We start from the raw sequence: 58674 nt of genomic DNA on the forward strand, positions 1-58674 counted from the left end.
CAAGGCCAAGGCCCATGGACAAACAAGGAGAGCAATAAGCATGATTTGGGAAATTCATGCGAGACTAAAAGGTCGGGAAAATGCAAGTCTCCGAGCCATGCCACGAAAGAAGAGGGATATCCCCAGCAGAAAAGGATTATCCCCAACAAATAATATCATCCCCCAGCAAGTTGTGGAACGCAGAGCAAGGAAGGAGAAAGGGAAAAGCCATCCCAGTGGAGTATCACAGCCAACTACCACGCTTTAAGCTAACAAATTTTGATTTAAAACAGGTAAAAGAAATGGCATTGATGACGGAAAGGCATGCCATAAAAAAAAGATTATCAAACTGGGGCAGAAAATTTTCTTTTCAATTAGAAAATTTTCTGGAAATCAGGTACCCATCTGGGGAAGAATAAAGATAACACCAAGGAAGTGGTCTTTGAACCAGTGTTGCCCCAACATAATAAGTTTCAATGGAGGAAGTTATCCCCAGCAGACAGAATAAAGGGATGACACTTGTGCTCAGAAAAGCAAAAAGCCATTATCATCCCCAGCAGCTTCCAGAAGAATGAAGCATCGATTTGAAGGGGTAAAATTCCCCAGCAGCGTTATCCTCAACAACGTTATCCCAAGAAGATAACACTTTTATCCCCAACAGTGTTGAAAAAAAAACCAAAAACAAATTTGAAGGAGGGGAAGAAAGGAGACTCCCACAGTGGTATTATCCCCAACAAGCAAGAACAAAGCAGCGCAAAGGAAGGAGAAAAGAAAAGAAGAAATTACGAAGGTAAGTTTCTCAAATCATTGATCTTTACATTTTTCTCCTAGGATAAAAAGTCCTAGTCTGATGAATTTACCTCCCGATACAATCTTGGTCCGATGAAATTTTTCTCCCAAGATAAGATATCAAATCTTAGTCGGATGAGTCTTTCTCCTAAGATCATAACAAAATGGACCTAGTCTGACGATTTATCTCCTAGAGTCAAAATCTTGGTCTGATGAAATTGTTCTCCCAAGATAAAATCTTAGTCGGATGAATCTTTCTCCTAAGATCACAACAAATGGACCTAGTCTGACGATTTATCTCCTAGAGTCAAAATCTTGGTCTGATGAAATTTTTCTCCCAAGATAAAATCTTAGTCGGATGAATCTTTCTCCTAAGATCACAACAAATGGACCTAGTCTGACGATTTATCTCCTAGAGTCAAAATCTTGGTCTGATGAAATTTTTCTCCCAAGATAAAATCTTAGTCGGATGAATCTTTCTCCTAAGATCACAACAAATGGACCTAGTCTGACGATTTATCTCCTAGAGTCAAAATCTTGGTCTGATGAAATTTTTCTCCCAAGATAAAATCTTAGTCGGATGAATCTTTCTCCTAAGATCACAACAAATGGACCTAGTCTGACGATTTATCTCCTAGAGTCAAAATCTTGGTCTGATGAAATTTTTCTCCCAAGATAAAATCTTAGTCGGATGAATCTTTCTCCTAAGATCACAACAAATGGACCTAGTCTGACGATTTATCTCCTAGAGTCAAAATCTTGGTCTGATGAAATTTTTCTCCCAAGATAAAATCTTAGTCGGATGAATCTTTCTCCTAAGATCACAACAAAATGGACCTAGTCTGACGATTTATCTCCTAGAGTCAAAATCTTGGTCTGATGAAATTGTTCTCCCAAGATAAAATCTTAGTCGGATGAATCTTTCTCCTAAGATCACAACAAATGGACCTAGTCTGACGATTTATCTCCTAGAGTCAAAATGCGTTTTTCAAAGTTGTTGAAATCTTGCCAACCTAAAGAAAGGAATGGCGATGTATCGGTTGAAGTTAGGAGCCCGCCTGAAGAGAGGAATGGCGCTTATTTTTAAAAAGTTGTTGTTGATGTGGGGAGCCCGCCCAGATAATAGAGGCATACATTTCAAGTCTTTATATTTCAAGTATTGAAGTTGGGAGCCCGCCCAGATAACAGAGACATACATTTCAAGATCAAGTCAGAGGACAATAAAACAGAGGGTTACAATAGGAATCCCCAGCAGGAAACAATAAAATTCCCCGGCACCGGGAAGCAGAAGGTTGCAACAAGAGGTCACAGCACAAACTCAAGTGCATGTGTCAAAAAGAAGAAAAGCACCGGAAAAAATGCAAGCAGACAAGAAAGCAAGGTAACAAGAAAAATTGCAGTATAGCTTAACTTCTTGTTTTTTTAAGCACGGTGTAACAAGGAGATCGGTAAGCAGTAGTAATAGCATGCAACAACAGTAACATTGCAGTCCAACGGTAGTCCCAGCTACCAAAATTTCTCGAACTACATTGACCTGATTCCTGTTTAGCCCAGGATATGTAGGAAACCTTTGAAGCAAAGGTTCGGTCAAATCTTTTTCAAAAAAATGCTTCAACGGAGTACTCGGATGGGCAAAAATCGCTCGCTTTATCTTTGCACGAAAACCCTTCGTGTCTCCGGGCAAAGAGGGGCAGCTGTAAGCACGTGATTTTTGCCCTATATGAGAATTACTCCCAAAAAATTCAAAAATAAAATGATTTTTCTTTGGTGTGCAATTTTGTGATATTTTGTGATATTTTGAAGAATTATTTGTATTTGTCTGTGCGTGTTTATTCGCTAAATTAATAAAAAATACAAAAATATGTCGCATTTTGCATGTAGGATTTAATTCTACAATTGTTAGTAATTAAAATTGTTTTACAAAAATTAAAAATTACAAAAATAGGCATCGTTTGCATTTTTAGCATTTAATGTCCAAATATACAATTTTATGCTTAATTAATACTTAATTGTGCGTTAATTGTTATTGGGAGTTAATTTGCGCCTTTATAACTTAATTTAGTTCTTAATAATAGTTTAAGTATTTTTATAATTTAGTTTTAGAAAAATAAAAGAAGAAAAGAGAGCGAAAATATAAAGAAAGTCGGAATTGGGCCTCTTCTTCAATTTCAAGCTATAGGCCCAAAAAATGGCCCAATCTTCCCTACGACCCAGTCCATTTCGAACTGGGTCGACCCAGTCCATTAACCCAACACCCAGTCCATAACCCAAAAGACCCAAACCCCTTTGTCTTACATTTTACAACACAAAACAAAAGAAAAAAGAAGAAAAAACCCTAAAAAGACTAAGAAGTCATCCGCCCCCCTCCTATCTTCTTCTTCTTCCTCAAGTTTCTCCAAGGTCATCCATGGCTTCCCCCTCAAAGCTCAACCATGGCTGCCCAACGTCACACTCACACACGCACAACCCCTCGTCGGACCACCCAAATCGACCCCCGTCCGCCATTAAAACCAAACGACCACCTTCAAACTTCGACATCCATGGTTGTCCCCCCCTTGTTTCTTCGTCGTCTTCTTCACCACGTCCAGTCATGGACGACTTCAAACAGCCCCAAGCAGCCATGAACGAGCAGCCATGACGAGCAGCAATGACTCCCAGCAGCTACACCATCTTCGTCGCGTCCAAACAACCATTGTCGCAGCTGTTTCTGCGTCATCCATGTCGCTGCTGCTGCGTCCTTTTCTCTTCGCCATTACTGCTGTTTTTGTCCTCCATTGCTGCTGTTTTTTGTCCTCCATTGTTGCTGCTTTTTGTCCTCCATTTTTGCTGCGTTTCCACTGCTCCATCGACGACGAACAGCTCGTCGACCTTCACCAAACATGCTTGCCGCTGCTGCTGTTTTTTGCCTTCATCTTCTCTTCGTCTTCGTCGTCATTTGTTCGAGCTTTGGTCGAGGCTCGGACAGATTTGTTTACAATCAAAGTTCTTCGTTGATTCATCTTCGGTTAGTTGTTTTTGAGTTTTATTTTGTCCATATTTCGTTTTTATATTTCTCGAAGTTAAAATCGTTAAAGAATTCAATTCTTGTTTTGTTCGTTGTTCATCGTTGAAATCATTTTTCTAGTTTGTTCATGTTCATGTGCTTTGTTAAATTAATTTTCAGATTTCAAAATAGAAGTTTAATTAGTTGTTTTCATATTCATTTCATGTTTGTATTATTGTTTAAGTGAATATTTGTTAGTTTGATGTTTGTTAGATTCAAATTGAAATTTAATTAACTATTTCTTCAATTTGTTTCATGTGTTTATGTATTGTTGGAAATTGTTAATATTGTTAAGTTCAAGCTTAAGTTCATAATTGTTTATTCGTCAATCTTGTTATTTGTCTAAAAAGAATTTAGTTGTGTTAAAGGAAATATATTGATTTAATCGTTTAATCCGTCATGTTTGTTGTGTTAAAATAGATTCATTCATGTTCATACTTTGTTTGGATGATCTTGAATCCGAATTTTGTATAGTTTGATTTCTTGTTTACCATTTGTGATTATTTCTTGAATTTGTCTCATAAAGTTTAATATAGGAATTGTTGTTGTAATGTTGTTAGAGTAGTTGATTTTAAGTTCAATATTATTGAATTTAGAAATCAAAATATACTTGTTTGTTGTTGTTGTTGAATCCGAAAATAGGATTGTTTGTTGCTAAAATATTGTTCAATCAAATTTTAGTTGTTCTTTGTTGTTCAATTTGTGTTCATGTGATTTGTTGTTGAAATGTTGTTGAAATCATGTTCATGTGCTTTGTTGTTGAAATGTTGTTAAAATCGTGTTCATGTGATATTGTTGTTATGATGTTCATCCGTGTTCATATTGTTGTTTGAACATTGTTAGAAATTGATCATATTGTCTATATTTTGGTTAAGTTTGATTAATTGATGTGTTATAGCTGATGGGTAGTTTGGTAAATTTGTAGTACGTTCAGGGGTAGTTTGGTAATTTCAGTAAGGTCGGAGGGGGTAGTTTAGGAATTGTACATTTTGAAATTGTTTATTTGAAGCATGGGGGACAAAATGAAATGGGGTGGGTTGTGATATAGTTGTTTAATATAAAGGGGGGACAAGATTTAATTTAAAGGGGGAATCTTGCATTATTTTAAATGAAGCATGGGGGACAAAATATAATGGGGTGGTGTGATATGTTTATTTAATGTAATGGGGATGAGTGGAAAGATAATGGGTTGGGTAGAGAAAAAGTATGGATTTTAATTAATTGAAAGGTTTATGGGATGGGTTATAAGATGAAGTCTTGAACACAAGACAAAAGAGGGAGAACAACAATAAAGAGAGATACGAGAAAAAAATACACACACAGATAGAGAGAAAAAAAACGGACAGAGAATAGAAGAGAGAAAAATTCCGAAAAATATTTAAGCTTTCAAAATAAAATAAAACTAAAAAAAATCTACTGCTTTCTTTCTTTGTTTGAAATTAGTATTAATGGTTGTTGTTTCATTTAAAGCTTAAAGCTTTTGTTTTTGGGATTACTACTCCACCGGTCTGTTACTGGGTTGTTACTGTCTGCTGGACTGTTGTTGCTGTATTGTTATTACTGTCGCTGATTCTCATCATCATTTTCTTTTGCTTCCGATATCAGGTACACAACTGAAAGCTGGTTATTGTAATCCGAATATGAAGCATGAATACGAAAAAATAAATAGTTGAAATTTTGAATTAGTTTTAATTATATTCTGAATTTTATTTGTATGTATAATTTATTTAGTTTGCAAAAAAATCAGAATCGTGTAGCTATTTAATACATATAGTGGAATATCCGACGATAGCTTAACGATTGAACTACCTATATATTGCCAAAAATAAATAAATGGTGTAGTAACTTCGTCAAGTAAAAATCAAACGAATAGGCCATCTAGTAAGAATTTGGTAGAAATATTGTTTAGTTAAATAATATTGGTTAAGTTCAGCATGTAAATGGTCTAGGATTAAAATTGGATTGCTATTTTTTAATTTGACAAATTGAGAACATGCCTAGTATAATGTAACTAGGTAATAACATGTAAATAAATTTAGCCTCGATCACTTCCGAACCCAAGCCTTTGGCTAGTTCTAGACCTGCAATCATGGACTCATACTCGGCTTCATTGTTAGTCAATTTTACAGTTCTAATATATTGTCTAACTAAATTTCCTGTGGGAGGTTTTAGTACGATGCCAAGTCCAAACCTTTTTACATTCGAGGCACCATTCGTAAAGAGGGTATAGATTCCCGAAGACATTCTCGAGTTTACCAACAACCCCCTCTCGACTTCGGGTATCGAGGCCGGTGTAAAGTCGGCTATGAAGTCTGTCAAAATTTAGGATTTAATGGCCGTTTGGGGTTGATATTTGATATTGTACCCACTGATTTTGACAGCCCATTTGGCCAATCGTCCCGAGAATTCGGGTTTATTCATTATATTTCGTAAAGGGTAGGTTGTCACAACACAGAAAGGATGGCACTGAAAATATACTTTCAGTTTCCTAGAGGCACTTAGCAAGGCGAGTGCCAGTTTTTCTAGGTAGAGGTATCTACCTTCGGCCTCATCTAAGGTCCTACTGACATAATAAATCGGAAATTATGTATCTTTCTTTTCTCGGACTAGGACTCCACTTATCGCTACTTCTGATACCGCTAGGTACAAATACAGTCATTCATCCGGCCTTGGCATGTGAAGAAAAGGTGGCTCGATAAGTATCGCTTAAGTTCCTCTAAAGCTGGTTGACATTCTGGGGTCCATGTGAAGTTGTTGTTCTTTTTCAGCAACGAGAAGAATCGATGACTTCTATCGGACAACCTCGAGATGAATCGACTTAGGTCTGCAATGCCACTGGTTAGCCTCTATACAATCTTCACATTATCCACTAATGTGATATCCTCTATAGCTTTGATCTTATCGGGGTTGATCTTGATTCCCTGATTGGACACCATAAATTCGAGAAACTTGCCGGACCCGACCCTAAATGCACATTTTTCTGTATTCAGCTTCATGTTGTACTTCTTCAATATACTGAAGGTTTCCTGCAAATACTTTAAATGGTCCTCTGCTCACAGGTACTTAACTAGCATATCGTCAATATAAACTTCCATGGTTTTTTCTATTTATTCTTTGAACATTTGGTTTACTAGTCGTTGGTAGTAGCACCGGTATTTTTTAATCTGATTGGCATTATGTTATAGCATCACGTGCCATATTTAGTGATGAAAGAGATTTTTTCTTGATCGCCCTAGTTCATCCGTATTTGGTTGTTGTAGATATGTAATTTTTGACCATCCCCGAGATTTTACACATTTTAGCGTAAATATTTAATTTAGGTTTGGTATCGCTATTCTAAATAGTGTTGACTCTTTTACTTTATTTTTATCACAAAAAATAAAAAAATTACAAAAAAATATTTTTCATCTTTAGGTTAAAATCAATTAGTATATTTAGATTTATAGTATTATAACATTTGAAAATACAAAAAAAAAATAGTTTCACTCATAGTATTTAGTTTTAAATTAATTTATTTTAATTTACAGTGATTTTTACATTTTTATAGATACATTGTATTATTTAGTCTTTTTAGCCTAAGTTCAAACCCAAAAGACATGGTCCAACCCAATTACCCTTAGCCCATTCTTCCTAACCCATTAGCCCATTTAAGTGCAAGATTTAATCCTAGCCATCTATTTCCTTCTAATTCAATGGTCATCATTGTAAGCACGTGATTTTTGCTTCACGGACAAGCACTCCAAAAGAAAACAAAAATAGTGACCAGTGACCTCGCTGTACAAATTTTCCAATTTTTCATGACATGTACTGCTAGTCATTTGTGGTTCATCCCATTTTTTTGCATTTTTTGATCTTATCAGTCAAAACACAAGGTATGTCTGTCATAGTAATCAAACCGTAATTCAGTAGTTAAAAGAAAATTCAAAAATATATGTGCATTGTTCGTTCTAGGTTGTGATTTAACTTACTTGAACATTTTAATTTGGTGTGATAATGGTGTTGAAGTGTTACATTGTTGTTTGTTTTAATTTCATTTGTTTTACTATTTATTTGTTATTTTTCATTTTTTGTTTTAAAATTAGAAAAAAACAAAAAGAAAAGAGTTGAAAATCGGTTTGGGCCCAAAAATGAAACGAAATAGGCCCAAAATCGGCACTCAAGTCCAGTCCAAATCCGGCCTGCCCAAGCACCAATTCAAACGACGCCGTTTCAGGCAAGTCGATCTGAGCCGTCTAAGCCTCTTGATCCAACGGTCCACATCCGCACCCGTGACCCGACCTGTTTAGCCGGTCCAACCCAATCCATCACTTAAACCCAAACGACCCCGTTTTAATACCAAACGACCTCGTCTCACCCCTCACCATCAGATCCAAGCCGTTGAGATCATCTGATCCAACGGCTCAGATCTAAACCCCTAGACCATATATAAGCTTTCTATCACACCCCACGCCCCCTAGTCGAACCCCCCTTCACTCATCTCCTTCCTCACCAAGCCCTGAAACCCCCCGAAACCCTAGCAGCCGCCCTAGTTTCCCCTTCACCAGAACCCGGCGGCATGAATGCCGGTGACCACCTCCTGAACACCCTAGGACCCCCTCACTCTCCTGAACATGGATCTATTACCCCCTAGCCTCGAATCCCCTTCCTTCATCTCGAATCTTCATTTGAAGATTCGAGTCGAACCCGGACCTATACCAAACCTCACCATCTTCATACCAGACACTCCCCTGACCCCCCTCGTGACCAAACCAGGCTTGGTTTGGTCCGAATCTACCCACAACTTCTAAAAAACCAGATCTGAAAATCCAGACCTTAGAACACATGAACCTGGGGAATCCGGCTAGCCTTAACGGGGGTTTGAGGTCTAATAGACCTTAATCAAGGTGTTCTCATGTGAGAACACCCTGATTAAAGTTTGTTCGGCCTCAAAGGGTCAGAGTTGAGTCAGGTTTGGATCAATTTTGTTTGGACATTTCTCGGTAAGTTTTTTTTTTCCTTTTTGTTTTATTCAACTGCTAATTAAGTTGTTAGCATGTTTTGTTGTGTTTGTTTGTTATTTTTGTTATTTTTCATTCGGATTTCTTCCATCTCTGTCAAAGACCTTTTATTTGGTCGATTGTTTTCTGTGTGTGATTTGAACGTATCCTATGATAAACATGTCCGATTAGGATAGTCGTCGCATAAATAACTTATATAGGTTCCCAATGATTGACCAAAGTTGTCCGAAGCCCTTCAGGTCCCTGTATGTATTGGTTTATATGAACGACTGATTGTTACCTGTTATAATTAGAATAGTCGACTTGATAAATGTCGTCGATTAACTTCCTACGACTGAATGTTCAAATATTCTAATTCGTACAACTTCACGTAAGTGAATGAACCTGTTGATTGTTAATTGGATGCTTGACATTAGCTGTGACTACTAGCTTGTAACTGCATTGTAAACAAATTAAAAGAATCAGGCTAGGGCAGTCTTGAATTGAACTTTCAGAAGTTCAAAATGCCCTGATGCTGCAAGGGGTTTAAGGCAGTAATAATCAAGGTTAACAAGGGTAGTCTGGGGTTCGAGAAAAACAGGAAAAAGCTTGGTTTAAGTGAGCTGACAAGTAGGGTACTAATTTAGGATTAAACTAATACAAATAGGGAACAAGACACAAGAGTATGGGGGTTTAAAATGAATACTTAAATGAACCCATAACTTTTGATTAAAGAATAAGGCCAAGCGTGGGGAACAAATGGCTAGCATCAAAAAGATGCTTAGGCGTGGGATTTAATAGGTATGGGCAGTCTGCAAATTGGCAGGATCCAGGCAGCTTGACTGCACTGGTTGTTTGGCTTATAAATAGGCCATTTCAGAACTTAAAAGGGGCTGGAAATTTTAGTCTTGAGGAGAGGTCTTGTGAGTTGAAGAAAACTGGAAAAAAAACAGAAGGAGATTTCCAGAAATACTGTAATTGAACACTGTCCAAAAACTGCACAAAGAAACCAAGTTGGTTATCCTAACTGGGATTGTTATTTGTTCCATTAAGAGAAGTCTGTGTTCTTCTGTTGTGATTGTTACTATACTGAGCTTTCTGTGTACTGTTGGTTTGAGTTTTGACTATCGGAACTGTAGTGGTTATTTGTTGAGCTTTTGGGGTTATTGGGACCACTGGATTGGTGTTACATTCAACATTCTGGGCTGTTGTTTCCTGCTCTGTTTTTCTGGGATTGTCTGTCCATTGCTCGATCACTTGTTGAGCTTCTCCATTGTGGCTGTTTTGGTTGTTGCTGTGTTGTGTTGTTTACCTGCTGTTGTGCTTGCTGTGTACCACTCAGTTGATCATCTTTCTTCTTCTTTTGCTCCTCTATACCAGGTACACAAATATACTACCACTGTAACTTGAAAGGTTTGAGCATGAATGTAAAAGAGAAGATCTGCAGATGCTTATATATGCATAGACTATTATGTTAGGCCTCATATAATGTATAATAGTTTACATTCTTGTTTTGGATACTGGAGATAGTCCTCATGCCTAATAAATGTCAATGTATGGTAGTTGAATGTTAGACTGTGTATATAGGTTGGTGATAAAAGTATGCCCAATGCATTAGGTTGTATCTTAGATTTAGCTTACTGGTGTAGTATAATTCTGTAATGTATGCCAAGCATTAAAATCGTACACTACTAGTTAAGTTCTTTCCCTTCTGATAAACTGCTTCATATAACTGGTAAACCATGTTTTAAGATAAAGAACACAGAGCTTGCAATCTCAACCTCACGAAGGTCGAACCCAGGTCGAAACAGACCAAGCAGACCCGCATCGAACAAACAATGGCCCAGGTCTGGTCCATCACGCATGGGCTGGATTTGGGCCCTTAATTTTTGCTCGGCTGACTGTGTACGTGGCCGTGCTTCTGATTTTGCACAAGCACTCGGAATTCTGTTATAGATAACTTGCAAGCATGTAATTAACTAGGGCTATCTACTGTTTTCAATTAGTAGAGACAAGCGCGACAAGAAACGTAGTTGCTATAGGATATCCCTTTAAAAACAAGGATGAGACGAGCCTCGACGAACAAAATGTACAAAAGTTGCAGGGCCCTCTATTGTATGTATATATCAAAATATTTAGAATTCGGGACGTGCCGTTTAGCGAATTTCATGGCCCTCCCAAAATAATAACACGATAGTTTCTTTAGGTGCGTATTTAATAATCTATTTTCTTAAACTTGGGTGTGCATTTCATGCGACCCAAATCCAAATCCCAAAACGTCAAATAAAATATGTTCCGGATTGTGGGTGCATTTCATGTGACGCAGTCCAAAGACATATTTTTTTAGCGATGTTCACATTCCTAAAAAATAATGATAATAAAGAGGTAAAAGATAAAATTTGCACATGGTTCATAATTGTATTTGAAATCAGATAAATAAGCCGAGTATAACAGTTGAGCGACCGTGCTAGAACCACGGAACTCTGGAATGCCTAACACCTTCTCCCGGGTTAACAGAATTCCTTGTCCGGATTTTTGGTACGCAGACTGTAATATGGAGTCATTCTTTTCCTCGGTTCAGGATTAAAATTGATGACTTGGGACACCCTAAAACTCCCAAGTGACGACTCTGAAATAAATAAACCAATCCCGTTTCGATTGTCCTTTAATTGGAAAAAACTCCCTTGTACCCGCGCGAGTATGAAAAAGGAGGTGTGACAATCATCCCTTCCCACCTCCATATAAAATACTCAATTATAGAAACTTTACTCTAAATTTTCAAGATAGACCCATTAGCACACTACACCTTCACTAACCATTTCCAGCCCCCACTACCCCATTTTCAGCCATTCCATACCCACCGTCGTTCCCCCATTCCTTCTCAATTTCGCCGCTCTAATACAAATAGGAGGAACGGACATAAGATAGGAGTCCAGAACCGAATTAGATGAAAACAAAAAAAAAAAATGAAAGCAAACAATTGGCAGTGAAAGACGTCAAAACAAATATATACACGAAGAGAATGAGAGATACGACTATAAGTTTTCTTTACTTTTGCATTAGTTATCCTCCTTTTCTCTGTATTCAACTCAAACCCTTCTTGTTTTCTTGAAGTTTCATATATCCACGTTATTTCCCCATAGCTCTACAAATCAGAAAAATACACAGAGGGCACGAAACAGATGATTCTTTCCTATTACTCCTAGTTCGCTTCTCTTTAAGCTCGATCGGCATATTCCCAAGGTTTCCGTTCGAAGTCCATTCGAGGTGTGGTCTGTGATTCCGTTCGAGTTCGATCGTTGTTTCGGATTTTGATCGTAGCCGAGCTATTCTGTCCGCTGTAATTTGCTGAAAATTTTCGCCAATTGAAAGATTATTTAAGGTCCTCTCTTTCTCTACTGCTATCATAAAGTGTTGATTTGCGTTTTCTTTGTTCATTTATTTAATCTTGCTGCAATTGTTTTTTTTTTTTTATAAATAGAATTCATTGAACTTTACATTATGAATTATCAATTTCCCTTATAGGTTACGTTTCACATTTTTACATAAAAGAATAAGAGAAAAAGTACAGATTTTTTTGCTCTTTCGTTAAAATATATTTTTGTTTGAGATCATCAATATCACTAAGTAATGTGTTAGTTTTCTTTTGACTGGGAGTAGAATATTTTGATGTAGTCTAGTTATTGGGATTTGGGAAGTTACTTCTAATTAGACTTTAAAAGAGCTCTCTTTATGTTTAAATTTATCTTTTTAATTCTGTTGTGCCTTATCTCCTCATACGCCTTGCATGTTATATGGGTGTTAATCTGATTTGTTCGATGAAGGGCCATAGTGATAGAGATGTTAAAACAAAAATGAAGATTTAAGCCTCTAGGAATATGCTTAGGCCGACTATATGTGGGTAGGCAAATTTGTCGGCGCTTAATCAATTATCGTGACTATGGGTACGGTTCCTGTGGCATAGTCATGGTACATAATTCTCAATTCGGGTGTGCATTTCATGTGACCCGATCATAGCAACTTTGAATAATAATAAAACAAACATGTCGCGAATCGCGGGTGTATTTCATGTAACGTGGTTTGCGGTGTGTTCCAAAACGACAAGTGTACGACAATCGTAACTTGTTCAAGAAATAACTCCATAAATAAGTAAAAGTGGTTATAAAGTTAAAAATGCACAATAGGTTTAAACTTGTAATTAATTAGATAATAGGCCAATTTTAATAGTTTAAGCGACCGTGCTCAAACCACGGAACCCGGGAATGCCTAACACCTTCTCCCGGGTTAACAGAATTCCTTATCTAGAATTTCTGGTTCGCAGAATTTTAAAATAAAGTCAAAATTTCCTCGATATGGGATTTTAAAATAAACCGGTAACTTGGAACACCAAATAAACTATTCCAAGTGGCGACTCTGAAAAATTTAAATAAAATAATATCATTTCGAATAATGTCACTTTAATTGGAAAAACTCCCTTATATACCCTTTCGGGTGGTAAAAAGAAGGTGTGACAGCTTTGGCGACTCCGCTGGGGATAAGAACCCAGAATCTCTGGTTCAGGGTTCAAGAATTTGAACTTAGAATAACTGTTATACTTGGCTTTTATTTATTATCTGATTTTACGTGTTTGAGCCTAATGTGCTAAGTGTCGCGTTTTACCGCTTTGATATTGAGTGAATTGTATATAAACTGCTACTATACCCTTTTCTCTCTGAGTCTTCTAAATCTTCTAGGGAGCTTCCGCATGGCTTCTTTTCTGTTAGATTCATATCCTAATTTTAGAACGAGGTTCGGACAAGTTGCAAAGCTGGTGAAGCTTCTGTATTCCCGGTACCTGCCCCCCCCACCCGGCTCGAGTTGTCCGCTCGAGTAAGCCAGGTCTAGAACAATATAACCAGGCTCTAAACCTAGAATAACATAGCCTCATGCCGGATTCCTAGTAGGAACGTTTGTTTGCATCACGTGCATTTGACTTTGGGTACTCAATACAGGGGTTGGGTCCGTCTAGGATAGGTGTACCCAAATTAAAAGACCTTCTTGATGCATCTTACGTGCCACTTGCGTATCTATATGTTTCGGCTTGCATGTTGACTGGCTTCTAGAATATGGAAAGAAAATGAAAAGAAAAAAAGATTAAAAAAAGAAAAGAAAAGAGAATGAGAGATAGGTATTTGAAATATCCTGAAACTTTGCTGAAATTTCTTTTAAAAACAAAGGAAAAGTCATTTCAAAATAAGTCATATTTTCCTGTTCCGTCAAAACTGGCAAACTACACGGGTCTAATTCTCACCGGATGTGAGATACGTAGGCAAACCTCATCGGTTCCGGCCCACAATTTTCAAAAAATCCAAAAATATTTTTCCTTACTTCCTCTTTAGAAAGTTTTTCCATTAGACCATAATTTTCAAAAATATTTTCCTTTACTTCAATATTTAGAAAGTCTTTCTTTTAGACCCCAATTTTAAAGAAAATTCAAAAATATTTTCTTTTAATTTCTTCTCAAAATCAAAAAATATTTTCATTCTTCTTACAAAAATTAAAAAGAAAATTCAAGATTCAAAAATATTTATTTTTTCTTTAGAATTATTTCTTCCATAAATTCAAAATAAAAGTCCAGAAATCAAAAAATATTTCTTTTCTTCTTTAGAAGTTTTTCTTTCGGAATTCCCAAAAAAAAACAAAAAAAAATTGAAATCCAAAAATGTTTCAAAACAAAAATCGAAATCCAATTTTTTTTCTTTATAATTCTTTCTTCTGGAAATAGAAAAGGAAACAAAATTTCAAAATCCAAAAAAAAAAAGATTTAGTTTATTTCCTTTATTCATAATCTTCCCGAACTACGCAAGATCTGATGCATGTTCTCACATGATACGTAGGCAACCCACATCAGATTCGATCAAATGATTTTGAAAAATGAAAAAAAAAAAATAAATAATGATAATAATAAGGACCGACCGAGTCCATTCTAATGTGTCTTTTATTTTGAATTGTGAAGAAAGTTTGAGGTGGTCGGTTTGTGGTAAGCTAGCAACACAAAATCTAAAGGAAAAAATGACAACTAACATCGAAGTTGTTACAAGTGATCAAGAGACTCAGGGTCAGAGGGTTCAACAAGAGTCTATTGTGGTTGAGGAAAATAGAATATTGAAACAGCAAATGACCAAAATGTGTCAAGGATGGGCCAATGGCCAAGGACAGCATTGTCATGAGTCACAATTTGCTACCCAGCAAGAACAATCCCACTCTCCTGAGTACCACTTGTACCTATTTGATCTTCCTGCAAACATTGAGAAGCCTGCCCGAAAGATGGCACAAGAAGAAATGACCCAAAGAGTGAAAAGCTTAGAACAACGATTGAATAACATGCAAGGGTTGGCAGGTCAGAAGAGTATTGCCTTCAAGGATCTATGTATGTTCCCCGATGTCCACTTGCCGCCTGGATTCAAAACTCCCAAATTTGAAAAGTATGATGGACATGGAGACCCCAAAGCCCACCTGAAAAGGTATTGCAATCAACTAAGAGGTGCTGGAAGAAATGAAGAATTGCTAATAGCTTATTTTGGGGAAAGCCTTACGGGTGTAACCTCCGAGTGGTTTATGGATCAAGACGCATCTCGCTGGTATGTCTGGGATGACATGGCACAGGCCTTTGTCAAACAGTTCCAATACAACATCGACATCGCCCCAGACCACAATTCCCTTTCAAACCTGAAGAAGAAAACAACTGAAAGTTTCAGGGAATTTGCCATTAAAAGGAGAGAGCAAGCGGCTAGAGTTAAGCCACCCATGGATAACCACGAGTTAATCAATGTCTTCCTTCATGCGCAAGAGCCAGATTACTTTCAAAGCATGATATCCATAGTTGGGAAATCCTTCTCGGAAGCAATCAAAATGGGAGAAATGGTAGAGAATGGTCTTAAGACAGGCAAAATTATAAGTCAAGAAGTCCTCAAAGCCGTAACTCAGGCTGTCCAAATTGAATCTAACAATTTTAGTGACACGAATGAGAAGGATGAAGAAACCATGATGATATCAGGGTCGAGAAGAGGTCCCTGGAGAACATCTCGAAGGCATGAGCAGCCTCATCAGGTTTTCCATGACTCCCTGAGCACTACTATCCACCTCAGAACACACAATACTCTATTGTTCCACCTCAGTATGTTGTCCAACCACCAAAACACCCAGAAGGCGAGCGCGAGCACTGCAAAATCTCCATCATCCTCCACAAAATTTTAAGTTCCCTATAACCCACATCCAAGCCAGGGGTATAGAAGGGAACAAAGGTTAAAAGATAATTTTACATCAATAGGAGAGTCCTATGCAAGCTTATTTGAGAAATTAAAGCATTATGACATGATTGCACATTTTCTTCCAAATTATGTGGACCCACGTGCGAGAAGCTTTGACCCTTCTAAAATGTGTGAATACCATTCCAATGCCCAGGGGCACAATGTTGAAAGCTGACGGGATTTGCAAAGAGAAATAGAAAAGAGGATCCAGGAAAACCTGATTGTGATCCAAGATAGTGACACCCAGAATATCATGCAGAATCCTTTACCTGCACATGATGATGCACACTTTGTGGGGTTGATGCCTTGCGACATGGAGTATGAGAATCTTCTCGGAAACTTGCCGACTGAAATTGGAGAAGGCCATGGTGATTCTGATGAGCAAATTTGTGGCTAAATGTCAAGCTTAGCAATTGAAAAGTCATTCTCTCCTCACTAGGAAGGGATCTTGGTAGCTTGTTTTGATGTATTTTCTATTATCTGGGTTATTTCAGGGTTGTGATCCACATTTTATTTGTTTTATTGAGTCAAACCCTTCTATCCCTCTATTCTGTTTGTGTAAGTATTGTCTCTCTGTTTAGTTGCTATTTTCATTAGCCAGTTTGTTTTAGGGTTATAACTCAGATTTTAGGTTGTGTGTCTTGTTGTTTATTCAATGAAATACAGTTTGTCCTTTTGTGTCATCTCATGCTTAGCTCTTTTCTTGCTAGTTCTAATGGCATGACATGCATGCGGAATTTTTGGCCAGATCTTAGAAAACTGATTTAGTCTTGAATTGGATAATTAAGAACAAGACACTTTTGAGGATGAAAAAGAGTTGAAATACCTTGGAATTAAGCCCGAGTAAAATTTAAGTGGAACTAGAATAGGCATACCCGTGGAGGTTAAGGATTCACCTTTAAATCATTGTGAAGATCGGGTTTGAGGATATTGAATCAATTGAAGCTTGGTCGAAAGTTTGACAATAATGGATGGAAAGTGTCTTTTGACCACGACACACCAAGAAGATAAACATGTTCATCAATGCCGTGATTGCGAAAAGATAATATGTTTGGCATTCTCGGGGCTGGGAGGCCCTTTTTCTTCTATCCAAATACTTTATATCCTTCGCCACCCCTTTTGAGCCTGTGTTATTTTCTTTGACTACCCTCTTTTGGAATCAAGATTAGAGTCAAGAGTCTAAAAAAGAAAAAATATAATAAAAAAAAAAAGAAAAAAAAAGAGTCCATTTCCCAAGACTACAAACTGGGGCAATTCTTAGAAAGTTCAATTAAAAAAAATGAAGAAGAAAAGAACTGGCAAATGTCCATGCCCCCAGAAAATAGAAGCTGGGGCAACTTGTTTTGAAAACAAAAAAAGGGGAAAAAAAAGAAAGAGATACAGAAAGAAAGATGAAAAAAAAAGTTAGGTCGGATGTTTGAACTACGTTCGACCTGATTCCTTTAAAAAAAGGATACGTAAGCAGTCTCACGGTTCGGTCCAACCAAATAAGAATTCAAAAAAAAATTCCAAAAATCCCAATTGCTGAAACTGGGGCAAAGATTTTATTTCACTTTTGAAAGAGTCGATTTCAAGAGTTGTAAGTCTACAACCCCCTTTATTTTGAGTCTATTTTGAGCCTTCGTGACGTCCTTTCTTTCCAACCCTATCCAAAATCCTTTCAAATAAAGACCTCCCAATATGCCTTCAAGAATGCCATGAGAAGCATGCAACGAGCAACGGTTGTCACCCGACATAGAATACTGTCAAGATGCTCGCACAAGAAAGCAAAAAAAAAAAAATGAGAGAGTCTTACTAGTGAAAACCCCCACGGGCACTGTAAGACGACGGTAAGTAGAGATAAATAAATGAGAGAGACTCGTTGGTGAAAATTCCTTAGGGCACCACTAGTCGAAAGTGATCGTGCAGCTGATGCAAAGGATTGGCACGAACAAGCCTGACTTCAAGGTCATAGGAATGGTAAAAGGAAAGATTAGATCTGTTTGATAGATTAGGCCGTTGAGTCCAAAATGCATGTCACGATCATTAAGGCTAGTTATTGAAAAAAAAACTCTTTCTTCTGTCCTTCCGACAGGGGCATTTCTTGTTAATACTTGTTTCTTGCATTATTGTGTCCTTCACTCTGAGTCAGCCCTTGTCAAAATAAGCAAGAAAAGATTTCAAAATTTACTACCAACTTTTCAGTTGTATAAAGTAAATTTGGCCATCACACTCAGTTGTTACTGTCAACATGACTTGAGGATTTATGCAAAGGCTCCCCTCCCCCCCAAAAGACTCTTGTTAGCCTACTTGGCGCAAGCAAAGATAACTTGTGGTTCTCTCTGACAGACAAATTGTTCAAAAGCAGGAAGTCATTGAAGATATCAGAAATGGTCACCTGAGCAAAGATCTCCGGTCGGGATAAGGCTAATTGAGCCATAAAACACCAATGGCATTGGAAGCAAAACAATCAGGATTGATACAAGAAGTAAAGGTCCCTTGAAAGCAATAACAGAGTCTCCCAACAGTGCAATCAACTACCAATTTAGTCGGTCTTCTAAAAGAGAATGGACACAAAGCCAAACTTCCAAAGACGTCAAGGCCACAAACCGATCATCACCTTTTAAAACTAACAAAGTTTTCTTTGTTTGAAACAGGAACAAAGCAGTGCAAAGAAAGTAGTTCAAAAAAAGGGAGAGAAAAATAAAGAAAAAATACAAAAAAAAAGAGAAGAAAAGAAAGAAAAATAAAAGAAGAGAAGAGTCGACAAAGGGAAGGTTCTCAACTCTTTACCTTTATTTGTCTTGCTAATGTGCATAAAATATTGCCATTGCACTCACATTTTTCCTCCTAGGGTAAAAAGCCCTAATCTGATGGATTTTCCTCCCAATCGAAATCTTAGTCTGATGAATCTTTCTCCTAAGATAGAAATCCTAGTCTGATGAATTTTCTCCTAGGATCAAAATCTTAGTCTGACGAATCTTTCTCCTAAGATAGAAGACCTAGTCTGATGAACTTTCTCCTAGGATAGAAATCGTAGTCCGATGAATCTTTCTCCTAAGATAACAAAAAGGGTCTAGTCTGATGAATTTTATCCTAGGATCGAAATCTTAGTCCGATGAATCTTTCTCCTAAAACAGAAGACCTAGTCTGATGAACTTTCTCCTAGGATAGAAATCTTAGTCTGACGAATCTTTCTCCTAAGATACCAAAAAAAAAAGACCTAGCCTGATGAACTTTCTCCTAGGATAGATGTCTTAGTCTGATGAAATTTTCTCCTAGAAAATTAAAAAAGAAAAGAAAAGAGGATGTCTCGATTAAAAAAAATCATTTGTTCATGTCTTTGAAACAAAAAGCGTTGGGGTAATTTGTTTAAAAAAATAATTTTCTCAAAAGAAAAAAAATGATGATTTTTCTAAAAAAACAAAAAAAATCTTTTTTGGTTCATTTTAGCATAGGTACACAATTAAGTAGTCTCACTTTTTCAACATAGGGTCCCACACCCTATCTAATGCTAGCATAACCTGGTAATTTTTTCCAACATAGGGCCTCACTCCCTAGCTGATGCCAGCATAACCTCGTAAACTTTCCAACTTAGGGCCTCTAATCCCCATTTGATTTCATTTTAGATATAGGGTCTCCACTCCCTAATCTTTTTTTCCCTAGGATACACAATCCTGACTTTTATTGCTTTCAATAAAGAAGTAGTTTAGAATTTTGTTACAATAACTCACGAAATTTTTCTAGTAAAAACTGGGGCAGAAAAATTTCGTTTGTTTGTTTGTTTTGGTGTTTGAGCAGGTTTTACCTCGAGTCACAGGATTCGAGACGACCAAAAGAAGGAGTCTTAATCCAAAATAAAAGAAAAAAGAAGAAAAAAAGAAAAAGAAGTGAACTTGAAGTGCAGAAGCAGAGAAAAGCTGTGGAATGCTCAAGACGTGATTGAAGTCACAAGCCCTGCATGCCCAGTCTAGATCCGAAGAAGCCGTGAAAGAATAAACCAGCACCTGCAGCTAACAAGCATCAAGATTCAGATCAGAGTCCGCATGAAGAACCAATCAAGACTCAAGATCAAGCTTCAGAAGACTCATAGATAAGAATCTTGTAACTGGTAACTGATAGGCTTTGTTAGTCTTTTTAATTTTGATTTTTGATGTTATAACAGGACCACGGACCAGAACCTCGACGAAACGGAACCTCACTCGGCTCTCCACCTCGGTACACTCCATCACTTCATTCACGTGTGAACTACACGTGGCTTGATTCCTTTATAGCCAAAGATATGTAGGCAGCTCAGATACCAGGGCTCGGTCACATTCTCCTTTCTCTTAGTTTTTGGTCTCTCTAAATAAGGGTCGGGTCAAAAAACCTGTCTCGTTGTTCTTTTTCTGAAAACTTTTCGTGTTTCCAGTCAAAGAGGCAGCTGTAGACATGTAATATTTGACCCTCCCCGAGATTTTACACATTTCACCGTAAATATTTAATTTAGGTTTAGTATCGCTATTCTAAATAGTATTGATTCTTTTACTTTATTTTTATCACAAAAAATAAAAAAATTACAAAAAAAAATATTTTTCATCTTTAAGTTAAAGTCAATTAGTATATTTATATTTATAGTATTATAACATTTGAAAATACAAAAAAAAAAAATTAGTTTCACTCGTAGTATTTAGTTTTATATTAGTTTATTTTAATTTAGAGTGATTTTTACATTTTTATAGATACATTGTATTATTTAGTCTTTTTAGCCTAAGTTCACACCCAAAAGACATGGTCCAACCCAATTATCCTTAGCCCATTCTTCCCAACCCATTATCCCACTTAAGTGCAAAATTTAATCATAGTCATCTATTTTCTTCTAATCCAATGACCATCATCCTTTCTCACCTCCATATAAAATACCCAATTATAGAAACTTTACTCTAAGTTTTCAAGACCTGGACCTAGACAATCACCACAAAACACCTTCACTAACCATTTCCAGCCCCCACCACCCCATTTTCAGCCATTCCATACCCGCCGCCGTTCCCCCATTCCTTCTCAGTTCCGCCGCTCTAATACACATAGGAGGAACGGACATAAGATAGGAGTCCAGAACCAAATTAGACAAAAACAAAAAAAAACGAAAGCAAACAATTGGGAGTGAAAGACATCAAAACAAATATATACACGAAGAGAATGAGATATACGGCTATAAGTTTTCTTTACTTTTGCATTAGTTATTCTCCTTTTCTCTGTATTCAACTCAAACCCTTCTTGTTTTCTTGAAGTTTCATATATCCACGTTATTTCCCCATAGCTCTACAAATCAGAAAAATATACAGAGGGCACGAAACAGATGATTCTTTCCTATTGCTCCCAGTTTGCTTCTTTTTAAGCTCGATCGACATATTCCCAAGGTTTCCATTCGAAGTCCATTCGAGGTGTGGTCCGTGATTTCGTTCGAGTTCGATTGTCGTTTCGGATTTTGATCGTAGCTGCGCTATTCTGTCCGCTGTAATTTGCTGAAAATTTTCGCCAATTGAAAGATTATTTAAGGTCCTCTCTTTCTCTATTGCTATCATAAAGTGTTGGTTAGCGTTTTCTTTGTTCATTTATTTAATCTTGCTGCAATTGTTTTTTTATAAATAGAATTCATTGAACTTTACATTATGAATTATCAATTTCCCTTATAGGTTACGTTTCACATTTTTACATAAAAGAATAAGAGAAAAAGTATAGATTTGTCTGCTCTTTCGTTAAAATATATTTTTGTTTGAGATCATCAATATCACTAAGTAATGTGTTAGTTTTCTTTTGACTGGGAGTAGAATATTTTGATGTTGTTTAGTTATTGGGATTTGGGAAGTTACTTCTAATTAGACTTTAAAGGAGCTCTCTTTATGTATTAATTTATCTTTTTAATTCTGATGTGCCTTATCTCTTCATACGCCTTGCATGTTATATGGGTGTTAATCTGATTTGTTCGATGAAGGGCCATAGTGATAGGGATGCTAAAACAAAAATGAAGATTTAAGCCTATAGGAATATGCTTAGGCCGACCATACGTGGGTAGGCAACTTGTCGGCGCTTAATCAACTATCGTGACTATGAGTACGGTTTCCGTGGCGTAGTCATGGTACATAATCCCCAATTCAGGTGTACATTTCATGTGACCCGATCATAACAACTTTGAATAATAATAAAACAAACATGTCGTGAATCGCGGGTCTATTTCATGTAGCGTGGTTTGCGGTGTGTTCCAAAACGACAAGTGTACAACAATCGTAACTTGTTCAAGAAATAACTCCATAAATAAAAAAAAAATGGTTATAAAGTTAAAAATGCACAATAGGTTTAAACTTATAATTAATCAGATAATAAGCGACCGTGTTCGAACTACGGAACCCGGGAATGCCTAACACCTTCTCCCGGGTTAACAGAATTCTTTATCTAGAATTTCTGGTTCGCACACTTTTAAAATAAAGTCGAAATTTCCTCGATTTGGGATTTTAAAATAAACCGGTGACTTGGAACACCAAATAAACTACTTCAAGTGGCGACTCTAAAAAATTTAAATAAAATGTCACTTTAATTGGGAAAACTCCCTTATATACCCTCTCGGGTGGTTAAAAGGAGGTGTGACAGTTGTGCCTGAAATAGGCATCGAGAAAACATAGAGTCTCGTGGCCAGCCATGGCGTCGATCATGCGATCGATGTTAGGTAGAGGGAAAGAATCTTTAGGGCATGCTTTATTTAGGTCTTTATAATCCACACGCATTCTTAGTTTGTTCCCTTTCTTAGGAACCATGACTATGTTTGCTAACCATTCCGGGTATTTGACCTCCCGTATTGACCTATTTTAAGGAGCTTAGTTACCTCGTCCTTGATGAAGGCATATTTGATCTCAGGCTGGGGTCTCCTTTTTTGTTTCACCGGGCGGAACTTCGGGTCCAAGCTTAGTTTTTGAGTAGTGATCTCTGGTGGGATCTGTCACGCCCCAACCTCAGGAGGCGTGACCGACGCTCAACCGAGTGAACCTGGCCAAGCAACCCTGTTAAACACTTTTTACCCAACTCACTTACGATCAAGAGAAGACATGCTTTCATTAATTAGACAATAGGAGATCATATATATGCACATTACTAAGCCATTTCATTAGTTACATCACTGTTAAGTTTCCAAAATACATACACCTTATGATTTAGTGGAACAAGAGTCCAAAACACAATATAATTTGTTGACCTTTCCAATACCCACGTACAATCAACATAATATCTTCGGAGCCTCTAATGATACAAAAGAGAGTTATGACAACACCGGAAACAAGGCCCCAACAATACCTCAAAACATGAGAAAACGTGAACAAGGGATGCATAACCCCGAAATGAAATAGGGCTCACCAAGGCTGCTGGAAAGGGGATGATCTACTGCTAACGCTGGTCAACGCTGCCTGCTATGGAACCACCTGCATCCATTTAAGACGCAGCGCCCCTAGCAAAAGGGACATTAGTATCATTGAATGGTACTAGTATGTGTAACTAAACATCATCTCATTAGAAAGAACAATAATACAAGAATGAAGTAATTATAGAGATCAACAAAAACCTTAAACAACACCACAACATCAAATTAAGGATCACATAGCTTTCAAGTAATTTCCATAGCTTTAGGCTGGGACATTTTAAAACTATTACACCATCATCCATAATATCACCGCTTTCTTACGCGGAGTCCGATCACGACCCGATCGGCTATGTCGTCTCATTTGAGACATTTACCATAATTACAATTTCATTCTCAAGTTCCAGTTTTAATAACCAGTACAGTACCACCATGTGTGCGGCATGGCGTCCGATCACAGCCCGATCGGCTAGGTCGTCTCACCCAAGATATTATCGTTTTTCATCAATCATCTCATTTCAAATTTATTCACGTATACCAATTCATCAGCACTTGAGGCCACAATTATTACATCATACTTGGCACTTGGCTGCATTTCATAATCCAAATTCTTTTCCCCACATTTCACATTATTAGCACTTTCAACATCAAGCCTGTCAATTCAAGATAATAGGTACACACAAGAGTAATTATAAGTCATAGGCATATAGAGGATTTCACATACTTCGGCATAACAATCTTTATTCAAACTCGGCTTGAAGTCTAGGCATTTTAGAACATATTCCATATCCGTAACACATTCTCAATTGACAAGATAGCATAATGAGAGCATTGAGATACATATTGCATATATATATTCTTGCATCACAAGTACATTTGAAATAGCAATCACTACATCGATCAATTTTGGAACTTACACCAATTTCTTGGACACCATGGGGGTTCAATTTCTAAGAAGAAGGGGTTTTAGCCATACATACCTCAATTGAGCTTTTCTTAAAGTCTTACAATAATTCTGGAACTCTTAGTAACTTCAATCTAGTTTATGAACATTATAAGTTGAACCAAAAATTAGAATGATGATCAAGATTCTAGCTTATTTGAGCACATTATCAAGCACTAGGTGTGCATTATATTTTTAAGACCTTTTTGTGAAAGATTCTATCATCCCACACCCCATTCTTTAACATTTTTAACTCACAATCCTTCTACACTCTTGCATTATATATGCATGCAAGATAATCACTCTCATCCCCATGAATTTCCTTACAAATGGCCTATTATAGTTACGATTTGGAATTAAGAGCTTGGGTGAGAAAAGCTTACCTCTTGGGAAGGAGACCTAGGTGCCTCTCTTGTTAATCTTCAAGGTGGTTAAGCAAGAATTGAAGAACAACTGATGAAGACCATTTTCTCTCTCTAGGAACAGGTGGTCAAAATGGCCTAATGTGTGTTTTAACGGAATGGGGTCGGGTTTTAAAAACCCAAAATGAAGCTCTGGAACAGGTTATGCGATCGCATAATGGTTATGCGGTTCGCAAAAGTGGCCCTCAGAAACCCCAAATTTTTTGCCTCGGTCTGTGGCCATTATGCGGTTCGCATACCTATTCTGTGGTCGCATAATGCGCCGCAAAACCTCCTCTCGCAAAAGATCAAGAACGATTGTGCGACCAAAGTGTGATCCACAAAATATCTATACGGCCACATAATTGGCCGCAAAACTGACCTCAAATTTGGTCAAAAGGCTGCCTCACTCTGCGACCATTATGCGGTCCGCAGAGTGGTTCTGCGGCCGCATAGTGGGCCGTAGAAATGCATTTTCTGCAAAATATTTTCTGTTAACTTTTTAATGCACACTTCAATCCAAAAAGTCCAAACCGCGAAATTTCTACTATTACAACACATAAATCTAACTTTGCACCATAAATTCCGGATTTTTAAGTTAAATTTTACGGGGTCTTTTAGGATCCCTGTCATATCGAGATGGGACCAAGAAAAATAATCCATGTTAGCTATAAGAAATTGAATAAGTTTTTCCCTGAGCTCGGGAGTTAATCCCGTGCCTAGGTACACCTTCCGATCGGGCAGATGTTCGATCAACATGACCTACTCTAGTTCTTCGACCGTTGACTTGGTAGCATCAAAATCATCAGGGGCGATAAAAGATCGGGGGACCCCGAAGTCATCGTATTCATCAACCTCTTACTCGTCTGATTGGGGTCAAAGCTGGCACTGATAATTGCTATTTGGCTCCCTGTTTCGCTTTCGAACCAGAGTCTTTCATCGATGAGAGTGTTGATATCGGAATTACTTCATCGACTGCAAACATTTCCTTCATAGCGGGTTGTTCCCCGTAAACCGTCTTTATCCCCTCCGGTGTTGAAAATTTTAATACCTGGTGGAGGGAAGGTATAGCCCTCATGTTATGGATCCATGGTTTCCCGTACAGGGCATTGTATCGCATGTCCCCCTCGATTACATAGAACTTGGTTCTTGGATGGTACCGATAATTTTTACCGGCAATGTTATTTCTCCCTTAGTAGTTTCGCAAGCCATGTTGAACCCATTCTGTACTCGAGCTGATAGTACAATCTGGTCTTATAGGCCGAGTTATTCTACGACCCTCAATTGTACGATATTGGCCGAGCTACCTGGATCAATTAGCACACGTTTAACTCTAGTTTTATTCATAAGTACAGAGCTTACCAGTGCGTCATTATGAGGTTGCATGATTCTTTCCACGTCTTTGTCGTTGAAATATAGAGTCCCTTCTAATAAGTAATCCCGAGTTCGTTTTTCTCTTATGATTGACACCTTGGTGTGTTTCATCATCATACCTTGGGGAATATCGACCCCTCCGATGATCATATGGATGACGTGCTAGGGTTCGTCTTGTCTATTTTGTTTGTTGGGATCCCTATTTCTGAAGTGGTTCTTAGCTCGGTCACTCAGAAATTCTTGAAGATGATCGTCGTTGAACAAACAGTCTACTTCCTCCCTCAGTTGCCGACAATCCTCCGTCCTGTGGCATATGTGCCATGATATTTGCATATTTGGTTGGGCTCCCTTTGTGCTGGATCAGTTTGCAAAGGTCGAGGCCACTTGGTATCGTTGATGCGTCCAATGGCTGATACGATGATAGTTGCATCCACATTAAAGTTGTACTCCGACAATCATGGTGCTTCTTTGGGACCGATAGATCTATTGAGGCCGTTTTTACTCATATTTCCTCGTGAACTTTGACCTCGATCATTTCTCCTCTCATTTCGCATAGAATTTTGCCCATATCCGCTCCCTCTACGGTCTTCATTATACGGTTGATATCGATCTCTATTCGACCTCAGTTCTCAATCAATATCCCTCTTGATTTTATCTACAGGCCTAATAAGATAAATGGACCCAGAAGGACCCCTAATTGATCATCATCGACCCAGATCTTTGACTGGTATCGATTGTGCACATCGGCCCAAGTGACAGCTGGGTATTCGATCAAATTCTGCTTCAACTGTTGTGAAGCCACTAAACTTCGAACTTTGAGACTTTGAGTGAAAGCTTGAACAACCCAGTCGTCGGTGACTGGTGGCAAATCCATTTGTTCCATTTGGAATCGAGATCGAATTCTATGAGCATCTCGTTGTCCATATGCCTTACCTTGAAAAGGTCTGACTTCCTTGTTGCGACCTTAATGTCCTCGACGTGTGCCTTTACGAAAGAATCTGCAATCATAGCAAACGAGTCAATAGAATTAGGCGGTAAATTATGATACCATGTCATAGCACCCTTCGATAGAGCCTCCCCGAATTTCTTCAGCAAGGCGGACTCAATCTCATCATCTTCGAAGTCATTTACTTTGATATCACATGTGTAGGAGGTGACGTGTTTGTTTGGATCAGTCGTCCTATTATATTTAGGAATATCGGGCATATGGAACTTCTTCGGGATTGGCTTCGGAGCTACACTCGGGGGGAAAGGTTTTTATACAAACTTTTTGGAATCTAGTCCTTTCAATATTGGTGGTTCCCCCGGGATCTGGTCGACCCTGGAATTATAGGTTTCCACCTTCTTGTCATTTTCCTCGATCTTCTTTTCCCCTATCTCGATTCGCTTTGTCAATTTTTCGAGCATCTTTATAATAGTAGAGTTGGTCTTTGATTCCTTATCGTTCGACCTCTTCGAAGTCTATTCGATCTTGTGTATGATTTCCTGGGATGGCCCTGGTTCTACCCTGCTCGGTGTGTGGTTCTGACTTTGTAGCTGGGCTATTGCCACCTGTTGAGCCTGCAACACTTCGAAGATCTCCCGTAGGCTGATCCCTCCATCTTCACCACCACATGTGCTCTAAGTAGCTGATGAGGCATCCCCGCGGACACTGCTTTCAAGATCGACAGCTAAATTTTCATTGATGGCTATATGTGAACTGACATCGATTGGATGTACAGCCGGAATTTCATCGAGGCTAGCAGGGGGTAAAACGTTTCCTGATGCAATGTTCTCACTTTGACATGGTGGCCGAGATCATTGTCAATGCGTTGAGGTGCTGACTGAGAGTTTGACATTTTTTAATCCTACAATCAAAGATACTTCAATGAACAAGTATAAAATAGTGTGTGTTACGAAAGTTTGTACTAGGTAACCACTATTATCATTATCCCCACGGTAGGCGCCAAACTGGTTACCCTAAAATTGGATTACAATTAAATTTATATACAATTTTAAAGAAACATGATATAACTTGGCACAAAATAAGAGGATACGTAAATTGATACTGAAATTGTCTGCAAATAGAAATAAAAGCAAACCGAAGGAAATGTATAACTTTGGCTCTCGAGCTAGGTCGCCTCGAACGAACTGAATATTCTATTGGAAAATAAGAACAAGGTAATGTTGCGACCCCTTTTTCCCTCCGCGGAGCGAGAGAAGTTCGGGTTTCGACATTCATGGGGGGTAATAACTCATTTCCTTTTTGGGAATTTGGGTTTTTGGAGAGTCGCTACCTAACGGATTATGGTGCGTTAGGGCACCTAGAGTGATTAACTCTTAGACTAGTTTGCATTACCAAAGATTTAGAGTAAGGGCTCGAAATAATCTTGAGGGAAAGGTGTTAGGCACCCCTCTTGGTCCACAACGGTAGGCCCCGATCGAACTTATACATGATATCTAGATGAGCAGAAAGTATACAGCGTGAATTAGGACCAAGTGTCAGAGACCTATTAGCTTGCCTACTGATTTTAAACCTATTAAATCTGCACAGTCTCTAATACCAAAACACAGTTTTATAGTTGCAGAATTTAAATCGCCCTAGAGACTTGCCTAAACGCATAATGGTGACAACCTTAAAGCATGGTATCTCTATTGATTAGGAATGCAGTAAAATAGTGAACAGTTTTAAAATGGACAACTTGAGATCCTGTAGGCATGCTTTCTAGAAGTATTGATTTAAGGCAGTGTTTGGAAACTTATTTAAAGAAACTGACAGTTAATTAAACCAATTCAAACATGAATTAAACTGATTTGTTTAACTAAACTAATTTTAAATTCTATAGGCATGATTTCTATTGGAGCTGATTTTAATCCATATAGGCATGGAATCTAGTTATTAATGCTGACTCTTGAACTTGCAGGCATGATACCTAAGAAGATGAATGTGAATACATGTTGTAACAAAAAATGGATTTCAATTACTTTACACTTTATAGGCATGATATCTAATTATAAGGCTGATTTTAACCCTATAGGCATGATTTCTATTATTAAAGCCGTTTATATCCTATAGGCATTGTATCTACCCAAGCTACCCAACATATATATGACTACCCACCCTTTTTTCACTAATCACCTCAATATTGTTTACAATAATTATTACAGACCAATGAATAAAAATACATAAATGAACAGTAATTAGTTTATAGGGAGCCTGCAGTAGGCCCAAACGACTTCCAAGCCTCCAATAGCCTCAAATGCCAAAGTTCCATAGACAATATCATGTCTATGTGTGTCAGAGTTCCCTAAGGACCTCAAGGATCCCGGGCAGTGCTCACACCTAGACCTTTTCTTAAACAATAACTGATTTAGGTGCAGTGTGAAAAGACCAGCTCTGACATGCCAGAGTTCAAAGAGATCTCAAGGCAGTACGCACATCAGATGGGCAGAACCTAGTATTCTAAGAGTAAGGTGAGAGTGCATAATGACTTTGAAAGAGTTTGATAAACAGAGAAAGAAGGTCTTAGTAATAGAAAGAATTTTATGAAAATCAGAACATAGTTAGAGTAGGAATAGTTTAAGAAAACATGAAGAGTATTTTTACAACAATCAGAAAGCAAGTCAGAGAACACACAGTTTCAGAACATACCTCACACAAGGGAAAGAGGTAGGGGGAACACCTAGAATGCACCTTAGTGATGGCAATCAAATATACATATTGTAGTTGCAAAGTTAAGTTGAGAACACATAGGTTTAAGACACAAATAGGATCTCATTAGTGAAATAAAACAAATTGCACTAGACAAAAACTTTATGAAACATTCAAGATTTTAGAAATACTAATCATATACAGAATAGGCAGGATTTGGTCATGTTGGGTGAAATCATAAGCACACAGTGCAGCTTGGGACATGCTAGTGAACCAATTATTTAAAGTAGGATTGGCATGCCAAACAGTATAATAGCTATGAGTTTCAACATACTTTGTGATGCAGTAATCTAGGCATGCTGATTACATATTAAGTAGAATAGCACATAGAACTGGAAATCACAAATTGATGAACTGCAGCAACAAAGGAAACACATAGTTTGGAATGTGAATTGAATCAGAACATACCAGTCAAGGAGAGTATACAGAATACAAAGTAGCGATGATGCCAGTAGCCAGCCTTGGCTTACAGCTGGTTGGACGAATAAGAATTGCAAGGAACAAGAGAGAGTAGAGAGCTTTTAAGAGTATAATAGTGTAGATGAACTAGTGTTCGTTGTCCAGAACATAAAATAAGAGGGGTTTTATATAGTAATCAAAAGTTTAACAAATAATGTAAGAGATCAATTAAGTAGCAAATCAGGGAAGTCACATGTAAATCAGCAAGTCTTTCCCTTAATCAAGGGACAATTTAAATCAACGGTAAAAGCATGCTAAGTATTTAAGGAAAAGAATCAAGTAAGGTTTAGTATAGAGTAGGTAATTAGGGGGGAATGAACAGAAGTTTTAATTAAGGAAACAAATCAGTAACAATCAACAAAATATAAACAAGGCAAAGTAAAATTAATTAAAGCAAGCAATTCAATCAAATCGAGTAGAGAGGTAAGAATCGAAAGTTTAAGGGAAAGTGTTCAAATCAAACCAAGAAATAAGGAATTCAGAATAATCAAGGAGAAAGGTATGAAAGAGTCACCATGTTTAACATATAAAATAAGGTAGAACATGAATAGTCAGGATTCCACATAACTTTAACAAACAAATAGTTAGAACGACACTGATTCAAGGAGAATGTTATAGGTCTTAACATGAATAGTCAAGACGAACACAAGCCCATAGAATCAGTGAAAGGTCAAACTAAGAAATTCAGTAGAAGCATATTAGTGGCAAGAAAGTCACGAGAACTCACAAGAACCTAAAGTAAGAACCAGTCGATATACTAGTACTCAGAAACCAGACGAAGAATATCAAAAAGAATTAGGGCTTTTAGTACAAACGGGCTAAGGTTGTAGCAGACTTACAAAATCAGTCAAAATATATGAGAAGCAGAAGATTAAACACAAAAAGTCATCAAAATATTTGTAAAAATAAATTCCGGAAACCGTAGCTTAGGAAAAAATGAAAATCACTTGAAAATCATACGATTCTTGTAAAGAATCTTAAGGTTATTGTAAAACTCACATGAAAAAAATCCAAATCATCTTAGATCTGGACAGATCTAAGAGGTTTAGAAAAAGAAATTAGGGTTTCGAAGAGAACAACATAGAGGTGAAGAAACATGCTCAGAAAACCATAGATCGTAGTCAATATAGGACGATCTTACTCGGAATCACACTGGAATGGCCTGAAACAGGCGAGGGAGGAACCATAAATGCAAGTCAACTAGCCCTGGTCCCTTGAGGGCCCTGGGGATGTCAAGGCTAACGTGAGGGAGACCATTGGAGGCCTGGGGTGGTGAGAGATCATCGGAGATAGCCATAGATGAGTGTTAACAAGGTTTGATTAGGGTTAGGTTTGAGAGCGTTTGAGAGAAGAGGAGGGTTTCCTGGGCAGCGTATGGGTGAGAATGAGAGGGTTTGGGGATCGTTTGGGACTAAAAAGGGAAGGGACTAATGGTGGCCATTGATCTCTATGATCAACGGCCGAGATTAGATGAGATTGGGGTCGGATCGGGTCTTCAGGGTTTGGGCTGGGTAGTTTTAATTGAAAATTGGGCTGGTAATTGGGTTAAATTGGGGGCTGAGATTGAAATAAAATAGGCTATATGTTAAATAGCCACTTTTAATAGTTATATAATTTATAAAAATAATAAATAATTTCTAAAAAAATACTTTCATGTACTAAAATGATTTAAAATAGTTGTTTAACATTTTAAAAATATAAAAGACCTTTTTATGCGTCAATAATGTAATTATGCATTAGTAGGGCTATTATTGCAAAGATATGCAATTTAGCCTAAAAATGTAAATGCAATTAAAAAATGCACTAAAATATTGAAACAATATTGTTGCATAAATAAAGAATTTAGATGAATAAACACCACAAAAATAATTTGAAGGATAATTATTGGAAATTTTATATATAAAAATGGAAGAAATAAATCAATTTGGAGCTTTTAAAAATTATAAAAAAATTATAAAAAATGCTTATGCATGCTTGTAACTGCATATGTGTTATTTTGAAAGTATATATATATATATATATATATATATATATATATATATATATATATATATATATGTTAAAACATATGAGGAAAAATTGGGTATCAACAGCTGCCCCTCTTTACCCTGAAGGATGAAAGAGTTTTCGAGTAAAGAAATGATGGCCAATTTTGGCCGGATGGGATGTTTTGAAAGATAGAGGCCGGACTCCGGTCTTCGAGTTGCCTACATATCCTTGGTCTTACAGGAATTAGGCCATGTATAGTTCTGGATTCATCAGCGGAATATACCAATGAAGTCATTACAAGAATGGACACGAGATTTCGGGATAGGTGAAAGAACGGTTATGGTTAAGCTTGAGATAGTTGAAGGAACTGGAGTGAGGTTTCTCCTGCTGGGATACCAGTTGCTTGCTGGTCACCTACAGATGAAAAGATGTTGCCGACATGTATCTGCACGAAAATTTAGACATGATGCGGATTCCCTTTGGACAATGAAGGTTGCCTTCGGACGGTTAAGGATGACGTCCTCGGACCATGATGTCCTGGGACATGAATTATTTAGTGAGGGATTCGCAAGCCATGAAATGATGTTCTCGGGCCATGAAGATGGTGCCTCTGAACCATGACACCTTTGATTAATGATATGCAAATTTGAGGGATCCTCGGGCCATGGCATGGTGTCTTCCGGCTATGAGGGTGATGCCCTTTAGACTATGACGCCTTTAGATAGATTGGTGATATTTCAGCCCATGATATGCAATAATATGATGTTAACAAGACAAGGCTTAGTCTTGTGAAATTGAGGGCAGAGCTTAGCTCGATTGAAAAACAAATAGATAGTGCTAAAAATAGAGCAATATTTGTGCAAAGAGGGACAATGCTTAGTCCCGTGCAGATGGGGAGGCAAGGATTAGCCTCATGCAAATAGGGAGGCGAGGATTAGCCTCATGCAGGTATGGAGGCAGGGATTAGCCTCATGCAAATATGGAGGCAAGGATTAGCCTCATGTAGATGGGGAGACAACGATTAACCTTATGCAAATAGGCAGGCAAATATTAGCCTCATGCAGGTATGGAGACAGAGATTAGCCTCATGCAAATATGGAGGTAAAGATTAGCCTCATTCAAATAGGGAGGTAGAGATTAGCCTCATGCAGATATGGAGGCAGGGATTAGCCTCATGCAAATAGGGAGATAGGGATTAGCCTCATGCAAATAGGGAGGCAAGGATTAGTCTCATGCAAATATGGAGGCAAGGATTAGCCTCATATAAATATTGAGGCAAGGATTAGCATCATGCAGGTGCGGAGGCAAGGATTAGCCTCATGCATATATGGAGGCAGGGATTAGCCTCATGAAAATATGGAGGCAGGGATTAGCCTCATGCAGATATAGAGGCAGGGATTAGCCTTATGCAAATAAGGAGGCAAGAATTAGCCTCATGCAAGTACGGAGGCAAGGATTAGCCTCATGCAAATAAGGAGGCAAGGATTAGCCCCGTGCAGATATGGAGGCAAGGATTAGCCTCATGCAAATATGGAGGCAAGGATTAGCCTCATGCAGGTGCGGAGGCAAGGATTAGCCTCATGCAAATATGGAGGCAAGGATTTGCCTCATGCAAATATGGAGGCAAGGATTCGCCTCATGCAGGTGCGGAGGCAAGGATTAGCCTCATGAAAATATGGAGGCAAGGATTAGCCTCATGCATAGAGCAAGTAGCAAATAAGAGTACTATATGCCTTAGCTGGAGATATATTTGGTATCTGATGTCTTGATTGATAGCGAATTTGTTACGTGTATATATGCGGATGCTATCGCTACGTCAGATGTTCCTGAATTCAAAGAAAAATTGTAAGTTTTGTAAGGGGAGATTGGTTCGTGCCTTCGTCTGTTGGCCTTGCTTTGCTCCGTTCTGGAGGTCTTTTTGAGTTTCCCTGGGTAACACCTGACTATCACGGAAATAGAGTTTTCAAAAATATGCAATTATTGATAAAAATAGAGTCATTTTAAAAACGTTTTGATATATCAAGCGATTTTTAGATGAACTAGTGACTGTAACATATTTTAGAGGCACTGCAGCTTTCTTATGTAAGAATTTTGAGGGTACTCCTCAAAAATTTTCCCTAGTTTGGTAGATGATCTTTTGACCGTTGGCGGATAATAGGCCTTGCTGCACCTTCTTCGGAATTTTGAGAATCCTTTTCAAAATTCTGCCCTAGTTTCTTAACTGATTTATGACCGTCTGACACATGTTGGCTTGGCTAGACTTGTTCCGGAATTTTGAGGGTCCTCCTCAAAATTCTGCCCCAGTTTCTGATCTTGGGGTAAATGAAAATTTTATTATGATATGACTGAACCCATAAGGCTTCCTACATATCCCCTCTTAAATGAGAATTAGGTCAAGCATAGTTCAATTACATCAGATGAGGAAATGTAAATTGTCTAAGCATAGTATCTATTGACTGTGTCTGAATTGATTGGTTTTGGCCAAATTTCTCCGTCCATTTCAGCAAGTATGAGTGCTCCTCCTATTAACACCCTGTGAACCATGTAAGGACCTTGCCAGTTGGGAGAGAATTTCCCTTTGGCTTAATCTTGGTGTGGAAAGATCTTCTTTAGCACGAACTGACCTGGTGCAACTTGCATTGGTTTGACCCTTTTGATGAAAGCTCTGGACATTCCGTTCTGATAAAGTTGGCCGTGACACACTGTCATCCTCTTTCCATCGATAAAGGCCAATTGTTCATAGTGACTCCTTATCCACTTTGCATCACTGAGTTCAGTTTCCTGTATGATTCTTAAACAAGGAATCTCTACCTCGGCTGGAATGACAGCCTCGGTACCATAAACCAACATGTAGGGAGTTGCCCCGATTGATGTGCGAACTATAGTGCGATAACCCGATAAAGCAAAAGTTAGCTTCACGTGCCATTGTTGATGGTTTTCTACCATCTTCCTTAGTACCTTCTTGATGTTTTTGTTGGCGGCTTCTACGGCTCCGTTCATCTAAGGTCTGTAGGATGTGGAATTCTTGTGCTGGATTTTAAAAGTTTTACACATAGCTTTCATCAAATCACGGTGAGATTGGTGGCATTATCAGTAATAATGGACTCGGGAACTCCGAATCGGCAAACAATACGATCTTTGACAAAATCTGCGACGACTTTCTTGGTTACAACTTTATAAGATGCAACCTCTACCCATTTTGTGAAATAATCAATGGCTACAAGAATAAACTTGTGCCCATTTGAAGCAGTAGGCTCAATCGGACTAATAACATCCATTCCCCAGGCGGCGAATGGCCAGGGTGAGCTTGTTGCATTGAGCTCGTTTGGCGACACTTTTGTCATATCGGCATGCACCTAGCATTGAAAGCATTTGCGGACATACTGGATGCAGTTTGTCTCTATGGTCATCCAAAAATAGTCGGCCCTGAGTATCTTCTTAGCCAAGACAAAAACATTCATGTGTGGGCCACAGGTTCTAGCATGTACATCGTCAAGCAGTTTAGAAGCTTCTTTTGGGTCGACACATCTTAGAAATCCCAAATCGGGATTTCTTCTATATAGATTTCCTTCACTGTAGAAGACGTGATTGGACAATCTCCAAAGTGTGCGTTTCTGAGTGTGATTTGCATACTCCGGATATTCTCCCCTCGACAAATACTCCTTGATGTCATGGAACCAAGGCTTTCCATCTGTTTCTTCTTCAACATGAGCACAATATGTCGGCTGATTATGAATCTTCACCTGAATAGGATCAATATAATTCTTATCTGGATATTGTATCATAGATGGCAAGGTAGCCAAAGCATCGGCAAACTCATTCTGAATTCTGGGCACATGTCGGAATTCTATCTTCGTGAACCTCTTTCTCAATTCCTTCACATGGTGCAGATTTGGCAATATCTTGGAATTCTTGGTGGCCCACTCTCCTTGTACATGGTGCATAAGCAAATCTGAATCACCGACCACAGCAGCTCCTGAATGTTCATGTCGATTTCCATGTTGAGCCCTAGTACGCAGGCTTTGTACTCCGCCATGTTGTTGGTGCAGGGAAATCTAAGTTTAGCAGATACCGAATAATGTTGACCTGTTTCTGACACCAAAACTGCTCCAATGCCCACTCCTTTGAAATTTACAGCTCCGTCAAAAAACATCATCCAACCATCGTATGCTTCGGTAATGTCTTCTCCTACAAACAATACTTCTTCGTTAGGAAACTACGTTTTCAAGGGTTCGTAGCTTGGTGAAAATATTGATCTAAACGTGGCACTGTTTGCTCGAGAGGGTAATACGGTCTGCGCCATGGAGAGAACCAATCATTGTATTTTTGCCATGTGTACTGATATTCGATCCCAAAGGTGGTACCATGACCTTTCAGTCGTATCAGTTTAGTGAGACCTTGGAGGTTCTTCCCCAAACCTTTGCCAGGTTCATATCTAGACCAGGCCAATATGCTTTCTATTTTACTACTCCACCATTTATCCTTTTCGATGGCATTGACCCGTTCAATGTAATGATAGGTTTCCTCTATGGGTGTCTAACGGGCCGGGTCAGCCCGTTTCCAGACCGGCCCAGACCGACCCAAACCGATTAAAATCAAAACCGGCTTGGACCGGTACAAGGGGGACGAGTGGGGCTGGGTTAAAGGGGTAGAGGTTGGTCTGTTTACTTAAATCCTACCAGTTAACCGGACCGGTCAAACTCGGTCAACGTAAATTACTATTCAACCGGTTAATCGGCCCGGACCAGAACGGCCCAGACCAGTATAACGATAACTAATTTTTTTTATTTTTTTTACTTGTGGGCCTAACATCTGACCGTTGGCAACGGTCCATTTGCCATTATGGTTGTTGCCCAACGGCTGAATTGCACAAATAGCCTATTTTTGGTGTTTTTTTTTAAATTAACACCTCTTTGAAAAACTATAAATACACCCCCCCCCCCCGTCTTCTTCATTTCTTCACTCATCTCTCATTTCTCAATCTCAATTCTCATATTCTCTCATTCTTCAATCTTCACCTAAAATGCAATCAACTATTTGGCTCTTCTTTTTTTTGGAACTTAATTTATCGTAGAATTTATTATTTGAAGTTTGAACAATTGAACTTCAAAATTGGAACAATTGACGTTTCTTCGTGGTAACATTGGAGTTGCAAAATCATCAAGTGCTCAATTTATTGCCGAATTCGATGCACTCCCTCCAACTCTACTACTGGAGTTCTTTTGAAATATGATAAAATGAAGGATCGTAAGGAGTTAGAAAAATGATTGCTTTGGGTTGTCCACCTTTTTCTTTTGCTTCTTCATCATATCTTATTATGTATATTCAAAGAATTTACAATCTTTTATTTAAAGGTATCCCTAGAAGTACTTGTAGATCTGATATCTTTAGACTTCATGGATATTATCAAACATACATACGTTATTTGTGTAGCCATCTTCCTTGTAGAGTCTCTCTAACTTCTGATATTGGCTATGCTGTTAATGGAAATGATTATTTGACAATTACATGTCATTGGATAGATGACAATTATTGTATGCAAAAACGTATTATCGCTTTTAAATATGATGAATATGAGAGTCATACTGCTGCGTTTATAAGTACTACTATTTGTGAAGTTGTTGAATTTTATAATCTCAAGCAAAAAGTATTGTGTATGTCTTTTGATAATGCTTCTAACAATAATGCCACAATTTCAATATTAAAACTGCATTTGCAACCACCTCTTGATGAAATTTTTCATGTTAGGTGTGCATGTCATGTTTATAATTTAATTGTTAAAAGTGGCATTGATTTATTTTCAACTGAGATTACTCATGTTAGAAAAGCAGTTGGTGTTATTCAAGGAAATAATAGACAATCTAGAATAAAGGAATTTAAGAATAATTGTATCCAGTATAACCTTAAACCCAGATTCATGCCAGACGAAATTGTTACTAGATGGAATTATACATATATATTTTTAAAATGTTGCTACAAATATAGATTCCCAATAACTTAAGTTGCTAATGCGCATTGTACTGATCCAAACCGTATGGTAACAACTACTACTTGGGAGGTCATTAATGATGTTAAATTTTTACATAAATTTTATACAGCTAATATTGAGTTTTCTGGAGCATATTACCCTACTGTTACTATGGCTTTAGTACATATAGCTGAAATTTCTTTTCTACTCTTTGAATTTAAGAAGAAAGAAAAATATAGGGATGTTGTTAAAAAAATGCAAGCAAAATTCAAAAAATATTTCTTTCCAATTCCTCTGATTTACTTAATTGGTGTTGTTTTAAATCCTTCTATTAAGATGTCTGATTGTCACCAATTAATGAATGCTTTATATACTTATATGGAGATTGGACCAACTGAAACCCCAGATTTATATGCTTGTATGAACAAGCTAAATGATTCTTTACAACAATTATATAATTATTATGCAAATGTAATTGATGATGTTGCTCTTAATGTAGGCAATGTTAATCCCACTATGCACTGTACCACTTCTGCTACTATGGATGATGAAGAAGGTCTTAATAGTTTTAATATTTTTTCTACATTTTCTAACACTCAAACCAGTAGCAGGAACATTGATGAACTTCAATTCTACTTGCAGAAGCAAAAAGAGCCTCGCACAAAGGAATTTTTACCGTTGGGATGGTGGCATGAGAATGGAAAGCAATTTACTGTTCTTTCTGCTATGTATCGGGATGTGCTGAATGTGCCAATTTCAACTGTTGCATCAGAGAGTGCATTTAGCCAAGCAATACAACAACTTGGAGACACCCGTCACTCATTGGGAAGCAATGCTTTGGAAGTTTTAGTATGTTTCAGAGATTGGATTAGATCAGAACGAAGAAATCAAGGACGTGAAGATGTTGATAGCCCAGAAGACGAGGAACTTGGAAATATATTAACACATGGTAACCCATCCGAATTTAACACTCCAAAAAAAAGTCACTCAGTTTATATTGATAATGACAAACTTACTAAGGCAATGCAAAACCTTTGAATTTACACTTTTTTGGTTAATTTACTTATTGTTAAATGTAAACCTTTCAATTTGTAAGTTTGAATTTTAAAATAAATGTAGCACTTGCAATTTATAAGTGCATTTTTTTCCATCTTCATTGTATTCTTTATATTTTTACTTTATATTAATATAACTTCCAATAGTTATACAAAATACAAAAATAAAATAAAAAGTACACTAACCCGGCCTGGCCCTTTGTACTCGTAACTCTTATGGTTCAATTTTTACCCGGATGAACCCGAACTCATTAAACCCGGTATGCCCAACACATAATAAGCCCAGACCACAACCCGTACGGTTACTAAATTTCCCTACCTAGCCCGGCCTACCCGTTAGACACACATAGTTTCCCCTCCTAGCCTTCTTCTATGTCCAATAGTCGGGATGGTTTGACTAGTGTAAATGGGGTTACTCCCATCTCTATGAATGATCACCTCCTAACGATTCCATTCAAATCTCACGGCTTGATGTAGTGTGGAAGGCCCGGTTCCAGCGGCATGGATCCATGGTCGGCCTAATGGAAGATTATACGAGGCTGGTATGTCGAGCACCTGAAACTCGACGTCGAACCAAGTTGGCCCCATCTGTAAGAAAAGGTTGATTTCCCCGATTGTGGCCCTTTGGGACCCATCGAAAGCTTTTACGTTCATGCATCCTACCCGTATTTCATGGAAACCTTTGTCCAATCTTTTCAGAGTGTCCAATGGACAAATATTGAGGCTCGACCCTCTGTCAACCAGGACCCTGGCAATGAATTTGTCTTCAAATTGCACTGTAATATGCAATGCTCGATTATGATTCAACTACTCAGGTGGAAGCTCATCTTCATGGAAGATGATCTTATGACTTTCCAGTACTTGTCCCACCATATTGGCCATTTCTCTACCAGTGATGTTATTGGGTACATAAGCCTCGCTCAACACCTTCATTAAAGCGTTCCTCTAAGTTTTGCAACAGTGACAGGATGGATATCTAAGCTGGGGTTTTGTTCAGATGGCCAATAATGGAATACTTCTTTGCTTGTACTTTCCTCCACTGGTCATCTGGCCTTGTCTCAATAACAGACTGCCTGGTAGTGTTATCCTTGCTTGGTCCTCCCAAATGTTCAGGCATATAGACTCTTCCAGTCCTAGTCATTCCTTGTGCAGCATCAGATTCCTCTACCTTTGCCTTCCCTTTTCGCCGAGCTTTGGCAACGTAATCCCAGGGTATTGCTTTTTAGTCGAAAGAAGGTGTGGTTGACACTGTCACCGTGAAAGGTGTGACCACTTCTACTTCAAATGGAGCGAGGTGGCCGCAAGTGGAGCTACCTCTACCTCAAATGGAACTGATGCAGTTATCTCAACTTCGATCGGTGACTGAGTCTGCACTACAATAGGAGTAAGTGTGACTGCAATTTTAAAGCCATAGCCTTCTCGGATAATCCCGATTGACCCCTCAGGATCCCATTCTTCATCCATTTCTATGACATGTATCCCGCCACCCCTATGATCCGGGAAGGGGTTGTTGCAGACATTAGGTGCGGCTTCCTTGGCCTATATGACCTTATTGTCGATTAGCGTCTGGATCTTATCCTTCAATGTTCGGCACTCATCAATGGTGTGCCCTTCATATCGGAATGGTACGTACAAGTTTGTTTGGATTGACCCATTGGGATGGATTTTCTAATGCCATAACGGGAACAAGAGTGACGTAACCCGTGGCTTTCAGCCTTTCATACAACTGGTCAATGGGCTTAGAAATGACAGTATATTATCTGGGTGGCTTGTGGTCAAAGTTTAGTCATGGTCTTGGATAATTTTGATGAGTTGGGGGTGATGGTAAATGAGACGATTGAGAGTTATAGGTTTGATGGACAGCGACAGGTTGGGAATATTTGGGAGATGAGGGTTGATATGTGGGCGGTAGTGCTTGGTATGTGGGTTGAGGTGTTTGATATGTAGGTGGAGGTGTTTGATATGTGGGTGGAGGTGTTTGATATGTAGGCGGAGGTGTTTGATATGTAAGTGGAGATTTTGGGCCCTAAGCCACCATTATCGCCCCAACATCTCTCTTCTTCGATATGCCACCTGATTGTAATATCTTATTTGTGGCCTGTAGTGCCTCAAAATTCGTTACCATCCCGCTATTGATTCCTTCTTCGATTCTTTCTCCAAGTTTGATGATATTAGAAAATTTATGATTTTCGATAACCATCAACCTTTCATAATATTGCGGATCTCGTGCTTTGACGAAGAACTTGTTCATATGTTCCTCGTCCAAAGATGGCCTGACCTTGGTCGCTTCTGACCTCCAACGAGTAGCATACTCGCGAAAAGTCTCAGTAGGTTTTTTCTTAAGATTTTGAATGTAAAAAAGATCCGGCGTTCTCTATATTGAACCTGAACCAGTCCATGAAATCTGATGCCATACTCACCAAATTGGACCATTTCTTAGGATCTTGGCTAATGTACCAAGACAAAGCATCCCCAGTAAGACTTTTCATAAAGATTTTCATTCAGGTCTTTTCCGACCCCGACAAACTTGTCACAGTAGGTCCTCAGATGACCCCTGGGATCACCTGTACCGTCGAACATCTCGAACTTGGGAGGTTTGTACCCCTCTGGCAGTTCTACATCTAGCTGTATGCATAAGTCTTCATAGTTCAAACCTTCTATTCCTTTGTCGCCTTCAATACCCTAAACTCGGCTCGTCAATTTCTTGAGTTCTTTAACCATGTTCTTAATGAGCAGGTCTTTCTCGGAGGATTTCGGTGTATAGGAGATTGGTTGGATAGAGTAAGACACAGTTTCTACATATATATGGTTGCTTTTATGGGTGCCAGGGACTTGGTTGTAATGATGGTTATTGGTGGAGTTTTGAGGATCGGGAATGGGTTGTGGTGTGTTTTGGGGAGTATGGTAAGTGGTGATTGGTGGGTATTAAATTGGTTGGTGGTGATGTTGTGGCGGAGTTGGTATTGGTAATGGATTGAGATTTTGGGGTAGGGTTGCATATTGATTTGGTATGGGAGGATTTTGTGGAGGTTGATTTTGTGTGTTTTGGGGGGGTGCTGGGTTCTTTGTGTTCTAGTGGTTGATGTTAGGGACATTCAGGGTGAGTGACAAGTTTTCCAAGTTGCGAACCTGCTCAAGTTCTCCTTGTAGTTCCAATCTCTTTTGTTCCAATATCAAGACTAGATCATTTGGTGCCGGAGTACTTCGCCCATCTGAAGTTTCTGCGTTCTCAACATTCTCCTTTCGGATGCCACTTAAATCGTCCATTTTTGCTTTTCCTCTACCTTTTCTATTGCTTGTAGGAGGAGGTGGAGGGACTCTAGATCTGGTATGATATGCTGATGAGGCCAGTATGAGTGAACTAACCTAAGGGAATAGAAATAACCAAATAAGGAAAAATAAAAAGGTAACAAGTCAGTGAGGATTCTGAAATGTTTGCAGTATTTAAACACATATTGGGGAAATGTAAATTCGTGTCCTAATTTGGAAGCCTCATTGTGCCCGAGGTAGGCCTAGCGACAAATAGATTTGGAGAACTTCGGATGCCAATAAATACTTCATTTCAAAATGTAAAAATAGACGAATCCCAAAACGACACTAAGATAATAGAAAAGTAAGTCACTACTGGCACTTGGTCTTATTACATTTAGGAAAGCAAATAACTCAAGCCTACTTGGTCCCAGAAGGACCTTCCCCAGATTCGATCTTCCTAAGTCCATCATACAGGTCGCCCAGCTCGCGCAGACCCAGCAGCAAGTTGGCTCTGGCCAGATGTCCCCCTTCAGCTCCTTCAGCGTTCTGGCAATCCTCAATCCTCTTTATGACTTTACCTTCCAGCTTCGTGTTGATACCCAATTTTTTCTTGTATTTTCAAATATGCAAAATACATTCAAAATAGCCTATATATGCATATATAACTATATCCCAAGGTTACATTATTTTCCTTAATTTTTTTTTCAAAGATTTTTAAATCAATTCACTGCCTATTTTATCAAGAAACCCCCAATAATTATCCCCAAAATTATCATTTTGGTGATTAATTTATTGGAGTCTCATGTTTACACTAAAATATAGCTAATATATTTTTTTACATGTTTTTTACAAATTTATTTAGTATTTAAGGTTAAAATTGCATAATTGCAGTATTAGCCATTTTTAGGTTTAAATTCGTCTCATGTTTATAAAATGAGATCTTATATTTTTAAATTAATAATTATATATTATAAACCATTTTAGTGCTTTTAATTTGTTTTCAGAAATTTATTTACTATTTTTTCTATAAATTAAAGGGAAAAAGGGGGCTATTTAACTTGTAGCCAAATTTGGCTTTCAAATTTAGCCTAAAAAATCAAACAGACCCCACCCAAATTAAACCAGCCCAATCGCCTAATTAAACAAGCCCAACCCCTAAATCTACCCGGCCCAACCGGATTAAATCTTCGTCGTTGATCAATTTTGACCAACGGCCCAGATTCGTTCTTACCAAATTAAACTAAACGACCCCCCCCCCCAAACCCCTCTCATTCCTCCCTCAATCGACTCGCATCTCTCTATCTCTATCTCTGGTTCTCTCTAGAACCTTCCCCTCCCCCTACGCTCTGATGAGCTTCACTCACCTTCTCCGGCCATTTTCTTGCCTGAATCCATGGTGGTTTCGCCACCCACCAGCCTTCTATGGCTCCTCTACGCTTGGTTACTGAAGTCTCATGACCTGACCATGAAGAAGCTGGGTCCAGACTTTGCTTGATTCAAGTTCCATGGCCATCTCCGGCCTTGCTCCGGCAAGTCATGTCTGTTCGAGCCTGGCCTCAACTCCTCCTGCTTAGATCAAGGATTATCCAAGCCTTTCTCACCGTTTGGGTTCCTCTGAAACCCTAGCTTTTGAGGTTCTTCTGATTTCTTTAGATCTGTTCTAGATCCATGTTTTCCTTAAACTTTTAAACGATTTCTTGATATTTCTTTCAAAACCTTTATTTTTTCCGATCTAGGGTTTTTGAGTTATTTAGATGTTTCTCTGATTTTCTTTTTTTCTTGTGTGTTTCTTCTACTATGTTTCTTCTACTGTGTTCTTTGTGTGTTTCTTCTACTATGTTTCTTTTACTAGGTTTCTTATTAGTTTCTTCTACTATGTTTCTTTACTATGTGTCGCATGTTGTTCTTTTACTATGCTTCTCATGAGTTCCTTCTACTGAAAGAGCATGTCAAAGGTCTCAATTTCTTTCTGATACCTCTGAACCTGTCTCGATTAGTATCTTTTTTCCTTGGTTACTTTTCCTCTCATCTCTGCACTCGATTGATGGTAAAAACCCTAGAATTTGGGGGTTCATCCGAGGTTTAAGACCATTGGCTATATGATTTGCTTGAACTTGTTTGATTCCAGAAACCCTAATTCCTTTAGACCTATTTCGAGTCTCTGAACTGAGTCTTGAAATCTCTGTTTCTTTAAGCGATTCTGATTTTCTACTAAACTCTTCTAAGGTCCTTATACTGGACCATTTGTATGCTATTTGATACTATCTCTTCTACATTGCTGACCTATGTGACTACCATGATCTTACAGTCTATTACCTACTGATTTTGCAATGGAATGACATTTTTTCTTTGCCCTAAATTCAGCCTAGCATATTTGTGTGCTCTTTATATGTGGTGAACTTCCCTCTAAAAATGGCTTTCAATTTTGATTGATTTCAGACTTCCTTTGTATAAGTTTGATTGATTTCTTTCCTTGTCTGTTGACTTCCCTGTTACTCGATTTGAGTCAAAAACTTTCCTTAGCTTTTCTGACTTGGTTCATTCATGGACTAATGATTACAAAAGTCTCTGACCCCTTGATTTACTGTATGATGATTGATCCTTACCTTATTTGTTTTAACCGTGTATTTCAAAATTCTTCCCTTAATTAAACCCCTATGTATTTACCCTTAATTGCCTACTTTGCACAAGATGCTTATTTGATTTCTTTCCTTAAATAACTTTTACCGTTTAAGTCTGAATTCCTTAATTAAAGGAAGTCTTGTATTGATTGATTTTTAATTGATATCCAGTTCCTTAATTGTTTCGTACCTTATTTCTGTCTGTTTTTTTCACACTATAAATACATGACTCTTTCATTAGCAAAAACATCCATCACTCGTAGTCTTTCTGAACTTACACTTACACTCAAAAGTATTCTCTCTTGTTGCTTGTACTGTGGTCTGTTCACAAGACCTACTGCCTGCCTTTCTTTATTTGCTTCTTTGAAACTGGTATGTCCTGATTTAAGCTTTTTAGCACCACAACAATGTATTTATTTACTGTTTTTGTATCCCTCTCTGCTTACTGCTTCTGTGTAGTTCAACACTACTGATTTCTTTCTACCTGTCTGTTATGAATCCCAAACCCCTGCCCCCCTATGTGTTCATGCTATGGTTTGAGGCATGGCAATATGCAAATTATTGTCCATGAATTAAAATTGATCCCCTGGGATCCTAGCCTCTAATAATGTGTGTTCTAGCAGGCTTATGGGTATGCTAGCATCCTCCATTGCTAGGCATGTCTAAAGCCTGCCCTTGCCTAAACAATAGGCTCTTTACAATCTTCCCATTCCCCTGAACCCCCATATGTGTGTTTATTAGCAGTTGTCTCCCTCTCATTTTCCCCTTTAGCATTCTATTCTGCACTTGCACACTTTCTTAGTCTTTAAGTTCTGCCCCCTTCTTATGAGCCTTGCCATGGGACCCTTTGAGTTCCCTCTGAACTTGGACATTTGAGGGCTGGCTCTTCCATACTGCACTTGTCCTAATCTGATTATATATTTGGGTGTGAGCATTGCCCGGAGTCCCTTTGAGGCTCTTAGGGAACTTTGACACACTCAAATGGGAGAAAGGCTTTGGATCATGATCTCATGGAGCTGGTTTACCTCATATTTCAGACATGAAGTCTGAATCAGGCTCTCCTTTGGTTATACTTTTATTTATGTTTTCTGATGTATTTTTTACTTTATTCCGGGCTGTAATAATTTGTAATAAACTCTTGGGGATGGTTAGTGAAAAAGGGGCAGATAACTATGTATGCAAAAAGGGTAGATACCATGTCTATAGGAATTTTGAATCTGCATATAGAAATCATGCCTATAGGTGTTTGGAAATCTGCATATGCAAATAGAAATCATGCCTATAGTTCTTTCTGAATTCTGTATATCCTACATTCATATAGAAATCATGATCATAGGGCTACTATATTCATATAGAAATCATACTTACAGGATTGTCTAATCTGCACGATCAATTGCACCTAGATATCATGTCCATAGGTCTTAAACAAATTTTTGCACCTAGATACCATGCTCATAGGACTTAAACATCCAATTGCACCTGGATATCATGTTCATTCAGCATCTAGATATCATGTTCATAGGTTTAAAATGAGTCTTCTGCATTTTATACCATGTCTACAAGGTTCAAAATCAACTACGCGTAGAAAGCATGACTATGGGAATTCCTAATCGAATCTGAATCGCTTCATTCACGTATAGAGCTAAAACCAATATAACAGGTACCATCAGTTGCAGAACTTATAACCTTCATTAAAACTTGCCTTTCTTTTAAGAATCTGACTACCCTTTTTAACCAGTACGTATTCAGTTTATTTTGCTTTTTGAATTCAGTAGATACCATGCATATAGGATCTTTGTCCAACACTTAGGAAAGCTTTAGGATAAAGTTATAAATTGAATCTGTTCTATTAACTACAACCAACAGGCAAGCCTAATTCGGGCTTCTTATCTGAACTATGTAATAAATCAGTCTGCCCCAACCTTTAAGTTCTTTCATGTCTAGTCTTTAATCAGACCCTAAACAGTATATGTAAGTCATGCTAATTACATGTTTCTTTGTATAGGGAGGTATATCTGAGCCTCTGCTTGTTATGTGCTTTCCTCAACTTGCAATACGTGTTTTGTATATCGCCTTAGAATTTTTGCCTTTGAAACTACAAATAAGCCTAATATCCCTCCCCTTTAGGATTAGTAGTCCTAAATGCCTCCGGGACTGATAGGATTAGGATGGGTAATAGCATGCAATAAGTAATCGAGACCATTCCGCGCTTTAATACCTTAACGGGGTGGGAAGGGTAGATATGGATATGATGACCACACGATAATGTCATGTGTAGCCCATCATTGAGGAGTGATTATCGGGCATTGTGTGGGGTGATCCATATTATTAATAAACCTAGGACCCCCCTTTCCCTTTGTTTCTTTGTTTCTTCTAAAGATTTCAAATTATTTCTTTTAAGAAAAATCAGCTTTCTTTTAGTTCTTTCCAACTTTGTTTATTTGTAAACCATTATGTCAAAATCCCCTCTTATTTGAAGTTTCATTTGCCTACATGTTATTTGCACCTAAATTCACAACAATAGTCTGGTCGGGAACCACACTAGTGGATCCTGAGGGGTTCCTAACACCTTGCCCTTGGGATAATTTCAAGCCATAATCCCAATCTCTGGTTACTCAAATCTAACCCTCTTGGTGTCCTAATGCACCTTAATCATTAGGTGGCGACTCTTCAAGTCAAACCCAATTCTCAAAAGGAATGAGTTGTCCTCCCAAATGTCATAAACCCTATTTCGCAAGAAAAAGGGGGCGCGACACTCCACTACAGATATTCCAACTTCCTGTTGGAAGTGACTGCCATTTCTTTCCATTCTTCGATCAACCTCACATTCCTCTCATGTATTTCCTGGTGCTCATTCTCAGAGTCATGGACCCTCTTGCGCAGCCTGTTGTATTTGACTTGAGCTTCAGCTTCTTCGTCTATGATTCTATTCCCTCAACCAGCTCCTGGCATCACCATTCCTTTTAGATTGTCCTCTAACCATCCTGGGTAGAGAGGTTCACACCCCGTATGATACCTGTCTGGATCAATGGTGTTCTTTTCCACAATGATTTTGCAGTGCCACATATGCTGAGCTTGGCACTTGTGAGGGACGTCGTCGTCTTGAAAGTCTGCTCTAAATTGACTCATCTTGGCAACCCTTGGTACAACTTGTTTCCTACCTACTTTCCTCATAACTCGGATAGGGACATAAGGGTATATCCCTCTCAACCCAATCAACACCAGGTGTAGAGCATTCCTATATCTGATGATGAATTCGTCTGTTGGGAACCATTCAAACATCCATTGCACATGTTCCTCGGTCAGATTGTCGAAGAACTCTACCCATTTTTTGGCACTTTCCGACTGAGCAAACCTGTATAGAATGTAAGTCATCCACTTGGGGTGATGGAAGGAAATATGGTCGTTCCAAGCCCTTCATGGAAATTCTTGGCGATAGTGATCTTTTTGAAGATGTTCTAATAACCACAGCTGCAGCAACAAGTTACAACCCTCGAAATGCTTGACCCCTCTTTGACAGCGCTCCAAAGCCCTCTAGATGTCGGCTATGATCATGGGGACTATAGTGTATGTCTTTCCATTGATCCCTTCCATCAAAGTCTTGGCGACCATGGCCAACCTACTGTGGATTCTTTCCCTTTTTATTGGGAATACTATCAAGCCCAAGAAGCATACAATGAACATGAACACTCTGCGATGGATGTGGCCCAGAGAAGTGAGAGAGAGCTCATCATGGTAGGTATGGCAGGACTTGCTATGGCCATACCTCTCATACAGATATTCGAAGGGTATGTAAGATTCCTTCAGGCATACCAGGTCAGAATTTTTCTTCAGCCCTATCATCTTTAAAAACCCTTTACCAGTAAGGTTCTCCGACACCAATAACCTGGGACTATCCCAAGTCAATCCCGCAAGCCCTCCAATTTCTTCTAGAAGTGGTGCCATTTCTACGTCGCCAAAACGGAACATAGACCTTTCACTGTCCCAGAACAAAGTGGCAGCCTCGATCAACTTGTTGTTTGTCTTAATGTCTAGCAGGGAAGGCAAGTTACCCAGGTACTTCCTTACATATTTCTTGTCACTTGAGGAAAGGTCCTCCCACCAATCTAGCAGCAATGGTGGAATGTTGCTAACCATACCGAATTTGGGGACCTCGTGCCTCATTTTCTGCAAAACAAAAGGGTTAGGCCCTTCTCCCCCACCAGACTCGACTATTTATACATTCATGATTAGCATATTGGCAATTAGTTCTCCAAATTAATGCACAGAACGTGGTTGTGTCCGTTGGGATTACGGAAACCCCAGTGGACTTTTGGATAAGGCTTGTCTTAAAGGATTATTATGTGGACAACATATTAATCCGACGAGATTTGACCATGATGCATGCACAATTATAATCAGAGTAAGGTTACTATGGGGGTCTAGACTGGTACCCTCAAACGGAAAACTTGAGAGGGGAAAGGCACGGAACCGTCGACTGCACCACTGATCGACTAGTTTTACTGCAAATAAGTCTTTCCGAATTTAAGGATAATAAATAGAAAGAGAGAAACCACTCATCAAGCGTTGCTATAGGTTTTAATACGCACGAGTGGAATATGATGTGGAGCATGATTTATGCAGCAATAAATAGCATGTAATCAAGTATTTGCACGTAAGAAAATAATAAATGCAGTATTTAAATAATTGAAAGACAGTTACAGAAAAAGAAAACAAGGAGACAAGTCAGTTTCAGGAATAAAGAAATCATAAATGCTTGAAAATAGACAATTAAATCCAAATAAGGGGAAAGGGGTACGTGGGATGGAGCATGTTTGGACTAATTCACAAAAGATAAGTTCGTTATGGTAAGATCCTAAAGGTATCCCCAGCAGAGTCGCCATGTTGTCGCGCGCCCTTTTCCCCTTCGCGGAGAGAGAGAAGTTCGGGTTTCGACATTCACGGGGGGTAATAACTCATTTCCTTTTTGGGAATTTGGGTTTTTGGAGAGTCGTCACCTAACGGATTATGGTGCGTTAGGGCACCTAGAGTGATTAACTCTTAAACTAGTTTGCATTACCAGATATTTAGGGTAATGGCTCAAAATAACCTTGAGGGGAAGGTGTTAGGCACCCCTCTTGGTCCACAATGGTGGGTCCCGACCAAACTTATACTATGTGAATTAGTCATTTTAGCAAATAAATAGTTTAAACACATACTTGCAAATAAAGGCATGTTTTGGACATTGTATGACTCAAGTAATGAGACAAAAGGAAAAGACTTGAACAAGTTGCATGTATAGAGAAAAGTAAAGTTTAAACATCGGGAATTGGGAAAGAGGCATCCTAGGTTGGTTAGCCTACAGGATCACCCCACGCAATGCTCGGTAATCACTCCTCAATGAGGGGCTACATGTGACATTCGCGTAGTCATCATATCCTTACTACCCAATTCCCTCCACTTGGTCAAATCCTAAAGCGCTCTAGCAACCTTGAAAATGTCTTATGCGTGCACTACCCATCCCTTCCTCATGGCCTTGGAGGTATTTTAGTACCTCTACGTTTGGATAGTTCTAGACCCTCCTAAGCTATTTAAAGGAGAAAAGTCTAAGCGCCAATAAAAACGGTTAGGACTGCACATAAAGAAGGAACAAGTAATGGCTCACATTTTTTACCTCCACAAGCAGAACAAATAAATGCACGTCTCAAATAATTGTTTCAGGTATTTAACAAAACTTAGAACATGATATCTAGGTGAGCAGGAAGTATACATCGTGAATTAAGACCAAGTGTCATAGACCTATTAGCTTGCCTACTAATTTTAAACCTGTTAAATATGCACAGTCTCTCATACCAAAACACAGTTTTATAGTTGCAGAATTTAAATCGCCCTAGAGACTTGCCTAAACGCATAATGGTGACATCCTAAAAGCATGGTATCTATATTGATTAGGAATGCAGTAAAACAGTGAACAGTTTTAAAACGGACAACTTGAGATCATGTAGGCATGCTTTCTAGTAGTATTGATTTAAGACAGTGTTTGGAAACTTATTTAAAAAACGGACAGTTCATTAAACCAATTCAAACGTGAAATAAACTGATTTGTTTAACTAAACTAATTTTAAATTCTATAGGCATGATTTCTATTATAGCTGATTTTAATCCCTATAGCCATGGTATCTAGTTATTAAAGCTGACTCTTGAACTTGCAGGGATGATATCTAAGAAGATGAATGTGAATACATGCTGTAACAAAAACTGGACTTCAATTACTTTACACGCTATAGGTATGATATCTAATTATAAGGCTGATTTTAACCCTATAGGCATGACTTCTATTATTAAAGCCGTTTAGATCCTATAGGCACAGTATCTACCCAAGCTACCCAACATATATATGATTACCCACCCTTTTTTCAATAATCACCCCAATATTGTTTACAATAATTATTACAGACCAATGAATAAAAATACATAAATGAACAGTAATTAGTCTATAGGGAGTCCGTAGTAGGCCCAAATGACTTCCAAGCCTCCAATAGCCTCAAATGCCAAAGTTCCATGGACAATATCATGTCTAGGTGTGTCAGAGTTTCCTAAAGACCTCAAGGATCCCGGGTAGTGCTCACATCTAGACCTTTTCTTAAACAATAATTGATTTAGGTGCAGTGTGGAAAGGCCAGCTCTCACATGCCAGAGTTCAGAGAGATCTCAAGGATCTCAAGGCAGTACATATATCAAAAGGGCAGAACCTAGTATTCTAAGAGTAAGGTGAGAGTGCATAATGACTTTGAAAGAGTTTGGTAAACAGAGAAAGAAGGTCTTAGTAATAGAAAGAATTTTATGAAAATCAGAACATAGTTAGAGTAGGAATAGTTTGAGAAAACATGAAGAGCATTTTTACAACAATCAGAAAGCAAGTCAGAGAACACACAGTTTCAGAATAGACCTCACACAAAGGAACGAGGTAGGGGAACACCTAGAATTCACCTTAGTGATGGCAATCAAATACACAGATAGTAGTTGCAAAGTTAAGTTGAGAACACATAAGTTTAAGACACAAATAGGATCTCATTAGTGAAATAGAACAAACTGGACTAGACAAACACTTTATGAAACATTCAAGGTTTTAGAAATACTAATCATATACAGAATAGGCAGGATTTGGTCATGCTGGGTGAAATCATAAGCACATAATGCAACTTGGGACATGCTAGTGAACCAATTATTTAAAGCAGGATTGGCATGCCAAACAGTATAATATATATGAGCTTAAACATGCTTTGTGATGCAGTAATCTAGACATGCTGATTGCATATTAAGTAGAATGGCACATAGAACTGGAAATCACAAATTGATGAACTACAGCAACAAAGGAAGCACATAGTTTGGAATGTGAATTGAATCAGAACATACCAGTTAAGGAGAGTATATAGAATACAAAGTAGCAATGATGCCAGTAGCCAACCTAGGCTTACAGCCGGCTGGACTAATAAAAATTGCAAGGAACAGGAGAGAGTAGAGAGCTTTTGAAAGTATAATAGTGTAGATAAACTAGTGTTCGTTGTCCAGAACTTAAAATAATATGGGGTTTATATAGTAATCAAAAGTTTAACAAATAAGGTAAGAGATCAATTAAGTAGCAAATCAGGAATGTCACATGTAAATCAGCAAGTCTTTCCCTTAATCAAGGGACAATTTAAATCAACGGTAAAAGCATGCTAAGTATTAAAGGAAAAGAATCAAGTAAGGTTTAGTATAGAGTAGGTAATTAGGGATATATGAATAGAAGTTTTAATTAAGGAAACAAATCAGTAAGAATCAGCAAAATACAAACAAGGCAAAGGTAAATTAATTAAGGCAAGCAATTCAATCAAATCGAGTAGAGAGGTAAGAATCGAAAGTTTAAGGGAAAGTGTTCAAATCAAATCAAGAAATAAGGAATTCAGAATAATCAAGGAGAAAGGCATGAAAGAGTCAGCAGGTTTAACATATAAAATAAGGTAGAACATCAATAGTCAGGATTCCACATAACTTTAACAAACAAATAATTAGAATGGCACTAATTCAAGGAGAATGTTACAGGTCCTAACATGAATAATCAGGACGAACACAAGCACATAGAATCAGTAAAAAGTCAAACTAAGAAATTCAGTAGAGCATATTAGGGCAAGAAAGTCACGAGAAATCACAAGAACCAAAAGTAAGAACCAGTCGATATACTAGTACTCAGAAACCAGATGAAGAACATCAAAAAGAATTACGGCTTTCAGTACAAACGGGCTAAGGTTGTAGCAGACTTACAAAATCAGTCAAAATATATGAGAAGCAGAAGATTAAACATAAAAAGTCATCAAACAATTTGTAAAACGAAATTCCGGAAACCCTAGTTTAGAAAAAAATGAAAATGGCTTGAAAATCATACGATTCTTGTAAAGAATCTTAAGGTTATTTTAAAACTCACATGAAAAAAACCCAAATCATCTTAGATCTGTACAGATCTAAGAGGTTTAAAAAAGAAATTAGGGTTTCGAAGAGAACAACATAGAGGTGAAGAAACATGCTCAGAAAACCATAGATCGTAGTCAATATAGGACGATCTTACTCGGAATCACACTGGAATGGCCTGAAACAGGCGAGGGAGGAACCATAGATGCAAGTCAACTAGCCCTGGTCCCTTGAGGGCCCTGGGGATGGCAAGGCTAACGTGAGGGAGACCATTGGAGGCCTGGGGTGGTGAGAGACCATCGGAGATAGCCATAGATGAGCGTCAACAAGGTTTGATTAGGGTTAGGTTTGAGAGCGTTTGAGAGAAGATGAGGGTTTCCAGGGCGGCGGATGGGTGAGAATGAGAGGGTTTGGGGGTCGTTTGGGACTAAAAAGGAAGGGATTAATGGTGGTCATTGATCTCTATGATCAACGACCGAGATTAGATGAGATTGGGGCCGGATCGGGTCTTTAGGGTCTGGGCTGGGTAGTTTTAATTGAAAATTGGGCTGGTAATTGGGTTAAATTGGGGGCTGAGATTAAAATAAAATAGGCTAGATTTTAAATAGCCACTTTTAATAGTTATATAATTTATAAAAATAATCAACAATTTCTAAAAAATACTTTCATGTACTAATATGATTTAAAATAGTTGTTTAACATTTTAAAAATATAAAAGACCATTTTATGCATCAATAATATAATTATGCATTAGTAGGGCTATTATTGCAAAGATATGCAATTTAGCCTAAAAAATGTAAATGCAATTAAAAAAATGCACTAAAATATATAAATAATATTTTGACATAAATAAAGAATTTAAATGACTAAATCACAATAAAAATAATTTGAAGGATAATTATTGAAAATTTATAAATAAAAAGGAAAGAAATAAATCAATTTGGAGTTTTTAAAAATTATAGAAAAATTATAAAAATGCTTATGCATGCCTTGTAACTGCATATGTGCTATTTTGAAAGTATATATATATATATATGAAGAAAAATTGGGTATCAACAGGTAAAAGAGTATTGAGAGCTTAAGAGAAAGATAGTATATTGCTTTTTGTATGGTGTCTTTTACAAATGAACAGCTCCCCTTTATATAGTAGGGGAGTCCTACCCTTGATACAATTCTAAATATAGTAAGAAATATCATGATTAGCTAATTAATCGGCCTTTTCTTGATACGTGCCGAGATTTCCTCTGTGATACTCGTCTGATTGCATATATCTCGGATTTCCGTTATTTGGCTTTGTAAGCTTCCCTCGATATTGCTCGACCTCTATCCTCCCTGGTTTCGATCTTGGCCGACCTCAATCTCGATCGATCTTTGGGTCACGAGCTCGGCAATCTATCTTTACACCATGGTCCTATATAACATGGGGTCGAACCTTGGCCTTCCACGTTCCAGGGCAAGCCCGATTTCACCGTATACACTCTCTATAAAATCCAAAGACCTTAAGGTAGGCAAATCCTGAAAAAAGTCAGTGTCGGAGAAACTTTCCGATAATAAAACTTTAACGGAGAAGCCGAAGGCTGTGAAGGCGCATCTTAAAGATTATTTTTTTATTGCTGCCACCAGCTTTTTGCCTTCTCCCCCTTTTTTTTCTTGCTTTCTACATTTTCGTTTTCATATTCTCATTTATGTTAGTTGGAAGTATTGTGCTTTGTGTTTGCGGCCTTTTTCTCCTTGAATTATTGAAAATTGAAATATGTATTGTGCTTAGCATGTTAGCCTATGGTGTTATATCTATTGTAATTTCATTGTTTACTATTTTTAGGTTTGATTGTCTTTAAGGTTAATTTTGTTGGATTTTGATTATTTTATTTTGGAAGATATTGTCGGAGCTTTTTCGAAGTTGGCATTTTGAGGGGAGTAGTGGTTGAGCTAAATTTTCTTGTGAGAAAATAAAAAATAGGCTTCACAAGAACAGAAAGGAATATTAAATAGTTTCTTATTTTCCTACTTTTTCTTTCCCTTTCCCATCTCTTATCTTGCTTGATTTTTCCATTAGTTAGCGAAGCTTTTGTCTCTATAAAAAAAAAATGAGTAATGTGTAGTTTATAATAAAACCTTGTTGGATTTATGCAATAATATTGTGGTGAAGGAGATGTGAAGAATTTAAAATGTGTTTATCATGAACTTCTATTAAAACTAGCTAGAAGGCGGAAAAGGTTTTAATTTGTATCGCAATATTATGGTAAAATTTTAACTTTTTAGTGCGTAATAATAACTATGGGGGTGGGGAGGAGAAAAAATAAAAATAAAGAACACTACAAGAATAAAATAAAAAACTACAACATGAATTTTTTTTGTTCAATTCTGTCTTAACACGGAAATTAGCATTGTTTGTTCTTTTATTCTTTTTTACTTTGATTAATTTTATTTACCTTAAAAAAAACTTTGAAATTTTGGGGTAACAAAATCACATCTTATATCACCTATATAAAAATAGATTTCAAATAAAATAAAGAAAATCAAAAGTACAACACGAATTTTTAAGAGCAATTGATGAGTAAAATATTCAAATTAAATTGACTATTAAACGAGATGTAATATTAATAGAAACTCCACTTTTTCTTGCCTCTCATTAAACTTTTGATTTTCCTTCTTCTTCTTTTTTTTTTTTTTGGTAACTGGCTATTTTTCTTTATTTTCTTTCAAATCAATAGTTTTTTTATTATTTTTATTCAGGGAATAAATGTAGAATTAGGACTTCCGAATTTGATAGTAATTTAGAAGTACTGAATGGTAACATTATGTGATATGCAATAGTTTTACTTGGAGTCTACCATAAATTCACATTCAAAAAGGCTTTAGAAACAAATATATTTGTGCTTTTTCTTTCATTGTTCTATCTGGCTAAATTATCATTGGTACGATATTAGGAATGCCTAATTAATTTATATAAGAATGCAATTCGCTTTTCTCACGATTCTTTATTTTTTCAATTGAACTCACAAAAAGAAAATTATTTTCTTAAAGTCATTTGTGTTCTTCCCGAAACAACCGCATGTAGCGCGGATAAATTTACTAGTATATATATAATGAGGGACTTGGCAAGGTGATGTGGTATATCTACTTGGCGAAAAAAATCAATTATCTTTTTTGTTGATTTTTTTACCTTTATCCTATTTTTCCTATATATTTACTATTTTAAAAATCGATAAGTCACTTCTTTAAATCCAAAAGTCATGTCCTTTCCTCTTCTTTCTCACTGTGAGATATGCTAGGCCTAAATTTCAATTCAAGTGTCAGATATTCAACAAAATTAAATATGAAAAGGCACATGATTTTAATTTTTGGACGTTTTATTTCTTACAACACGTCCGTTGATGATATACAGCAATTGTGGGATTAGAAAATTTCAATCTACGTAACGATTATAGTGCGACCCGAATTTAACTCACCAGAAAACTTTTTAGTGTGCTTTTAGCTCAGATTCTGCAGAGAAACTTTTCGTTCTCTTACAACTTCGGCACTCAACCTTGGGACTAAGTGTCTCAATTCACTCCAATACCTCCCCGAAACCAAATCAATCACCACGGCAAGTTACATAACCACAAATACACATATGTAAAATATCAAATAGCGGAAACAGGGCTGAAATACTCAAAACGATTGGCCGGGTTGTTACACTGTATGCTCGTATTTGCATTTGGGTGTTCTTGGAACGTTTCGGTTCTAATGGGCAAAAGTCCGCAATTTGAATGTTCGGAAAGTTCATAGGTTTGACCGAAATTGACTTTGATGTTATCGGGTTTGAGGTATTGTTCCAGAAGTTGTAGTAGGTTCATCTTGTCATTTGGAATTTGTGTACAAATTTTAAAGTGATTCCGAGTTGTTTAGACGCGTTTGGCATACGTTTGGAATTTGGAAATTTAAAATTGTTCATTAAACTTGAATTGAGGTGTGACTTATAATTTTGATGTTATTATGTGCGATTTGAGTCCTCGAGTAGATCTGTGTTATACTTTGGGACTTGTTGGTATGCTCTGGCGGGGCCCCGAGGGGCTCGAGTGAGTTTCGGGGTGGTTTCAGACCATTTTCTTAATTCCATAATTGCATTGCTTGTTTTTTTCTTAGATTTCTAGTGTTGTATTCCTTCTTCGAAATCACGAGAAGGATACCACAATCGCGATGTGTATTATGGAGCTTGATATTTTTTCCTCTACGTGTTCACGAATAGAGGGTCGTGTTCACGAAGTTTAAGTGGTCGAACCCATCGCGTTCGCATTAGTCGGTCGCGTTCGCATTTAGGAGCTTGGAGCTGCTGGCGTTGCCTTTGCGTTTGTGAGGTCATTTCCACGTTCGCAGAGGTGGGGCATCTTTGTTCATAGCGTTTACAAGGGTGGAGCCACAAACGCGAAGAGTGTTCTCAGGGGCAGTAAAGCTTTGTTCGTCGCAATCGCGATGCTGGTCCCGCGATCGCGAAGGGTTTACTTGGGTAGTGCATATAAGTTGTTAATTTCGAATTGAGCTCATTTTATCACATTTTGAGATTGGGAGCTCGGATTTGGTAATTTTGGAGGGAATTTTTACGATTTGGATTGGGGTCAGTATTTTTTACTCGAATTTAATTATTTTACATGATTTCATCTTCGATTTTGGCATTTGATTGATGAATCTAAAAGAGGAATTTGGGACTTTTGTCAAAAACTTTTCTAAAGTGTGTAATTGAGTTTTGAACATCGATTCGGAGTCGGATTTGGATGAAACTAGTATGGTTGGACTCGTATTCAAGTGAGTTGTCAGAATTTGTGAGTTTTGTTGGGTTCCGAAGTGTGGGCTTGGGTTGATATTTTTGTTGCCTTTGAGTATTTGATTAAAGATTCAACCTTTATCGTTTGGGTTTGATTCCTATGACATTATTTGATGTTGCTTTTGACTAGATTCCGGCCATTAAGAGGTCGTTTCTCACAGAATGGAGTTTCCGGAGTATTCTTTTGGCTTGTTCGAGATAAGGAACATATCTAAACATGGTTTGAGGGTAATTATCACAGTGGACTATAA

General features: G+C 37.9%; 2 long non-coding RNA genes across 2 annotated transcripts; both read left to right on the plus strand.

The window, feature by feature from the left end:
* The first annotated feature begins 11609 nt into the window (after positions 1–11609).
* Positions 11610–20587, plus strand: LOC138891239 (uncharacterized). The gene is made up of 2 exons (XR_011407606.1): positions 11610–12169; positions 18424–20587. It is a non-coding gene; the product is annotated as an uncharacterized lncRNA (long non-coding RNA).
* Positions 20588–20711: 124 nt separating this feature from the next.
* On the plus strand, positions 20712–39302 carry LOC138891090 (uncharacterized). The gene is made up of 3 exons (XR_011407402.1): positions 20712–21593; positions 38764–38820; positions 38907–39302. It is a non-coding gene; the product is annotated as an uncharacterized lncRNA (long non-coding RNA).
* Positions 39303–58674: the final 19372 nt, after the last annotated feature.

The sequence above is a fragment of the Nicotiana sylvestris genome, chromosome 5 (genome assembly GCF_000393655.2).
Source record: "Nicotiana sylvestris chromosome 5, ASM39365v2, whole genome shotgun sequence".
NCBI lineage: Eukaryota > Viridiplantae > Streptophyta > Magnoliopsida > Solanales > Solanaceae > Nicotiana > Nicotiana sylvestris.